Below are 72089 nucleotides of genomic sequence, written 5' to 3'. Positions count from 1 at the left end.
TAAATGCCACCACTTGCTGTGTCACGTGAGGGCCAAAATTGATTTTACTTTTTATTAATATTAATGTTATATATCTGTATATATATGTATAATGCGAGAACATTTAACATACTAGGTCACTTTAAAAAATATAGAGCGAAGTGTACGCTTCATTTAAAGAAACATTTATTGCACTCGACGTTTCGACCAGAAGCTGACCTTCATCAGGCCTCGGTCCTCCTGATGAAGGCCAGCTTCTGGTCGAAACGTCGAGTCCAATAAATGTTTCTTTAAATGTAGCGTACACTCCGCTCTATAGTTTATATATATATATATATATACATATATATAGCATAAGTAAATAGACGTACTTGGTTGCTAGAGGTTACATACAAGTGAAAAATTGCTTCATACTGTTTCCAAGTTTATTTGTAGTCAACAATCCGGCAGGAGCCCTGCCTTTCTCAAGACTGAGGGTACATGATTCTTGTTCGTCTTCTTATAGCGTTGGCAAGAGAGGATACAAACAGAATATGGGCACATACAGGCACATATGTATATATATATATATATGATCAGCCCTCCACGGATCGTCTTTCACTTGTACATACAATGATCTTCTTCCTCTTGTACATACCATCATCAGCGTCCCGCGGCGCCGGCTCTGGCACGCGCTTCGGGTTTCTCCATCGGATTAAACGCTGACACGCATACCTTGCCTTGCCGTCACGATTTTGCCGTCTCGACCTGGCCTTCTTTCACAAGTGGTGGAGGTGAAATTCGATCCCTTTGCAGCCTTGTGCCCTGCCTCTCGCTGGAGCAACATTCCGGTCGCCGTTTAACAACTACCATCGTCATGTCAACCGAGAGCAGTCCCGGCCCGGCCTGACCCTCTACCTCGGCTACACCGCCGCCTCCGATGGTGCCCACACGACAACGCCACCCGCCACTGTTCGCTGGTCGTCGCGACGAAGACGTCGATAACTGGCTCGACAAGGCGCCCGTGTGCTGTATGATGTCAGTGCACGTTAAAGAACCCCAGGTGGTCGAAATTTCCGGAGTCCTCCACTACGGCGTCTGAGTCGCTTTGGGAAGTTAAACCCCACAAACCAACAAACCAACTTATGAACGCTGCAGTGCCTACAACCGGTGGGATGATGCTTTGAAATTCCCGAACGTTTCTTTCTACCTTATTGAGGTCGCCAGGAATTGGTTTATCAACCGCGAGCCCCACACCACAAAATGGCCCACCTTCAAGCAGCAGTTCCGACAGTACTTCGCCGACCTGGCTGTTCGGACGAAGATCGCAAGGAACAAGCTCGCTTCCAGCCTTAAAGCTCCCGGTGAGTCCTATGCATCATACATAGAGGCCGTGCTTGCAGTCTGTCGGCGTATCAGTCACACCATGCCGGAATCAACGTGTACACCAGGTCTTGAAAGGAAACAATTCTATGGCTTTTAACACCCTAGTTGCCCAGAATCCATCAAGTGTTGATTCCATTATTACGACCTGCCAACGCCTCGACCAGCTATAGTCCTCCCGATTGCAGCCTGGCTTCGCTACTGCCCGACCTCTACTGACCTCGATCTACGAGCCCTGATTCGAGCGATAATCCGCGAGGAGCTCCAAACCCTCAGCCTTTTCTGCAGGCACGGGTGCGATCATTCTTCTCCTCCTTCTAACGACGCCGGCCTCCGCCACATTATTAAAGAATAGTTGTCCTCTATCAACCACCCTGTCACACCTTATCCTCCTGCACCTCGCCCAGCGCCGACTTACACTCACGTCGCTGCATCCCCTCCTCCTTGTTTTCTCCCACCCCAAGCACCGACCAACAACCACATACGCGCCATGACGACGGCTCAACCTACGCCACCCTATTACGCGCCTTGGTGTCCCTCTCGCCCCGTGTGCTATTATTGTTAAATTCGAGGAGATATATGCCGCTTTTGTCGCCGACGCATTCAGAACGAGCGACGTGGTTACGACACCTTCGAAAGTGACGTACCTGCGTATTATCAGCGACGACCAATTCCCAGTTAACCTCGTCGCTTCTCTCCACCGCCGGCATCCTCGCCTGAACCAAATGGGGCTCATGTATCCCGACGCCGGTTCCCTTCTCCATACCGCCGCTCTGTTCCGCCACTCCGACCAGCAACAACTCTCCCTGTCCATCATTCGGAAAACTAAGCGATGCAGTTTCCGGAGGTGAAACTGCACTTTTTGAACTTACAAAAAGTACTCCTCATCGCCCGTATAATATGATTTCCGTTTTAGCCGAAGGATTACCGGTGGAAGCTTTGATTGATACAGGGGCTGCACATTCTGTTATTCACGCTGATTTATGCCACCGTTTGCGGAAAGTAACGACACCAATGATGGACCTGAACTTCATGGAGCAAATGACGTCCCTCTACATCCTTCAGCAAAGTGTACAGTTCGAATTGTTATAGACGACGTCCGCCACCATGTGCAGTTTGCTGTGCTTTCACCGTGTGCGCATCAGATGATTTTTGGTTGGAATTTTTTGTCGACCGCGTAAGCGTTAATTTCTTGTGGCGACCGACAGTGATTTTTCATTTGACATTTCTGAACGGCATCATTCCCTCATTGCCACAGCTGATACTCTATTGCCTCCACAGTGCGAAATACTTCTTACCGTTGTTTCTGAACACATCACTGACGGGGATGTACTCATCGCACCATCTCATCGTCATCTTGCACGTGGAATCGCCTTCCCATCAAGCCTTGTACGCTTCCGCAGCTGCTCAGCGATAGTAGCTGCCACGAACACTTCCCGTGAATCCCTCGTGCTGACTAAAGGAACCTCCCTGCCATGCATAGTGGATGCTCACCTTATGTCCATGATGGTGCCCACTGCCCCGCTACCTCAGCGACGTGGTTCATCGCAAGTCTCTTTCCATGCTCACGCTGCACAAACGCCAAGAATTGCTGCAATTGCTTCAAGCCCACCAAGCTATTTTTGATGCCACTTCCCCAACATTGGGACGGACTAGTGTTGCACATCACTGCATCCTTACTGAAGGTAACTCAATTGTGCGCTGACGACCTTATCGGGTTTCTCCCTCGGAACGAAAAGTAATTGAAGAAAATGTCCATGACATGCTCCGTCGCGATATTATTCGTCCATCAACAATCCCATGGTCCTCCCCAGTAGTATTAGTTAAAAAAAGGACGGATCGGTACGATTTTGTGTTGATTATCGCGCACCCTCAACAAAATTACCCGCAAAGATGTCTACCCGATGCCGCGTATTGATGACGCCCTTGACTCTCTCCAAGGCGCCGAATATTTCTCGACCTTGGCCGTCCGCCCAGGTTATTGGAGAATACCTATGCATGAGGACGACAAAGAAAAAACCGCTTTCGCAACTCCCGATGGACTTTACGAGTTTGATGTTATGCCCTTCGGCTTTTGTAACGCACCGGCAACATTTGAAAGAATGATTGATACTGTACTTCGTGGCCTCAAATGGAGAACCTTTTTATGTTACTTGGACGGCATAGTTATCTTTTCGTCAACTTTTATCGACCATATCACGCACCTGAATGAAGTTCTCATGTGTCGTGCTTCAGCGGGCCTTCAGCTCAACACCAAGAAGTGCCACTTTGCAGAGAGGGAAATTAAAATATTGGGACATCTGGCTAGCCATGACGGCATTCGTCCAGACCCTGAAAAAATAATCGCGGTCTTTAACTTTCCTCTTCCGCAGCGGACTACAGATTGGCGCAGTTTCCTCGGCCTGGCGTCTTATTTCCGGCAATTTATAAGGCATTTTGCAACTATTGCAGCACCACTTCATGAACAACTTAATGCGCGCAGCCCTTTCGTGTGGACTGAACAGTGCAACACTCCTTTTAACGACCTAAAGCACTCCCTCACATCTGATCCCGTTCTTGGCCACTTCAGCGACAGCGCTCCTACCATCCTGCAAACTGATGTCAGTGGTAACGGTCTTGGCGCTGTCATTTTGCAGCGCGATGCAACTTCGCGTGAGAAAGTGATTGCCTTCGCCAGTCGGACCATGCCTCCAGCTGATAAAAACTACACCATTACCGAGCAGGAATGTCTTGCCGTCGTCTGGGCTGTTCAAAAGTTTCTCCCTTACCTATTTGGTCGGCATTTCACAGTTGTGACCGATCACCACGCTCTTTTCTGGTTATCTTCACTGAAACATTTGACAGGCCGACTTGGCCGTTAGATTGTACGCCTCGTTTATAGATTGGGTCGCCAATATCAAGACGCCGACGCACTTTCTCGCTGCCCAGTTTCGGAATCAGCCTGCTGTTTTTCTTCACAATGCATTTCCACCTCTGACCACAGCCGACCATCGCTTCCACCGGCGCATATCACAACAGTTTCTTTTGACGGCTATGAGAACAAACACGCTCTCCGCTCGCAGCAATTAGCTGAGACCAACTGCCGGCCCATCATCGACCGCCTTATCGGTGCTTCGAGCCCACCACTCAACACTAGGCTTCGCCGACAGCTTCGCACTTTCAAGCTTGAAGAAGGCATAGTACGCCGCTACGTGTATTATCCTGATGGAACTTGCTGGCTCCTAGTCGTTCCACGTGTGCTTCGCTCACGCATCCTAGCGGCTTTTCACGATGACGCTACCGCAGGTCACATTGGTTTTGACAGAACATACGACCGCGTGAAAAGACGACTGTTTTGGCCTGGACTGTCTACCACCGCAGCTAAATACGTTACTTCCTGCCATCTGCCAACGTTGCAAGCGGCCGACTTCTTCCCCCGCTGGCCTCCTACAGCCCCTTCCCTCTCTCGCCACGTCATTCGACGTATTCGGTATTGACTTATATGTTCCCCTACCTCTCTCCGATGGGGGTAACCATTGAATTATAACAGCTGTCGACCACCTTACACGCTATGCTGAGACAGCCCCTGTACCGACTGGTTCCGCTGAAGAGGTAGCTAATTTCTTTTTGCGATAAAATGTATTGCGTCAAGGCGCTCCTCGGGTGCTCCAAAGTGACCGCGGGACGGCCTTCTTATCGACAGTCGTATACGAAGTTCATCATGCGTCATACACCCTCCATAAGACAACCTCAAGCTACCATCGCCAGACTAACGGTCTGACTCAGCGATTTCATCGCACCGTATCGGATATGATATCCATGTACATCACACCGGATCAACGAAATTGGGATAATATTCTACCATTCGTCACATTCGCTTATAATACTGCAGTACAGCGGACTACCGGTTACTCTCCATTTTTCCTTGTTTTCGGCCGTCCTCCCACTACAATCCTCGACATTTCCTTCTTCTCGATGCCCGATTACTCCTCATCATTACCAGCCCAATTCTTATCTCGTGTGGCCAGATGCCGTCATCTTGCCCGCCTCAACATAGAAGCGTGCCAGCAAGACCGCAAGAGTGGCTACGATTCGACGCATCGTGTGGTCTCTTTTCGTCCTGTTGACGAAGTACTGCTCTATACAACCTTGAGCACCCCTGGCCTTAGTGATAAATTTCAGCGCCGCTATCTTGTTCCCTACAAGGTCACCAACCAAACTTCGCCAGTAAACTACAACGTCACCCCTGTTGATCCGCCAGCCGACCGACGCCGCCGTAGAACTGAAATTGTTTATGTATCTCGCTTGAAGCCGTTCTTGCGTCGCGGTGCATCGGGTGCTTAGGAGCGGCCAGGCTGGCCGCTTCGGACCCCCGGGCAGATTGTGTGAGCCATCCACGGATCTTCTTTCATTTGAAATGTACATACCATGATATTCTTCTTCCTCTTGTACATACCATCATCATCGTCCCGCGGCGCCAACTCCGGCAGGCGCTTGGGTTTTCTTTATCGGATTAAACGCTGACACGGCATACCTTTTCTTGCCGTCACGACCTTGCTGTATCGACCTGGCCTTCTTTCACAAAATATATAAAAGACCTGGCCCCTCCTGAGCGACCCACTCACCTCTACAGATGTACGTGAGCCAGGGAGCCGTTCGAGTGAGCCGGCTCACTTTAGTGAGCGGAGCCGCTCCGATCCGCTCACTAAAGTGATCCGTCTTGCCCATCTCTAATCCTGGCTGTGATAGCAGCTGTGAAGAAGGGCTACACGCAGCGAATTATTGCGCACTGACTACCGTCATTGGCACTCTTAGTTCGGGCGGATATTTGTTTTCGTAGAGCATAATAGTTTTGTTCACGCATACTTCAGAACATTACAAAGTGCATTTAATGCTTTTTCTCTCATTTAGTGACATACTCTGTCATTTAAAATTACTACAGTACTGGAAACATTGGCTTAGACAACTCGATCATGCATTGCGAAGCCAGTGAAACTCCCGTGTCAGCGCCTTCATTCAGAATACTTTCAGACCTGGCTTTCGCATGACCCTGACCAAGCCACTAATCATTATCATTATCATCATCACCTGACTATACCCAATGCAAGGCGACGGCCTCTCCCATATTTCTTCAATTAACCCGGTCCTGTGCCAGCTGTATCCACTTGACCCCTGCGAACTTGTTAATCTCATTCACTGTCTTAACTTTCTGTAGCCCCCTGCTCTGCTTTCCTTCATTTGAAATCCAGTTTGTTGCCCTAAGCAATCATCGGTTGTCCTCTCTTCGCACTACATGTCCTGCCCATGCCCATTTCTTCTTCTTGATTTCCACTAGAAAGTCAGTAACGTGAATTATTTCTCTGACTTCCTGATTTCCACTAGATTGTCAGTAATTTGAGTTATTTCTCTGTCCTCCAATGCACACTTCCTATCTCTTAAAGAGGTCATGACAGCTTACATTTGAGCATACACTAATTATTGCGTTCAACTCCACACACGTTAAATTATATATCTGAGAAATGCAAACTCATTTGGTGCAGGACATAGTTTTAAAATGAATTTTTATTATAATATCGAAATCGGCTTTCTGGTCTGGCAACCATTAGCCACTGACATCACAACGAGATCTCATCTCACGACCTACTGTATATTTCATCCCCATGTCGTCTGCTATTCGCGGTGACGGCTGCGCTCTTGCATGCGCGCAGTGGACGGTGGTCACCAAGAGCTTTTTTCTTCAACAAAAATATTGTGACATATATGCCCTGCATCGCTGGACGTTAAAGAAGACAATGATCAGAAACAGTGACACAGAAGACGACAAAGTGGTAGCAACGTTTAGTGCTAGAAGAAGGTTCTGCGGGGAACCGGAAACAATAGACCATTTCTTGATATTTTGCCGCCGTTTTACCATGATGAGAAAACGGTACTTAGAGAAGCCGTTACAACAGCTGGGTCTTAATTTGAGCAGCCAAATTTTGTTATCGTTCGGTGCCACCATGCTTGGGTACAGCCACAGGTATGTTTTTAACGCCATTCGAAACTTCCTAATAGAAACAAAACGTCTACCTGGATAATATGCTTTGAAGTTTTAATCTGTACATATAAATCTTACTATTCTCCTACTGCGTGCGTTAGTATTTACTCTTGTATATTTTGGTTTATCATATTTACATTTCCTTTTCTATTCCCTAGCATTTATTTTTTTGTTTTTATTTTTCCGATGTAGTTATACATCTCAAAATCTAATATCTCTGCACCCCAATTCTTGGCCGATCCCCCATTGTGGGTATGTGCCATCACATTAGAGGAGAACAACAACAACAACAAGGTTAAGGCTGTTGTGATTCTGTGCTTTGTGTGCTGCGTCAACCTGGACTGACCTTCGTGCACTAACCTTGCCACGGATCATCTTGGTGGAGGTGACCAAAAATCCCCGTGTGCACACATAAATCCATTTAAGCAGCCGAAAGATGGATTTGCGCAGTGGCCGCCACCTACCTGGGATCACAACGTCAACATCGGCTACTATGACCTCGGAGGCAGCTCCTACCACCGCAACTACATCGGCGCAACCACTCGTCCTCACAAAAATCCGCCACCCTCCCATCTTCAATGGCGACGACAAGACAGATGTGGACGACTGGCTGGATGAATACGAGCGATGCAGCCGGAACAATCATTGGGATGCGACCATACGCTGGCCAATCTGATATTCTATTTGGCGGGAACCGCTCGCACATGGTTTCAAAATCACGAGCATGAGCTGGTGACCTGGGAAATTTGCAAGCAAAAGCTTCACGACTTGTTCGGGAAGCCCATTGGACGGGCTCTCGCAGCCAAAACCGAACTTTCGTCTCGCGCCCAATCCACCACGGAGTCCTACATGGCCTACATCCAAGACGTGCTCGCGTTGTGTCGCAAGGCGAACAGCTCCATGCTGAAAAGTGAAAAGGAAGGGCACATCCTCAAGGGCATCGCAAATGACGCGTTCAACATCCTCTTCTGCATGGATTGCTCTACCGTCGAGTCGGTGCTTCAAGTTTGCCGAAGATTCGAGCAGGCTAAACAACAACGCCTGGTACATCGCTTTGAGCGCCTTCCGAACACGGCAGCCACATCATCCTGTGACGATCTGGATCCTCTGCAACAGCCTTCTCAGTCCGCAACAATGACTCGGATCGTCAGGCGAGAAGTCGAGGCATTAGCTCCTGCACCATTCTCATCTCCAGTGCCTGACACCGTGGCCATGATACAGGCTGTTGTCCGACAGGAACTTGCCAACGTCGGTCTTTCCTCCAACCCAGTACCGCCCTCGTCGCCATCGCATCCTGTTCCTGTAGTGGCTGCAGCAACCGATAGCCAAGCTCCCCCACGTCGCTACGTTAATCGCAATCCTGCAGAGTGGCGCACCTCAGATGACAGGCCAATTTATTTTATTTGCTGTCGAGCCGGCCACACTTCCCGTTATCGCCGCAGTCGCACCTTCCCCACACCTCGTTCCTATTACAACACTGACCAACGGTACTACTACGGACCTCGACGCTTTCCTGCCCAACCAGAACACCTCCGCCCCGCATATGATGGACCTGGACACTTCCCTGTTCACCCAGAGGAACCTCACACCGAAGCCGTCTCAAGTGTCCGTCACTCCAGCCGATCTCCATCTCCACAGTCTCGTCGATCTCGTTCAACCGCTGCCTCGTCGCAACTCCTCCCCATCATACGCCGGCGCCCACTCGGGAAACTAGCGAGTGCAGCGCCCGGGAGTGACGCTGCATTACCGACCCGGACTGTCAACTCGGAACTGACCCTCGCACCCAGACGTAACCTCATTGACATTTTTGTGGACGGAGTCTCAGTTTCTGCCCTTATTGACACTGGCGCCCACATTTCCGTCCTCAGTTCCTCGCTCCGTCAACGCCTCAACAAAGTCCTCACACCCGCTTCCTCATCTACCGTTCGTGTTGCTGATCGCAACACAGCTACTGTGATTGGATGTGTACTGCAAGAATTACCATTGCCGACCGCCATATCCCGGTCCTGTTTATAGTCCTCACCAGTTGCCCTCACGACGTTATATTAGGACTAGACTTTTTAACTGCACATTCCGCGCTCATTAACTGTTCTTCTGGACTGCTTCATCTGGACCTGCCACTCTGTCCTGACAAACAGGCCTCTGATACTTCAACGCTCCGTCTCCGCTCCTCTACATTTACTCGTCTGCCACCAGAAGCTGCAGTGTATGTGCTCATGTCACCTTTCCCCTCCGTTCCTGATGGCGACTACGTTGTTTGCCCCGTAACCGACCTGACACTGCAGCGTAGAATCGCTGTCCCTGATAACATTGTCCACGTAGAAAATAACAACGCTTATATTCCAGTCTTGAACTTCGGCCTTTTTGTGCACGTTCTTCCTGAGGGCATTACTCTCGCCGTACTGACCCCACTGTCTGACGTCACAGTTGCCGCTCTTTTGCTGACCCTACTGCTAAAGTGTCGACACGACCTGCACCGTCCCCATCTCCGGCGGCTCGCATATCAGGAATGGTTGCACCTAATTTGCGCCCTGACCGTGCTACAGCACTTACGAGTCTTCTGAATTCGTACAGCGATATTTTTTACTTTGGTGACCGCCCCTTAGGACAAACGTCCCTCGTTACACATCGAATCGACACCGGAGACGCCCGCCCAATTCACAGAAGACCTTATCGAGTCGTCATTTCTGAACGACGCGTCATACACGATGAAGTGGACAAGATGTTAGCAAAAACATTATAGAGCCTTTGAGCAGTCCCTGGGCGTCGCCTGTCGTGCTTGTTAAAAAGAAGGACAATACCTGGAGATTCTGTGTTGATTACCGACACCTTAATAAAATTACAAAGAAAGACGTTTACCCGCTCCCCAGGATAGATGATGCCCTCGACTGCTTGCATGGTGCCAGCTATTTCTCTTCCATTGATCTCCGTTCCGGTTATCGGCAGATCGCAGTGGACGAACGGGACCGGGAGAAGACCGCCTTCGCCACTCCCGATGGCCAGTATCAATTCAAGGTGATGCCTTCGGACTTATGTAATGCGCCCGCAACATTCGAGCGCATGATGGACTCTCTCCTGCGCGGCTTGAAATGGACGACGTGCTTGTGCTATCTCGATGACGTCATTGTATTTTCTTCTACATTCGAGAGCCATCTCAATCGCCTTGATGACATTCTTGGCGTCTTCCGAAGAGCTGGCCTTCAGCTGAACTCGAAGAAATGTAGCTTCGGCCGACGTGAACTCAAGGTGCTCGGTCACGTGGTCGACGCCCGTGGCGTTCAGCCCGATCCAGACAAAATACGTGCTGTAAGTGCATTTCCTACACCCCGTTGTACCAGTGGCGTGCGTAGCTTTCTTGGGCTTTGCTCGTATTTTCGGCGGTTTGTACCTAACTTTGTGGAGACGGCTCGTCCACTCACCAATCTTTTGAAGAACGACGCTCCATTTTGCTGGGACCAAGAACAATCCCAAGCCTTTTTTGCGCTCATTGCAGCCCTCACCAACCCGCCCGTCCTGGCACACTTCCATGCTTCGGCACCAACGGAGGTACGCACCGACGCCAGTGGTCGCGGTATTGGTACCATACTCGCCCAGCAGCACATGGGTCGCACTCGCGTCATTGCTTATGCCAGTCGCCTCCTTTCTGCGGCTGAACGGAATTACTCGATCACAGAACGTGAGTGCTTAGCCCTCGTGTGGGCCATTACAAAGTTTCGCCCTTACTTGTCTGGCCGCCCGTTCTCCGTCATCACCGACCACCATGCCTTATGCTGGCTTTCTACGCTGAAGGACCCTACTGGTCGCCTGGATCGTTGGGCCCTCCGCCTTCAGGAATACACTTTTTCTGCCGTCCACAAGTCTGGCCGGCTGCACGCTGACGCCGATTGCCTGTCCATCAACCCGGTAGATCCCGACCTGCGAGCGAGTGCGACGATGACAAATATGTGTTGGCCATCTCTGACCTTTCAAATATTCGCCATGAACAGCGCTTAGATCCCAAGCTTTGCAGCATAATCAATCGCCTCAGCACTGATCACCTTGATGCTACCCTTGGTCTGTTTGTGCTCAACAACGGCACCTTATACCGACGGAATATGCGACCAGATGGCGCCGAGCTTCTGCTCGTAGGCCCAGAACACCTGCGTACCACCGTTCTTCAACAGCTGCACGATGCACCCACAGCGGGCCATCTTGGCGTATCTCGTACGTACGATAGCGTCCGCCGCAGCTTCTTTTGGCCTGGCCTCTATCGCTCTGTTCCTCGTTACGTTGCTTCTTGTGACCGGTGTCAGCGACGGAAGAAGCCCTCGGCTATGCCTGCTGGATCCCTGCAGCCGATCGGCATCTCAGTAGACTCGTTTTCCCGAGTTGGCCTTGACCTCCTCGGGCCTTTCCCACTTTCTGCGTCGGGGAATAAATGGATTGCAGTGACCATAGATTATACTACGCACTACGCTGTCACCCGAGCGATACCCACCAGCTTGTGAAACTGATGTGGCTGCGTTTCTTCTCCACGAGGTCATCCTGCTCCATGGTGCTCCACGCCAGCTGCTTACTGACCGTGGCCGTTGCTTTCTTGCTCGAGTAGTCGACGAAATTTTTCGGTACTGCTCCATTAAGCACTATTTTACCACCGCTTACCATCCACAAACGAACGGCCTCACCGAACGCCTCAACCGCACGCTCACGGACATGCTGTCTATGTATGTCTCGGATGATCACCATGACTGGGATATTAATTTGCCGTTTGTAACGTTCGCGTACAATTCCTCTCGTCACGACACAATGGGCTACTCACCGTTTAATCTTCTATACGGCCGCGACCCTCCCCTTCCTTTTGACAGCGTATTGCCTCCCACCGCTAGCTCCAGTTGCTACGTTCGTGACGCCATCTCCCGAGCTAACGACGCCCGTGTTATTGCTCGCCGACGACTGGCCATCTCCCAAAATTCTCAAAAACGGCGCCATGATTCTCGCCACCGGGATGTCCACTACTCTCCGGGCTCTCTCGTCTTGCTCTGGACTCCCGCTCGTAAAGTTAAGCTGTGTGAGAAGCTCTTGCCACGCTACGCAGGACCCTACCGTGTTTTACGGCCAGTCACCCCTGTGACATACGAGGTCGCCCTTGTACATCCGCCCCGACAGTCCTCTATGCCACGCACCGAGATTGTTCATGTCGCCAGAATGAAGCCGTACTACCCCTGCAGTAGTTCGTCCTAGTGCGCACCGGGACTGTGCTTTTCGTGGGGGGGGGGGGGGGTAATGTGGCATATATGCCCTGCATCGCTGGACGTTAAAGAAGACAACAATCAGAAACAGTGACACAGAAGACGACAAAGTGGTAGCAACGTTTAGGGCTAGGAGAAGGTTAACGCTGTTGTGATAGTGTGCTTTGTGTGCTGCGTCAACCTGGACTAACCTTTGTGCACTAACCTTGCCACGTATCAATATGTTATTCGCATATTTGTTTATTTTACAAGCCTTCACTATAATCTGAAACCTTAGTGACCCTCGGACTTGTTCTGAGCTTCCTCTAAGGATTGTCTAGGAGGCCGAAATCGGTGGCCTCATGCTGTAATATTTAAGTATACGTTCAGGAGGATATCATTATTACGTTATGAGAGTTAGCTTGTTTATCAACAAAACATTCCCGCCTATAAAAAGGCGCATATTCAACGTTTCCTTCCGCCGTGTGCGCAGCGAGAGGGGGGGATGGGCTAGCGTCGTGTTGCTGACTGCTGAGCTATTGCCCGTCGCTTTTTGGGTCAAAAACTAAGAGGAAATCCCAAACAAGCATACGTTGACGCGAGAGCATACCTTACGACATTGGAGGAACAGACAAAACTTTTGAACGAAGCAGTACGCGTGTTAGTCAAACTATTATTTTCGGCTAGTAAAGATTTTTTGCAAAACTATGTTCAGTCTGGCCACGGCCAGCGCGCGAAAGCATGCGCCGTCACTACCGTTTCAGTCCCGTCATTCTAATACTCAAAGCGATTCGAATGCGCGAAAAAAACAACAATAAAGTAGCCCGCACCGAACAAGAGCCTCCGATCAGCCGATTTCGCGTCTCGCCTACCACGCCGCTGCGCGCACGACAGCGACCAACTCCCGCGCCATGACGTCTCGTGCGTGCTTCAACGTAAGCAAGTAAACATACACCATTTAGTACTTAGTTTGTGAGCCATAACTCCGGTAGGAATGCGCCGATTCGCGGATTACGCACGCGCCTCCATCGTGTTTGTTTACGCACCAGCGGCGCCGACAGCTGCTGGCTAGCGCTCGCCGACAGTTACATTGACGCTTGCCGCTCAATGTACACGCGCTTTGTGATGTAAGCAGTAGTCAATTTGAGGTCACTACTGCAAGAACTACACTCCACGACCAAATGCAACCGCTAAGGCTTGTGAATGCGCGCTCCGTAATCACTGAAACTCTAGACCTGAACCCCGCGTACTCGCCCTAGGCCTACTGGTCGCGGAAAGAGCCGGCAGTTAGGCGCCGACTAACATTTCTGGCCAAGGTCGTTGCTGATGGCAAGGGCGAACATATAAAGTGTAGCTCCTTGTTTTCCTCTTTCTAACACGGTTAAGCGACAGAAATGCGGCGCTGTTCAGGTCGTTCACTTATCGGGTGTAAAGCTTTCGCTCGGCCTCCGGTCCGACCAAAACAGACACGACGACCATCCGCTGATCAGTTCCGTCGGCGTCGCGGGACCGAAAACCTCAGACTAAGACGATAGGCGACCGTTGGCAGTGGCGGCGTCGTCGCCGGTGTAATGTGAAAGATCAGTGCGTCGATAAGCTGCGGAATCTATAACCGTGCAGCCCACTGACCGTGACCGTGCCTTATGCGGAAGAAAGCATGCCTTATTCTATATCGATTTCGTGGGTAACATCTTCATCAAGCACTTCTCTTCTGCATGAAGGACCACCCCAGTGGCAATCGTCCACAAAAGAGAGAGACATGTCATTAGATATTGCAGCCGGCATTGCAGATGACGCTCCGCTGTGTATACTCTATGACGTCACACGATCATTTCAAAATGGCGGTTGCTCTCGAGGGGAGGAGCTTCTCGATTCTGATTTATATCGCGTTTTTTTGTAACATGCGTCGCTCGCTAGGCACTAAATCTTTGCGTGTACAATCACAGACCTGAATATTATTCACAGAAGTATAAAACAGCAATACATTGACCGACCATGTCATCGCCCCTTTATTATTACCCTTACCATTTTTTGTTCCATAGCCCTCTGCGGTGACCTCAACTTAAGTGAACCCTCTTCGTTAGCCTCCACGTTTCAGCCTAATGGTTGGATACAGGTAAGATGGAATATTATTATGCTTTCCTTTTGAGCGATACCAGTAAGCTGCTAGTCATTATATGCGAGTGCTTCCCTAGTGCGCTCCACCCAATCATATTCTCCTTGTTGCTTCCTTTTCATGACCCATATTTGTGGTTACTACCTGTCCTAAGTAGACATATTTGCGTACCACTTTCAGTGCTTCGCCACTTAACGTAAACTGCGGTTCCTACCCGAGGCGGTTGAACATTGCCTTAGTCTTCTGCATGTTCATTTTCAAGCATACCTTTCTATGTTTCCTCTCTAGGTCCCCCATCATTCTTTGCAGGTCATCTCCTGAGTTACTTAGCAAGGCAATGTCATCAGCAAATCGCAGATTACTGATGTATTCTCCATCTACCCTTATCCCTAACTGCTCCCATTCCAAGTCTCTGAATACTTTCTCTAAGCAAGGTGTGAATAGCACTGGGGAGATCGTGCCTCCTTGCCTAACACCTTTTTTTTATAGGAATTTTGTTACCAATTGCTTTATGCGAACTCTGGTTGCTGTGCAGCCATTATATATATCTTCCAATAACTTGAAGTACGGCTCATCTACACCTTGATTTCACAATGCCTGCCTAGCCGCCGAGCCTTCTACTGAGTCAAATGTTTTTTCGTAATCAATGAATGCTATACATAAGGGCTGGTTATATTTCGAGCATTTTTCTATTATCTGGTTGACGGTATGGATATGATCGATAGCAGAGTACCATTTCCGAAAACCTGGTTGATCTTTTGCTTGATTGCAATGTAACGTTGTGCTGGTTCTATTAGCGATTACCTTAGTAAATACCTTATACTTAACAGACAGTAAGATTGGTCTGTAATTTTTCAGTTCCTTAGCATCCTCTTTCTTAAGAATTAAGATAATGATTGCGTTGTTCCATGCTTCCGGTACCATCGATGACACCAGGTACTGCGTATACAGTGTGGCTAGTTTATCTAGCACGATATCACCTCCGCCCTTCAACAAATCTATAGTTATTTGATCGTCTCCAGCTCCTTTTCCCCTTTCTATAGTTCCTAATACTTTCTTAACCTCATCTTTCGTCACTAGCGGAACGTCTGACTGCTTTTTCTTACCGCCAGTCTCATTATTGTCCTGACTACTTTGGCCTGTATCGATAGATTACGATGGTTTTATGAAGGAGTTAATTCAGCTGAAGATGGACGTTTTATATGCAATTGCCACTCGGTGTCGTACGGTGACATACTGCAGTGAAGACGTTGAAGTCTTCGGTTTGGGATTCAACGGACTTCGGTTTGGGATTCAACTGTGTACCTGCAGACCTCAAATTGCAGTATCAAATTTGCCCAAAATGATACATTTTAACCGCAATCGACCGTTTTCACAAGTAAACTTCAATGGTACATGAAGGTAAGCGGCAGGGAATCGCCAATTTTTATTTGTTTATAGCTTAGTCTTCTGCAGCAGGAGGAGGTTGTTGCCGAGCTCCCGCAGTGTGGTGTCCAGAGCGTCCCGAAACTTCACTGCTGAGGTCTTTTTTTTGCCGCAGTGGCGGGTGCAGATGCTGAAGCGGAACTGGTTGCACTGGTTGCTATAGCAGATGCCGTAGCCCCCAGACACCGAGTAGCCGAACGTCATGAGGATGTCGTTGTTTGCGGACACCTGGATGACCAACTTGTCAATTGCGTTTGTACGCAAGTGCTTGCACCTGCTTACGTCTTCAATGCGTAACCACCGGCGCCGCATACACACACAGTTCACGAAACAGTTAAATGAGTGGATAACGCGAGCGCTTAAACTTGTTGTGCATCCCTACTTTGATGGTACTGCATCTACGGCAATAAAGCGTGAGAGATGTCCCAGGAATGGCGAGCCGCCCATTATAAGCAAAGAGAAAAAGCTTCTTAAATGGATAGTGTGCATACTACTAAGAATTGAAGTAGCTTTGGTGGCTTTGACTACGCTCGTTAACATCATGTTTAATTCGTAATAACTACAGTAAGGAATGTGCAGTTCATTGTCCGTTGAACCAGCACGGTAAAGTTGTACTTAAAGTGAAAAGGAGAAACAGTGTGAAATAACGTTTTTGTTCCAGCTACCGCCATTTTTATGCAGTTTTTTTCTTTATTTGTATAAGGCCACAGACTCTCTCAAGCTAAATCATGACTTTTTGTCTGTAGCATATTCTCATTCTTTTAGAAATAAACTGTCTCTTTATAGGCTACCAGGAAAAGGTCACAAAAGGGTGCAGTATGAGAGAAGATAAATCTTCGTTCTTGGGACGCACTAAACAAGGCCCGCACAATTTAAAAAAAATTGAGCATCCCGCGTCGATCACAAATTGACCAGCAAAAAGTTTGGTGTGCACTGGCGGCTGGGAAAACTAGCACAGTCAAACGCGCTTTGCCCAAAGCGAATAAAAAAATACGAAGGAGATTTATCATAACAAACACTGCCACCACGGGTTTCCTATGACACTGTGCAAGTTACAAATAAATGCTTCGAGAACATTCGAATAATAAATGTTTATTTTTTAACCTGTAAATTCTAAAAGATGGCACTCAAAGGTCTATAGACGTCTACAACTACTTCCGTTGATTCCATGGTATCCCCAGGCATTGGCACGGTGAAAAAGTTTGGTGAATTTTAAGTGGGATGCCCTGCAGTATTAAGAATATTTTTAGGTCAAAAAAAAAGAACTAGGCCACCATACAATAAAAATTCTATGTCTCCGATTCTGAATTACTGTACATTTCGGCTGTACCAACTGCGACAGTGACATCGGTCGAGACCACGACAAACGAAAAAAATAATGAAATTCAAAAGGAATCGGAATGAAAGTATTATATTATCTCGATTCGAGTGCAGTGCTGTGATACTGAGGAGGAGTATGACTGCAATTTGGTGCGCACTGTACAACGGCACCCTAAAATGCCACTCGCAGGCCATACTAGCCTGACCCCTTTGTGACATGGATAGGGCGAACGTAGAGATGACTATGCGTCGATTCAAGAAGCGAAGCTCTTATACAGACGGAGACGACGACTGGTACAGAACCTAAGCAAGCCTCTCTACGTGCATTTGTTTGCCAATGAGGCCAACTGTACTACGCGCATGAAAACATTGAGGAGAGAGGGCATGACAAGAAACCAATGTATGCTCTTCATATGATGACTGAGTGATATTCTAATCGGTTACGTTGTACTGAAATGAGCAGACGGCGAGGTGTTTCGATTTCTAGTGCAACAAATATCGAGATTATAACAGTTTTTCTCTCTTTCACAATACTTTCGTTTTATACATAAAAAAAGCGTAGTGAGGAAAGCTGCTGACGCGCAGTATGGCGACCCAGGAGGCACGTGCCCTGCCTCACTAAAGAAGTCAGAAATCTGCGCTTTTTCCTTTCCTATTGGCAAGTGGCGCGAGCCACCGAATCACCTGACTGGTGGACAGTTCGAAGTTGATGCTTTTGATGTATCCGGGGTCCTTGTAGAGATTCGGCAGAGGCCGCTTCGTCTCTTCCGAGACTTTCCTCAGCCCCAGTAGGACCCGATCCACGCCTTGTCCGTACATTGCCTGTGAGGGGAGGGGGGTACGTTATACATAACATGTTATACATGTATTTCTGTTCTCGTTACACGAAAATAACGTTATACATCTCTATCATGAGGCCATTAAAGAGGAGGCTAAGCTCGCGCCTTACAACTGCCTGGGTCTCGACGTCGCACAACACCGAGTAGAGGTAAGGAAGCCAAAAGATGGTACAACATTTCTGAAGATTGCATTGCAGAGTTTCGCCATGTGCTCGACCGGATAACCCTGAAAATACAGCACAACCCGCGATCGCTTTCCTTGCGTTCCGACAAAATTACGTCTGCCAATCAAAACATATTTCAAGTAATAAGTTTATATGCATCAAAGAAGCTGATGCTGGGAGCACAATCAAAATCAACAAGAGAGCTGATTTGACAGTCATCACCATCATCATCATCATCATCATCAGCCTGACTATACCCACTGCAGGGCGAAGGCCTCTCCCATATTTCTCCTCTTAACCCGGTTCTGTGCTAGCTGCACCCACTTGACCCCTGCGAACTTCTTAATCTCATCCGCCCACCTAACTTTCTGTCACCCCCTGCTATGCTTTCCTTCCCTTGGAATCCAGTTTGTTACCCTAGGCGACCATCGGTTATCCTCTCTTCGCACTACATGTCCTGCCCATGCCCATTTCTTCTTCTTAATTTCCACTAGAATGTCGGTAACCTGAGTTATTTCTCTGACCCACTCTGCACGCTTCCTATCTCTTAATGTTACCCCTACCATTTTTCGTTCCATTGCCCTCTGGGTTGTCCTCAACTTAAGTAGAACTCTCTTGGTTAGCCTCCACGTTTCAGCCCCATAGGTGAGTACAGGTAAGATGCAACTGTTGTGTATTTTCCTCTTTAGCGATACCGGTAAGCTAATAGTCATAATCTGTGAATGCTTGCCAAATGCGCTCCATCCCAATCTTATTCTTCTTGTTATTTCCTTTTCATGGTCCGGATCTGCGGTTACTACCTGTCCTAAGTAGACATATTCGCCTACTACTTCCAGCACTTCGCTACCTAATGTAAACTGCTGTTCCTTTCCGAGGCTGTTGAAGATTATCTTAGTCTTCTGAATATTGATTTTCAAGCCTACCTTTCTACTTTTCCTGTCTAGGTCACCAATCAGTACTTGCAGTTCATCCCCCGTGTTGCTTAGCAAGGCAATGTCATCAGCAAATTGCAGATTACTGATGTATTCGCCATCTACCCTTATCCCTAACTGCTCCCATTCCAAGTCTCTGAATGCTTCCTCTAAGCAAGCTGTGAATAGTACTGGGGAGATTGCATCTCCCTGCCTAACGCCTTTCTTTATGGAAATTTTGTTACTTTCTTTATGCCGAACTATGGTTGCAATGCAGCCACTATATATATCTTTCGGCACTTTCACGTACGGCTCGTCTACCCCCTGATTTCGCAATGCCTGCATCACCGCCGAGGTTTCAACTGAGTCAAATGCTTTTTCGTAATCAATGAATGCTATGTATAAGGGCTGGGTATATTCCGAGCATTTTTCTATCACCTGATTGATGGTATGGATATGATCGATAGTAGAGTACCGTTTCCGAAAACCTGCTTGATCCTTTGTTTGATTGCAGTCTAAGGTTGTCCTGATTCTATTAGCGATTACCTTATATGTAACAGACAGTAAGCTGATAGGTCTGTAATTTTTAAGGTCCTTAGAGTCCCCTTTCTTATGAATGAGGATAATGTTTGCATTCTTCCATGGTTCCGGTACCGTCGATGACACCAGGCACTGCGTATACAGGGTGGCCAGCTTTTCTTACACTATATCCCCCCCGTCCTTCAGCATATCTGTAGTTATCTGATCCTCTTCAGCTGATTTCCCCCTTTTCATAGTTTATAATGCTTTCTTGACCTCGCCCTTCGTAACTGGTGGAACGTCCGATTCTTTTTCCCTACCGCCAATCTCCTTACGGTCCTGACTACTTTGGTTACTGTAGATATCTGTATAGAACTCCTCGGCTACTTTGACTATCTTGTCCATAATCGTGATTAAGTTGCCCTTGTCCCTTATCGCATACATCTGGTTTTTGCCTATGCCCAATTTCTTCTTTACCGCTTTAAGGCTTCCCCAGTTCTTTACAGCATGCTCAATTTTCTCCATGTTATACTTCCTTATATCGGCCACCTTGCGCTTATTGATTAACTTTGACATCTCGGCCAATACAATCTGGTCTGTTGAATTGGAAGCTTTCATACTCTGGCGTTTCTTAATAAAGCCTTTCGTCTCCTTAGACAGCTTACCGGCATCCTCTCTAGCTATCCTACCGCGTACTTCTACCACAAATTCAGTAATGATATCTCTGAAATTATTGTTCATTGCTTTGAGGGTAATGTCGCCATCCTCGTTTAGAGCTGAATATCTATTCTGTAGCGAGATCCTGAACTCTTCTGCCCTCCCCGTAACCGCTAATTCGTTGATGGGTTTCTTTCTTACTAATTTGTTGCGTTCCTTCTTCAGATTTAGGCTAATTCAGGACCTCATCATCCTGTGGTCACTGCATCGCACTTTCCCGACTACCTCTACATCTTGCATAATGCTGGGGGTTGAACACATTATGAAGTCAATTTCATTTTTAGTCTCCCCGTTAGGACTTTTCCATGTCCATTTCCGGTTCTTCCGTATGCTGAAGAAGGTATTCATGACTCTTAAGTTATTGCGCTCTGCAAACTCAACTAGTAACTCCCCCCTGCTATTCCTACAACCAATGCCATAGTCACCTACTGCCCGGTCTCCAGCCGGCTTTTTGCCCTACCTTGGCATTGAAGTCGCCCATTAGCACAGTGTACTGCGTCTTCATTTTCCGCATTGCCGATTCTACATCTTCGTAGAAGCTTTCAACTGCCTGGTCATCATAACTACATGTAGGTGCATAGGCCTGTACAACCTTCAGTTTATATCGCTTATTAAGCCTAATAACGATGCCTGCCACCGTCGGGTAATATAGATGAATTCTATAGTATTAATGGAATTCATCTATATTACCCGCCTCTCTGGTAAACCTCGATAACACAGGACATGCCCATCCTTCAGTACAGTATATGCCTCATTCGGCCTCCTAACCTCACTAAGCCCTATGATATCCCATTTCATACCCTCTAGTTCCTCTAACAGCACTGCTAAACTAGCTGCACTAGCTAGGTTTCTAGCGTTAAACGTTGCCAGGGTCAGTTTCCAATGGCGGCCTGTCCAGCTTCTATGATAAGCTCAATAAAACCCCGGCCCTCAGTCACCAGCGGCTGCGGAACAACTGACCACGGCGGCGGTCATTCCTGTGATGCAGCAGGGGGTGCTAAGAATACCTGCCTCCGCTGGACAGATTTGACAGTAACCATCTCCTAAGTGAAGTTTTTTTGGAAATTTAGTGAAGCAGTTTTGCTCAGTGTTGAGGAATTGCTTCGCGACATCGTTGTAATGCCATTGGTAAACTACTGAGGTCGCCTTAAAGTTGTCAAAAAAGTAGTCAACGCAATATTACTGAATCACCGCTATTGTTGTTTTATCACTAAAATGTTTTCGCATTATCGAGAACTGCCACTGCGGATAAAAGCAAGGAAAAAATTATAGGAATTAGTTCCTTGTATGACGGAAGCCCCACATACAGCAAGAGGTCGAACTCTACTGCTATAACCTTGTGTAGACATGGTACTCAAAACTCCCAGTCGGGTATCCCTCTTGCGACCGGGCTATAGGTATTTTCTCCAAATAGTTGGAACATTAGATTTTGAGCCGGTAATGCTTGCTAGGACGTTCATCTTCAAAAGCGTCGTTGTGCAATCTGTTAGAGACCTTAGATACATATTTGCGCCACCACACACACACACACACACACACACACACACACACACACACACACACACACACACACACACACACACACACACACACACACACACACACACACACACACACACACACACACACACACACACACACACACACACACACACACACACACACACACACACACACACACACACACACACACACACACACACACACACACACACACACACACACACACACACACACACACACACACACACACACACACACACACACACACACACACACACACACACACACACACACACACACACACACACACACACACACACACACACACACACACACACACACACACACACACACATATATATGTGTGTGTGTGTCTGTGTGTGTGTGTGTGTGTGTGTGTGTGTGTGTGTGTGTGTGTGTGTGTGTGTGTGTGTGTGTGTGTGTGTGTGTGTGTGTGTGTGTGTGTGTGTGTGTGTGTGTGTGTGTGTGTGTGTGTGTGTGTGTGTGTGTGTGTGTGTGTGTGTGTGTGTGTGTGTGTGTGTGTGTGTGTGTGTGTGTGTGTGTGTGTGTGTGTGTGTGTGTGTGTGTGTGTGTGTGTGTGTGTGTGTGTGTGTGTGTGTGTGTGTGTGTGTGTGTGTGTGTGTGTGTGTGTGTGTGTGTGTGTGTGTGTGTGTGTGTGTGTGTGTGTGTGTGTGTGTGTGTGTGTGTGTGTGTGTGTGTGTGTGTGTGTGTGTGTGTGTGTGTGTGTGTGTGTGTGTGTGTGTGTGTGTGTGTGTGTGTGTGTGTGTGTGTGTGTGTGTGTGTGTGTGTGTGTGTGTGTGTGTGTGTGTGTGTGTGTGTGTGTGTGTGTGTGTGTGTGTGTGTGTGTGTGTGTGTGTGTGTGTGTGTGTGTGTGTGTGTGTATATAGATGTACAGGGTCTGTTCTAAACGTAGTAGGACGGGTTGTTTGCTGGGTGAACGGGAGGACAAGAGGCGGTCTGCGGGCGCAGGATCGGTGAAGGGGAATAATGGGAATGCTGGGAACAATCGGCAGTCGGCCCTCGGCCGTTGAAGAGAGCAGGTCGCATGTACTGTTAACCCCTACTAATGGACAATCATGGAGCGTTTAATTGATCAGCGATACGCGATCAAATTTGGTATAAAGCTTGGTAAAACGACGAAGAGACTCACGACATAATTAAGCAGGTCTACGGTGATGCTGCCATGGGTGATCAAATGTATTTTAGTGGCACAACCTGCTCCGAGAAGGTAGAAGAATAGAAGACGACTGGATGATGACTGCTCTGGGCGTCCTTCGACCAGCAACACCAACAAAAATCTGTCGTGAGTGCAAAAGGTACTGAATAGTGATCGTAGGATGAGTATCAGAACGATTGCTGATAACTTGAGCGTTCTTAAAACCCAAGTTTTTGAGATCATGACAGAAAACGTAGCCAGAAGGAAAGTGTGCGCGAAGTTGGTGCCGCGAGTGTTGTCAGAGGAGCAAATAGACAACCGGAAGTCGATCAGGATCTTCATCGTGCGAACGAGCAGCCCGATTGTTTGGACAATGTAGTGATCTGTGATGAGATTTGGGTGTTTCAATACGACCCGCAGAGCAAGCGGCAGAGCTCGGAATGGCATGCCCCATGAAAGTGCGAGTGAGTAAATCCAAGAAAATATCTATGCTCATTTGCTTTCTTGATCGACAGGGAGCCATTACGAAGGAGTTCGTACTACCCGGACAAAGAGTTAATCAGTTTTTTTCATGGTAGTCTTCAAACGACTGCGAAAACGCATTGTTCGGGTCCGGCCAACCATCGCCAACAATTGACGGTTACAACATGACAACGCCTCCCTCGAGCCTCACAGCGTTCCGTGCAGGGGAGTATCTCGCCCAGCACAATGTGAAAACGCTGCCTATAAACGTCGCACCTATAACGTGGTCAGCAGGGCTGAGTTGGGAGTTGCGTGAGAATGCTACCACTCTGGAGACTCGAGGAGAGAGAACCGAGACTCTCGCAAGCTGTGAAGCAGAAAAATGCAGGGAGAATGAGGCGCTCGTTAGCATACATGGATCAATAAATCGAACAGTCAGCGAGGCTAAGGAAAGCAAAATGGATTATGCCAGGCAAGGAAACCTTAGGTACCCTTATCGAGAAGTGCGCCCCTTCAGCGGGACCACGAAGAAACGCCACTCAATAAACATTACTGCGAGGCGCGTCTGCAACGTTGGCTCTCTCCTGCGTTAACTGTTGCAGCGAGTAGCGGCGAGCATTCAAGCCCGGGAGGGGCACGATATACCACGGGCCAGGTAGGCTCCGATAAAGTGCACGCGGTGGACAAAATTCGTTGAGCCCTAGCGCAGACGGAACTCGAGTTTTCGAAGATAAAAAGTTATATGGCTATTACTTAGCGCTGGCTACAAATATCTGATTACGTTCGGGAATCTAAGATTAACAGTTACAAAATTTAGCTATCTGGAATTAGTTAACCAGCTTAAGCAGCTAGATAAGATGATTGAGCTATTTTTATGGTGTCAGCCAACACTGGTATTCCAACGGGGATTAACCGCCAGGCACAAACACCTACACACACATAAAGACATAACAGAGCAGGGAAGAGTTTCCAGAAGACACGGCAGAACACATGACTAAAAATCCATTGATGCTTCTTTACGCCAGCTTTCCTTTATACATCCCAAAAGGGTGTCTTATTAATTGCAGGAGATGAAATGCTACTAGGTAAAGGTAGCTAAAATTATTGCGGCTCTCTGTTTAAAATAAGGAGGACATTTAAGCTCCGTCGTTAAAGGTATGACACAATAGCGTTTCAAAAAGACGCAATATACGTGTCACAGTTCTATTTTTACTTTTGTTATTTCTAATTTTTATATTTTTATGCAAAAATACTTAGCATCAGCGAAAATTGGTTTCCCATTCTGAGCAGTTTGTCCTCTTTGGATGCATTTCCGTTTTTTCGATTACTTTAATTGTTTATTGGTCATTACCCTACTGAAAAATCCAGTATCGCGACAAACGGGTTTGAACCGGTCCTAAATTATCCCGTATAAATTTCATACCGGTGTGACCAGTCCGGTATGAAGCTTAAACGGGTTTATATCAGACAGGTCATGTCCGATATGAATCTTAATCCGGACAGTCCAGACCTGTATAGAGTTAATACAGGGCAGACCATTTCCAGTATGCAACTTATACATGAAATCCCAGTCCGGTATGGATATAAAAAGGGCGGACCAGTCCTGTATTGAGCTCATATACAGGACAGGTCATGTCCAGTTGAACAGAAACCGGACAAACCCGGTATGAATGAAACTGATACGGGACAGAGTATTTCCGCTTCTCAACACAATTCGCGCGGATTTTGAAGCTCAACCGGGATGATCGCGTCGAAACATGCCTTCGCGCTAAATAAGCATGAAACCACACGTTACAACTTTTCTGTACATGTGGAGTACGCGTTGTTTCGCAAATACTTAGAATATATGAAGCCGTGGATGTGTGCGCTGGCAAGTACATACACGCATCGGGTTTTGATTTTGCGTTTGCAACAGTCGCAGCAGCTTGTACCATCATGCGGTGCATCTTCATACCTGCGACTAAAGATCTGCCACCTTCAACGCGAAAGTGCAAGCAATAACGTAGCGTTTCGTTAGCGAGGATAAAATACGCTCGAGAATAAATGAAACACATCGCTGACCATCGAAATATGCACAGGTCAGCCGGACATCGGGAGTCGCTTCCTCGAGTGTTTACGCACGCAAAACACTTGGTCAGAAGCAAATTCATTGACGTCGCGGCTCCCCTAGCAGCAGGTGAAGCTAAAACAAGCAGTAATACAAGGGTTAATGCACCGCATACATCTATATGTAACAGAAATTGCATGCGTTCTAAGACGATAACAAAACACATCAGCACTAGTAAATTGTGACATTCTGAGGTTTGTCTGCAAGAAAGCGATGCATTGTAAAGATGCGGGACACGGATAACCCTTCGTGATAGCCAGGAAAAAGATTCAGCGTGTTTAAAGGGCGATCGTTCAATTACGACCACAAATTCTAACACCCTACAAAAACACACAAACTGCAAAAGAGCAATGTCGACTACATAAGCAGAAATATAACCACTACCACCATATCCTGCTGAAGTGTAGTGGTTAAAGTGCGTGCTTGCTGGCTGAAAAGACCGATGTTCGAATAACATGTAAACATGTTTTTCTTTTCTTTTTTCTTTTATTTTTCTTTCTTTTTCTTTTTCAAATGTAGTGGTGTTATTTTATAGCTCTGCATGCTTCTTCCAGCCTGGCGTCAAGTTTTTTTTTCGAAACTAGGGCCACGGGCCATACAGAATTTCCGGAATGAGAGCTCCGGGCGGTTTCATTTCGGTTCAGCCTGTATCAATTAACCAAACCGGACGAACGCGTCACTTCTGGAACTGATATCGGGCAGAGTATTTCCGCTTCTGAACAGAAGCTTGCAGGGCCGATCTACGAAGCTCAACATAATTGACCATGCCGGACACGCCAGCGCACTAAATAAGCATGATACCAAACGTATACAACTATTGTGCATATAAAGAGCACGCTTCGTTTCCCAAATACCTCGAAAATACGAAGCCGTCGAAGTGTGCGCTAGCAAGCATATACGCGCGTCGCGTCGCTTTTGTGCGCACAACAGTCGCTGCAGCTCGTACGATCTTGCGGTGCGTCTTCATATCTGCGACTGAAGATCTGCCGCCTTCAACGCAAATGTTGACGCACGAACGTATCGTTTAGTTAGCGATGACAAAAAACTGTTCGAGAAAAAATAAACAAACATTGCTGACCATCGAAACATGCGCAGATAGGCGCCCACCGGGCGACGCGTTCTCGAATGTTTATGTATTGAAACCGCTCAGTCGGAAGTGTATTCATTGACATCGATGCTCCGCTGCTAGCACGTGAAGCTAAAACGCCCAATATTAGAAGTATTAGTGCACCGGATATCTCTGTATGTAGGAAAACGTACAGGCGTTCGTAGACGATGAAAAACACATCAGCACTAGTAAATTATGATATCTTGAGGTTTGCCTTCAATAAAGCGACGCATAATAAAGATACGGCACATTTGTGAACCCTCGTGATAGCCTGGAAAAATATTCAGCGTGTTTAAAGGGCGATCAGAGAATTACGGCAACAAAGTCTACAGCCAAGGAAAATATACCAAGTACGAAAGAGCAAAAGTAGCTACATGTACTAAATAATAACCACTGGAACCAGCTTTCTCCCCCCCCCCCCCCCAATGGATCCCTCCCAGCTGTCGCTTAAAGTGGCCGCCATTAACGTGATGTGGTGAGCCTTATAAAAACCAAAAGAAAAAAATGGCTCCTCGATTTAATTAGTCAAAACAGCGCCGACGTTGCTCTTTTACAAGAGACCGAAATTTCAAGTGCGGATGATGCTAAATTCTTCGTTCGTTACTTTGGAGCTCAATTCTGGTGTTTCCATACAATCAATACTTCAAGAGCAGGAGGCACGGCCATTCTCATTAGGAAAAAAGATAACGTCATCATTGTTGACTGCGAGCTGGGAGCGGACGGGCGCTTTTGTCTCGTTGATGCCCTTGTGGGGAGGGAGCTGACTCGCTTTGTGTGTGTCTACGCTCCGAATGAGACAACGGCACGGTCCGAGCTCTTTCGATCTCTCCGTCCTTTTCTTCTTGTCTCCGGAATCATATACTTCGGAGGTGATTTTAACTGCGTACTCAGCACAAGTGATAGAGCGGGCGGGGTAGGCGTTGTGGATGCGTCGGCGCGGGTGTTAAGAGAGGTCCTGCGCGGGTCTGACCTGGTGGACGCGGCGCTCGGACGAAGAGTGTCGACTGCGCGCTACACCCCCTGGCGCGGCACAGCGCAGGCTCGCCTCGATCGCATCTATGTCTGCGGTGAGGCGCTCTATCGCGTCCGCAGCTACACCGTCACTCCTGTGTGTTTCTCTGATCATGGCCTGGTCTCGTGCGTGCTGGGTGCCGGAACATGTCGAACAGGAAAAACAGTGGAAAGACGTTGGATAATGAACTCGACTATCCTTTGCAACGACGAGTTCTTAGATAAAGTAAATAAGGATATTGCTATGCTTAAGTCTGGTCGGTTAATGCAGTAGAATGGGAGTTATTTAAAACAAAAGTCAAAACCATTGCCACAGAGATCGGAACAAAAATTGGCGCGTCCGCTAAAGCTAAAATCCGGCACCTCACAGGCACCCTTCAGGGCCTTGTGCAGGGCAACGAAGAAATGCCAGGAGAATTTTGTGATGACATTCGAAAAGTTAGAGGAACTTCGATCGGGACTGGAACAGCGTTATTGGGGCGCACTCGTCCGCAGTCGGGAGCAAAGAGTGCAGTACGAGGCGCAGCCATCAAACTTCTTTTGTGCCTTCGAACGGGCGCAGGCTGCACGGGTTAGTATACGGGAGGTTATTAACAGCGGCACCGCTGCGCCAGGGCATGACGAAGTGGCGCAGGCCCTCGATGAATACTATCGCAAGCTTTTCCAGGCCGGAAAACCGCTGGATCCCGTGCCATCCGAAGTCCTGAGCGAACTACCCAAAGTTCCTCAGGAGATTAGGAAGGCAACAAACTCCTCATTGACTGCTGACCAGATAGAGCGCGTAATTGCAAAACTCCCTAAGAATAAATCACCCGGACCGGACGGTATAATAGCCGAATTTTATCAATGCTTTAGAAATGAACTCAGCCCAATACTAGCTGAGGTGTTCGAGGATATAAGGAAACGAAAACTTTTCCCTCCTTCTATGCGGCGCAGCAATTTAGTCCTAATTCTAAGAAACCTTCGCCCGAATCGAATCCCGACGTAGCTGATTTCAGGCCAATCAGTCCTCTTTCCATGGACTATAAGATTCTGGCTAGAGCTCTCGCTCGTCGACTCGAGACCGCCCTCAGCACCGTGGTGGGAGAGCATCAAACATGCGGCTTCAAAGGGCGCTCCATAAATACCAACTTGCACCGCATGAGGACGGTCCGCGAGGCAGCGGATGTAGGGCTCCTTCCTTTGGCCATTCTCCAGATCGATTTGAGGAAGGCGTTTGATCAGGTTGACCGGGCTTTCCTCTTTTCTCTCCTCCAGCAGTGCGAATTAGGTGACGACATAATAGATTGGCTCAAAATTTGTTACACTGAAATTAGTACTGCAATCGTCCTTAACGGTATACCAGGCGCGCCAATACAGGTGAATAGATCAGTACAAGGGTGTCAGATATCGCCTGTTCTCTTCACCTTGTATCTAGAACCTCTATGTCGCATGGTACTTGCATCTAAAATCATCAAGGGTCTAGATCTCGGAGGCCAAGAACTGCGCGTCCTTGCATACGCCGACGATGCAGCCTTCATTTGCAAATCCCAGCAACAGGTGGGGGAGGTGATTCGATTGGCAAACTCCTTTTGTCAATTTTCTGGAGCCGAACTAAATTTAGAAAAATAGCAAGGCACCTGGTTGGGAGACTGGAGAGGGAAGCTCCGCCAACTGTTTAGAGTTGAATGGACCAAACAAATTGACAAAATACCTAGGCGTTAATCGAGATATTAGCAAAGCGATCATGAACAGGTGGCAACCCAAACTAGCTGCCGCTGAAAGGAAGCTAAACCCATGGCGGCCGAGACACATAGCCATCTTCACGAGAGCTTATGTATGCAACGCGGCGGTTTACCCGGTGGTACTATACTCAGCCAGAGTAACCACAATCGACAGGGGCTCCGTGGGCAGGCTACACAGATCATGGGCAGTCTTCGTTTGGCGCTCTACAGCAGAGCCCATGCGCCGAAGCAATCTCTTCTGGAGCATGGAGCGAGGCGGACTGGGCTTAGTGAACATAGAACTTAAACTTGTAGTCCAAAGGCTCAATTTCTTTCGAGGCCAAAAGGATAATTTTCTTCGCGCGGCCACTCAGTATCTAGGCTCGGCGCACTTAGCCCCTTGGTTGGCCACAACTAAGCCAATAGGTCATGGCATCAGAGCCACAGCCTTTTTTTTACAAGGGGTAGCGCAGTCCCTAGCGCTGCTGCAAGGGCTTTTTTCGTGGGAGTACCTGCTCGCTGTAAAACCGAGAAAGCTTTACTGGCACTTGCTGGCACAATTTCTGCAACCTCCAGTATATCGGCAACCACCCATAGGAGCGGGCAAGACTGATGTCCTCAAGCGAGTCAGGAAGCTGCCCGTTCAACAGGCTCCAAGGATTTCGTCTTCCGCTTCCACATAGGAGTTTTACCCGTGAAAGCTCGTCAGGAAGAAAGGGGTTTCTTCCTACCATGGGGCGCAAACTGTCTCCTGTGTGGCCGGCGGGAGACCGCTCAACATGTCTTTTTGGAATGCAACACGGCATACATCTTTTGGGACGAAGTACGGGGATTTTTCGCCACGGATTTGGAAGTCACATGGCCAGGGCTCTTGTGCCTCGACGCGCCTTGTGATTGTCCAGAGCTTCGAGACATTGTGATAGTGCTTGCATTGCATGCCCTCTGGCGTGCGCGCGTAGATTTGGTGGAGTGTGTGCGTTGGTCGAAACCAGCGTGGCGGCACCTAGTGGACAAAACAGAGCGGACAGCGAGCGCACTAGAGTCCTCTGGCTCTGACAAAAGCCTGCAGGAGGAACTACAGCGAGGCTGCCGCGCTGTGATGGTCTTCAAGACACGCCAGTACGAACGGTTTGGGTGCCGCTGATGCTTCCCGCAGCGTTGCCGTAATGTTTTTTTTTTTCTCTCCTCTGGTTTTTTTTCCCCTTTGTCTTTTAGTGGCGCATTTCAGGCTTATATGTTCAACTTTTTCTTACCCTTTCTTACCAGACCCCTCGATATAATTCTCTATTGTGTATTAATCTCCCCTCACGTTTCCTATGGCCGACGTTAAAAGGAGAAGCAATCAGTGCACTCGAATATTGGTTGAGCTTCAGCCTTGTACATATATATGTAAATAAAGGTTTTATGTTACTAAAAATAAAAACTCCATAGCTTTCTCACTAAATATATAGAAAAAAGATCACTACCATTATTTGTTTTGGAACACGGTTTGAAATTCAGTTTGAGTATTGGGCAGTCAAATAAAGGAGAACTGATTTTTTATAGAACGACCTTTGAGTCAGCAAATGCTGAACAAACATTCAGGGCTCATTTTTGTCTATATATGAGATAATGGCTGCGGCTTAGGTCGGCTGAGCCCCGTTATGCAAGCGAAAGCTTTGTTATGCTTAATTGTGTTGCGCTCCTAAGCAAGGTTGGACTCATAAAGGCCTGAACCTAGTTTACAGAGCGGAAGCTGGATTTAGCATGGTCAAACACTGTTTGCTGTAGTTTTACTCCTCCATGGATGTCTGCGAGCGTCAAGGAAACGACGCCGCAGTACTTGTTCCAGCGTGCGACTTCTCTACGGCTGTCTGTGAACCTCAAGGACGTGACAGCCAGATCTAGAGGACAAGAAGGCGTCGAGGGTAATTTGAAGAGAGAGGTAACAGAGGCAAGCCAGATGGGCAGCGGTGGTGGTGTAGGCAGGGACCAGGACTGTTTTGTGACATTCTATGCGGCAATTCGGTATATTGGTAGATATATATACCGGTACGAATGAAGTTCGCCAAGCCTGCGAAAAATAGAAGAGGCTGTAGGTGTGCGAAGTAGAATAAGAGCGAAGCAGCATCAGAAACGAGCGCCGCTGGCTCCGAGCGCCGCACGTGCGAAAAAGCATCAACTATTTGGGACTTATGATCCCTTTCCTAAGCATTTGAGCCCAGAAGAGCCGGGCACCTGGCCGGGGGAAAGCTTGTACCCAATAAAACCGGTCGGTACCCGGCGGCACCACGGATCCAACCTGGTACCTCCCGAATGCGAGGCAGATGCTCTGCCACAAGGTTATCGCCTCGGCTCCTTGCACCGCAGCTGAGGTCAAATTTCCGCGCCGATGACCTTAGCTAGACGAAGCCAGCAAAGCTTTCTCTTTAAAATATTTTTCACGGTTGTCGCCGCGGCAGATGCAAAGCGCTGGCAGCAGGAAGAAACAATATCACCAATGACGGCGCAAGTATCTAACTGAATTTAGTAAAGACAAAAGCCTTCACCTATATTCAATCCAATTATCCTCGGCCTGCATAGGGCCGGTTGCATCCGCCTTGCACAGCGAACATCCTAATCACATTCGCCCCTCTCCTGCGTCGCAATATCGGCCATGTTGATTGTGGGGCCTACAGAGGTGCGTGGAAGCCGTCTTGAGGGATTTCGTTCGATGTACATTGGTCGCGTTCTAGTCAGCGAGCACTAGATTGGTCGCTAAAGAAAAAACCAGGAAGCTCCGCAATGTCCGTTAGCTGACCAACGTTCTCTTTCTATTTTGACTATATAAAATGGCTCACTACTGTCGCCAGCAGGTGCTGGTGTCCTGGACGGCTAACTTCGTATCATTCCCTGCCGCTGGTGGGGTTACAGTCTCCAAGTGAGCCTTGCTGCCACAATAGGGGTACGGCCGGGTCGACGTCAAAAATAAAATTTCAGTTTAAAGACACTGCGTAATGCATCAAACCCAGCGAGGGCTATTGCCGTTCTTATAGGAGAGCTGGAGGCAAATTACTTGTTATACCAACTTAATCCCGCCGGCATACTAGCCAGCCAAGGCAAAATATGCTTGAGTTCGTCTTTAAAACGATATCAGTGATTACGAAGTGTGTTGTGCGTCTCAAATTACTTCGCCAGCCACAAGACAGCGTTGACGACGTTCAAAGAACGAAATGAATATGGCAGGCAACTAAGAAAACGGCAACGGCTCGATGGTGTTTTCAGTTAAGACATCGTGAATATGCCATATTATAAACATTGCCTTTAACCAGCGCTCACTGTGCGTGAGTGCATTTAGCATAGGCAACAAGTAGAAATAACCACCAGGAATGAAATATATACCATGTTTAATGTGATCAATAAAGCGAGAACTAAGCATAGTTAACCATGCCAAACAAGAAATCATAGCCAAAGATAAACCAGGTATACAAGCTATACAAAGATTACCAAGCTGAATAAAGATAAAAACAGATAAACAAGAATGAAGAATGAAATTGTTAAGAAAGCTAACAATGTGCAAACGTGTTAGTATACATAAATCGTATTTGGTCCAACAAAAGTAATCAGAAGCCCTTTTTTCCCGTCTTCCGCTCGGAAATTGCTTCTATTGTTTGAATAAAATCATCAATAATAACTCGGTGACCACATGCAAAACATACTTATGTACGGTTTTCTTCCTTTAAAATAAAAGTGCCCTGCATCTACAGATGAACAACAAGTTAATATAGGCTGGCTTTTGCGCGAAACTTTATTGCCGAATTGGTTGTTTTCCTAAAGTCAGACATTCATTTAACGCGTGCCAAAGGGTATTGAATGCGAGTTGCCCGAGACGTGTTCTAGTGCGACCTAGCTGTGCTTAGTGCCACTGTAGGCTGTGAGGCCAAAGTGTATAGTGTTGTGTTTCATGGTACCTAATATTAACGTCACCGAATCTTTAAGTGTTCGTTCAAGGGGCGCAGTAAATCCTAAATTAGCTAAACTATGTTGTGCTGTAAACGAGGTAGTCGCTGAGGATTCAATGATGCGCTCACCAGAGAGGAGTACTCCTTGTGAACGGAGATGGCGTTTCTGAGCAGGGCGTCCAGCTCAGTCACATTACGGTTGCCGGCCAAGTACTCGCGGCAGAAGGTGTCGCTCTCCTTCGACTGCGACCGGATTGCTTCGGTGCGGCCCAGCAGGAACATGCGCGTCGAAGCGCTTTCGTACGTCGCCGGGCTGTAACCGTGCAGGCTGTGGGCGAGAAAATGTTCCGCATGTTGCAACGCCATATTGCCAACTACCTGACGGATATTCATACCATATCCTGATAAACAATCAGCATTCGCAATTTATTAATGCCCTACTGGACGTCCATTTTCCTGCGTAAGTAGGACAGGCAGTGATCTGTTCAGCGAACGAAAGTAAAGCCAGTAGCATACAGGAGCAGACAAGAGACAAGGAGAGGGCAGCAGCGACAAAATTAGTGCAGTCTCTCGTTGTATGTGCGACTTCCAGCTCCTATAAATGCTACTCATTTAGGACTCCTTTCAAATGTCCTAATGAAGTGGTTGAGATAAGTTTTTATAGAAGCTGTTTTTACAGCAGGCTTGATAATAACGTCTGTTGTTAATGCTAATCACGAAAAGTTTGTGAAGTGATGCCTGCTGAGATGTGAATTAGTACTTTGCAGCCGCCTGTATTTTTGCACCGATTTTTCGGCTAATACATTTTATAGCAGCTTGGAGCAGTCTCAGAAAGGCTTATTTTTGCACCAATTTTTCGGCTAATACATTTTATAGCAGCTTGTAGTAGTCTCAGAAAGGCTTATATACAGTTCCAGAAGAAGCCGAATACGGTCTGGTTGGCACATGTTGACAGAATCATTATGTGACAGTGCTCAGAAATTGGAAGAAGTGATAGCGAGAAAAGGTCAATCCTCGAAGATATTCTACCTTTTTTTTGTCAAACCTTTTATCCGGACAGTATTCAGACGCTGCCTTGTTAAATCGCATGAAGCTCATGACAGAACCCTTCAACGAATGGCGTAATTCTTTGCTCCTGGCAAGCATTGCCGAGCACGCTAAATCGATCTTGTATCCCTCATGGGGCTTTCTGCAACATCGCCACAGAAAATGGAAGCTGGTTATGACTTAATTTCCACTGAGCAAATAAACAATTAGCTATAAAAATAATTGGGTATAATAACTGTAAGTATATAAGGGCACTAAGGAGACGGGAAATAAGAGCGAAGGAGACGCTTGAACTTTTAAATTAGTAGCTTAGTTTTCCACTAAACACTCGGGGCGTAAGGACAAGATTTTTGAGTAGGTGACGGATACGGATAGTCTCTGTGAATGTCATGAAGCACATATGCACTTAAAACTGAACTTTTACTTTTACATACAGGAAGAATAAATTTGGGTTAGGAATGGACATTTAAAGCATGGTTCCGATCATTGAGATCGTAGGTTGAAGGAATGTTGAAATAGTTCCGTACCCCCAGATCGCTAAGCTTGCAGTGAGAAGGCGGTAAATGAAGGTGACATATTATATTGCGATATACATGCTGTTAAGTAGGGCGAGTTTGTGTTGTCGGTCTCGTAAATCTTGCTTATCTCCCTGTCTCCCCTTTGATTTACTTTCACCTGATGTCACGAATTATCGGTGCAAGCCCCACTTCAAGTGTGGAATTTTAATGAGGTGTTACAACCGTTTTTAGCCATAGGTTTTGTAAAATCACTGCATTTGTCATAGTTTTAAAGCTAGAAACTGAAAGCGAACATAGCGTCCATACTACTACCAACTAGTGACGCTCTTTTCCTGAAAGTAACACGTGCCGTACGCTGTCAGTGTATGAGCCTCTGAAAAGCCTTCCGAACCGTTTCATTTCGTTTTCGAATTGCATGTCCCTGCCTTATTTATCTACTGTGCTAACGATTAACCGCCATCGTTACTACTCTCCTCTGGTCGAGTAGTAGTACTGCAACAGGGGAGACTGTCAATGCACTTTCAAAATGGTTGTTGCTGAATGGGATCCAGTGATGGCACTTCGTTGGGCCTCCATGTTGTGTCGCTGTAGATTAAGCCCTCCGGAAGCCTCGCCCGCGAACAATATATACTAAACCTCGTGAACGTACCAACGAGTTGATTCGATTGGTCACTAATATTCCTGTTTATTTCCCCAAGAGAGCATGTAGAAGGCCGAACAGTTGAAGCTAACTCCAAATATAAAATGTATATTCACAATTTTATTCGAAATTTTCTAATACTTGCTCAGCCCTTTTCGTAGGCAGCGGCAGTTGCAGTAGACAGCAGCGTCTTTTCTACCGTTAAATAAACCAACACTGGCACCCAGCTGATTGTAAACTATTGCTTTTTGCATTTGTACAGGTTTAAAGCTCATAGCGAAATGATAATGCCGTTTATGCATGCACTAAGTAAGGTAAGTCTTTTCTTTATGCGAAATACCGGGTTTTATTTGTTTCTTTAATTGTCCAGTAACTGTGTTGCTACATCAGAATGTTTGCTAACCGGTAAAGGTTTCCTTTACGCCGATGGCAGGGAAGCAGTTTTTGTTATGATCTACAATTTTATTCTTCATATTAACGCTTTAAGCGTGCTATTGTGACAAAGAAAAAAGAAGAAAGAAGACAGATTTGTAGTGGTAGCGGCAGCAAGTAGCCAAGACTTATGTCCAAAGGATTCTGAAACGTTTGTGGATTATATAATGTTATGAAAAGGTGTAGTAGTTACGAAATGCTTTTTCGTTTCACTGTCTAAGAGGCGGAGCGTGTGCAGATGAGGGATCAGTGACGAGTGAGTGTGATCTATGCGTGCAGTGGCAAAAGAAGGATTATTTAGATATTCCGGTTTGATCTAGGTTTGGTTCGAATACTTAGCGATATGTGCAATTCTGTGAAAATGATGAGAGGTTTTCTTGCCCGTTAGCAGCCGCTTCTTAATGATTACACAGAGCTATTAGATTTGCATACCCTCGGTTTTCATAATTTATTGCCATTGAAGCTTTCTCTCAATGTTTTCCTAGTGTGCAGTACCTTTGTTATTCCGGTCACTTCAGGCATGACGCTCCGGTGTGTAAATAAATTTGATGCTGCTTACCAATGCACCCTACGTTTTATACTGAATATTTAGTCAGCATTCGTACCCATTTGTTCAAAAATTGTAATATTCATGTACGCCTACTTCCCTCACGTTACATTTGTTGTGACCATGTTTATTCGGCCAGAGATCTGCCAAAATCGTTTCATTTTCTTTTGCATAATAGGCACGAGAGAGTGAATTAGTTTCTGACTGTATCCATGCTTTAAAGCGTTCATCTAATCACTTCAACCTCGGATGGCGCCTCGAGCCGTGGGAGCAGCACCTCACTGGGTTTAAAACTGACGCGGCTGCCTGCCCTGGCTGAGCGCCGCTGTCTTCTCTAGCACAGCGAGCGCATCAAGGAGACTGACCGATAGAAAGAAAGCTGTAAAGCCATCTGGATGAAGCTGTCCGGGCTCATCTGGCACGACTTTATGAAGTCCTTGCCGAACCCCTCGAACCGGTGGTCGATGACGTCCACGTCTCGTGCCAGCCTTGGGTAAAAAGTAAAAGAGAAAAGGATGAGTTATGTGAGAAAAGCCTCGCAGATGATTGAACTAGTTGTTTCCGTCAGCTTCGCATAGGAGCCCACCATTACTTCGTTTTCTATTTTTCGCATTCCGTCGGGTACAGGTGCTTGGCAGTTCGTCCCAGTTGAAGCATGTGTTATGTTCGTGACGTGCTCACAGTGGGTCTATCAACCCCCTCTTCGAGATATGCGCGGTAATAACAGGTGACCCAATATCGTTAAGATGTGCAGTTGAAACAGTAATTTTCCAAATGTGCGCATCATGTTTGGCTAAAATGCTCGAAGGAAAATGCCGCTTCGGTCATACTCTCATGCAGTCATCGAAAAGAGAAAATTCTGCCTATGCTGGATGACAGCATAAATTTAATTTGCACAAAGCCCGTTGGCCAAGTTCTCTGGACTCTGTTCTTCCGTAGTAATTGCATTAGAAGCTGTAGCATGTTACTCAGGCATTGCCGTTACTCAGGAACGAATGCATTACATTAATGTACATTTATTTTAGATACATCTACTAACCCGCTCCTAGTTTGGGCGAGCGCTTACATTGAGCAGCGTACGGGTGACATCGCAAGGCACCCGTCGGTTGTGCAATGTGAGCGAACCTCAGGCAGTTTGAATTAACCTGGAGTCCTCTGCTGAGTTAATAAAATAAAAAAAGGGTGTCCTTTCGGTACTTCATTGAGCTGCACCAAGTCTCATTTTCTTAAGTGAACTGGTTAACCACCGTGATTCCAAAACAAGAAAAGCCGCAATATCTAGCACATGGATCAATAAGTGTATGAGCATGGTACAGAAAAACGAGTGTAACAATATTTTGTAATTACCGCAATTTTATGTCACATTCATCTTCTGTATGTCGTATAATAGTATAACACAGGTCTACAACTACGCGGAATATCACGTCTTCTATGTGAATAGAAAGTTCAGAGTGGTTTTGCAAATGAACTGTTAACGCTTATAACCAGGTTTAGGCAGCCGCGGCTTCGAGAAGAAAGAAAGCGTGGAAGCACTAGAACTAAACGCATTTCAGGGGTGGTATTTTCCCCATGTCGCCTTTTGAAATATTTCTATGGCCACATTGGATGGTAACCAAGCTTTCACTACTCCAGCTTTTAGAGGCTTGCCCATCATGCCTCAAAAACGCATTTCCTCTAGCCTGAAAAAGCTGCGATAGCAGGAACCATCCCACCACGAACTGCGCAAACTGACTTGTTCTTAAAAGGCGGCATCGGCAGAATGCTACCCAAGGTCTTGAATTTGTCGAAAGGCACGTCCCGGTGTTTCACAGCAAACCGATGCCTTAAACCTGACTTATCAGGAATTGGCCGTAGCGGAGAAAATAGAGCCAGACATTCAATATATCTTGAATGCTCATGGTTCCAGACGCCGAGCTTTCACCTCGTTATCCCACCGACACGCTTGGCTTGTTTAAAGCTTTAAGCAGAGTCCAACGGAATGCTTTACGCATCTCCTATCGATGCTGGTACTCGTGTGATACTATTGACTTTGGTAAGAAATGTAGTTATCGCTTTTGTTAAGAGTGTAGTTACCGTGTACTCATTAAACTACTTCATTCAGTGATTACACCACAGGATTCTTCTTATTTGGCGTGCAAGCATCTTATTGAATCCACTAAATTACGAAAGAGAAGAATCACACACAAAATATTTTGTCGAGCACAATAATGCCTTATAGCCGCTCTCCTAGAATGGTATCGACTACAGAGCAGGCATGGCATTAAAGAATCGATCGCAACACGCAAGCAGACTGGCTTTAGACGATGTCGTAGTATACTGGCTGTTCAAACATGACTAACGCTTCCATTTTGGCCTTGGCAGAAGTGATGTCGTCCATGTTCTCTTTGGTAAGTTCGAATTCCAGCTTCTTGGGCTGGTCGTCGGGGCAAGTGGGTGGATCGAGCTTGTGCCAGGCCGTCTTCTTCCTGCATTTAGGGGTTAACATTTGCCTTCAAGCTGAAGGGGTTTCAACAAAGCTAGCTTGGGCCCTGAAGTGTTCGCTCCTAGCCGAAGTTTGATTCCAAACGCAATTGATTTTTATTATTTCTGTCGGGAATCGGCTTAACATGTGCAGGTACATCGAGGCTGCAGGATAGCCATTGTACCTGAGAGTATGGAGTAGGTCGACCCAGGCTGATCAATTTTAAAAATAAAAATCGTGTGCAATGCGAGGTAATTCTCTGTGAATTATGTAGGTGCACAAAATTTGAAAAATCTTCATTGCCCGCAGGCCACTGTTCAACAAATGCGTACTAAATGTATTTGAGGAAGATCAAAAGAGGGCCTCAGTGTTCTGCACTGGTCATCAAGAGACGCTGCCGGACGGCGGCACATCATCGTCGCATTCACGCGGCTATTGTACGCGTCTCACAGATTCATGCATTCAAAATCATCGTCCGGTACCAGAAACAAAAGGACCGCCCCTTACCCCGTGATTAGAGCGAGCAGAGAACTCATCAAAGTTCTATTATTATTCACATAGTTGGCCCTGTTTGATCTCCATGTGCACTTTGAAAGCGATCATTATCATTCAGCTATGATTTTAAAAGTCTCACAGTACGTTCTTCGTCCAGGGCGCTAATGAAATTTAATCCGTTCTCGTTCTCTTCTACTGATGCGGACGGATGTTAATAACTACTATTGTCGTGGAGCTTGGCAAGAAACTGTGGTTCATTGTTTTTCAATGCAGACATTTTTTAGTAGGCTTTGCACTGCTCTAACGAATGTGGAAGAATACGTGCCCCAGCTTACTAGTGTAGCGACATAGAGCAGCTATGTCCTCATGTCCTTAAATATGCCCTTACTCTGCTATGTCCACGCGTTGAGTGCGCCAGCGTACATGGCATGCGCAGGCAAATGGATAGGTTACGGATGTTACCGCGGTGAGCTTGGAAGATGAGCCAGTAGAAATATATAAATTTGGCTGACATAGCGACGATAGATTATAGAGCCTTTCGAGAGCCCGCGCTGAACGACTGCATTTCTTGTAGTTGCATCTATAAATTTCACGTGTGCATTAGCAATTTTCTTCACATTACAGGTACGAAGCTTGATGCTTACATGTAGGTGTAGCAGTAGTCTATGATGGGAACCATGACCGAGCCGTCGACAGGCGCGTGCTCCATGATGAGGCCGACCTCGCCCTCGGCGCCCACAATTATCTGCGACACATCGACAAGGCCCACGGCATGGAAACATGCGCGCACATTGCATTTGTTCGCACTGTTGCTGTCAGGGACTATAAAAAGCGCTCAAAAGGGAGCGCAATACAACATCGAAGGAAACGTTAACACGTGTGAGGTGAGCGCCGCCAGAGGGTCACCTGAAGATAACGAGGTCGCTTTAAGTGGCCCTTGCACCTTGACCTGAAGAACAACAGTGCTTGCGGACATTTCAACGAGACCAAAAAAAAATGCTGAGCTGATAACCAGTTCTGATTATGAGTGACAGAGTGAATAATGGAATTAACGCGAAATTAAGGCAAACAAAGAAGAATGCTGATAAGCTGGGCCAATAAAACTGTAGAAATCATGTAGAAAATACTGCTCGGCGGATTAAAGTGATCGTGCTTGCGGTGAAAAAAAATAGAGCGCGATTAATTACTCAAATAACCCCGTGGGCGAGAAGCGGGCTTAGGCGGCTATCTAATCTTCGCTCCTTCCTCACGTTTGTGACTTCAGTAACAGCAGGCAGGCCTCGCAGTTGAGAAAGGTGAGTCCCTCTTTCCGCAATGTTTGTTGCAGGGTAAAATGGTTGAGCGTCATGAAAAAAAAAAAAAACAGCGCTGGCAGAAGAAGGACGAGGAGAAAGAGGAGGAGGAATAAAAAGTTGTTAGCACAGTTGTGTGTCGTCCTCCATCTCATTCATCTTCTGCCAGCGCTGTTTTATTCAATGATTTTGTTTCCGCTTTTAGGATCATTTCTTGCTTAGGAGGTACGTGCCTGCAAGAGGCAAAACCTGCTGCCCCTATCGGGGGCAAGCAGAGTTCAAGACCACTCAGCCTGAAAATGTAGTTCGTGATCAGGAATGCGAACGGGATTTATGTTTGGACGCTCTATTCAGCGTGTCCTAGCAGAGGTATGTAAAGGCTAACTTTCATACATTTAAGTGATTTTTCGAAACATCATCAACCCAGTAATCACTGCTGTCCTGTTCAAGTCAAGAATCATTTCCGGTTGTCTGCATTTAGAAGCAAAAACAGAGCATGCGTGCTAAAAATTCTTAGCTGTCATGGCCAGCTAACACTGTAAAATTCGTTTAACACAAACGCTACCATAGTTTGCGTTTTTTGATGACGCAGTTGCAGTGTTCTTTTGCACTGAGATTATCCACAAAGCAATTCGCTAAAACGCAAACGCCCAAAAAACTAATTGCGCCGCCTGAAAAAAAAAACCTGCGAGTGTACGATTCTTCTCCAGTGATATGTTGCGGCTATTATAGAAATCTTATTCTTCTTGTTATTCCCTTTTCATGGTCCGGATCTGCGGTTACTACCTGTCCTAAGTAGACATATTGGCCTACTACTTCCAGTGCTTCGCTACCTAACGTAAACTGCTGCTCCTGCCCGAGGCTGTTGAACATTACTTTAGTCTTCTGCATATTAACTTTTAAGCCCACCTCTCTACTTTTACTGTCTAGGTCATCAATCATTATTTGCAGTTCATCCCCCGAGTTGCTTAGCAAGGCAATGTCATCAGCAAATCGCAGATTACTGAGGTATTCTCCATCTAGCCTTATCCCTAACTGCTCCCATTCCAAGTCTCTGAATACTTCCTCTAAAAAAGCTATGAATAGTACTGGAGAGAATGTGTCTCCTTGCCTAACACCTTTATTTATGGGAATTTTGTTACTTCCTTTATGCAGAACTATGGTTGCTGTGCAGCCACTATATATATCTTCCAGCACTTTCACATACGGCTCGTCTACCCCCTGATTTCGCAATGCCTGCATCACCGCCGAGGTTTCAACTCAGTCAAATGCTTTTTCGTAATGAATGAATGCTATGTATAAGGGCTGGTTATATTCGGAGCATTTTTCATCACCTGATTTATGGTATGTATATGATCGATAGTAGAGTACCGTTTCCGAAACCCTGCTTGATCCTTTGCTTGATTGAAGTCTAAAGTTGTCCTGATTCTATTAGCGATTACTTTACTAAATACCTTATACGTAACAAACAGTAAGCTGATTGGTCTGTAATCTTTAAGGTCCTTAGAGTCCCCTTTCTTATGAATGAGGATAATGTTTGCATTCTTCCATGGTTTCGGTACCGTCGATGACACCAGGCACTGTGTATACAGGGTGGCCAGTTTTTCTAGCACGATATCCCCCCCGTCCTTCAGCAAATCTGTAGTTATCTGATCCTCTCCAGCTGATTTCCCCCTTTTCATAGTTTCTAGTGCTTTCTTGACCTCGTCCTTCGTCACTGGTGGAACGTCTTACTGTTTTTCTCTACCGCCAATCTCATTACGGTCCTGACTACTTTGGCTACTGTAGAGCTCTGTATAGAACTCCTCGGCTACTTTGACTATCTTGTCCATATTAGTGATGACGTTGCCCGCCTTGTCCCTTATCGCATACATCTGGTTTTTGCCTATGCCCAATTTCTTCTTTACCGCTTTAAGGCTTCCCCCGTTCTTTACAGCATGCTCAATTTTCTGCATGTTATACTTCCTTATATCGGCCACCTTGCGCTTATTGATTAGCTCTGATATCTCGGCCAATTCGATCTGGTCTGTTGGATTGGAAGTTTTCATACTCGGGCGTTTCTTAATCAAATCTTTCGTCTCCTTAGACAGCTTACCGGTATCCTCTCTAACTTTCCTACCGCCTACTTCTACAGCGCACTCAGTAATGATATCTCTGAGATTATTGTTCATTGCTTCTAGGGTATTGTCGCCATCCTCGGTTAAAACTGAATATCTATTCTTTAGCGAGATCCTGAACTCTTCTGCCCTCCCCCTCACCTATAATTCGTTGATGGGTTTCTTTCTTACTAATCTGTTGCGCTCCTTCTTCAGATTTAGGCTAATTTGGCCAAGTGGGTGCAGCTGGCACAGAACCGGGTTAATTGGAGAAATATTGGAGAGGCTTTCGCCCTGCAGTGGGTATAGTCAGGCTGATGATGATGACGACGACGATGATGATTATAGAAATCACGACAGAACAAACTTTTAATCACTATATATACAGCAAATTCTGGTGGCATTTTTTTCTTGTTAATGATGCATGAGTCATAATCCACACAATTTTCGCCTCCGACCGCCAAATGATTATTAACTGAATTTTATTTCCTCACCAGTTTCGGTTTCGATATCTGAGAGAAATCTGTGACGTCACAATCATGTCGTGATGTGCGGTATGAAAAAAAAGCAATATAATAGCTCACTGTTCTCCTTTAATGATTCCTGTTCTTGAGGGAGGCTTGCTTTACCATTATAGTGAATTCAAATGATAGAGCAATGATTATTCGCTGTATTGTCATCCCTTGCGTAACCTAGACACGACTATGACTTCACAGCTATCGCTGAGCTGTTGAAACCGAAACCGAAACAGGAGAGGGAAAAGAAATTTGATCATATATTATTCAGCAGTCGTAGGCGAAGGCGACATGGCGATCTGTGTAAAGTAATGTCCCAGGTATCATTAAAAATGATAAAAAACAAACCCAAAAATTAGATGTCTATAGTCCTTTAGGTTGGCGCTCACATCCTCGCTTAGCCGCAGCGGTGGCTTGGGTGGCATTCGACTTCTTAGTCATCTCAAAATCTTTAGCTCTAATTTCGGTCGTGGCGGCCCCGTTTTGCTGAAGTCAAAATTATAATAGTAATTGGTTCACAGGAGGGGAAAGGCGCAGTATCTGTCACACTTGTTTCTGTGGACACCTGAACCGCGCCGTAAGGGAAGAGAGGGAGATGGGAGTGAAAGTGGATAGAGAGAAAGATATGAGCCGCAGTGGAGGACTAAGATTGGGATGGAGTGCATTTGGCAAGCACTCGCAGATTTTGACTGGTAGCTTACCGGTATCGCTCAATAGGAAAGTATACAACAGTTGCATCTTGCCTGTACTCACCTATGGGGCTGAAGCGTAAACGCTAACCAAGAGAGTTCTATTAAGTTGAGGACAACACAGAGGGCTATGGAACAAAAAATGGTAGGGGTAACATTAAGAGATAGGAAGCGTGAACAGTGGGTCAGAGAAATAATTCAAGTTACCGACATTCTAGTGGAAAGTAAGAAGAAGAAATTGACATGGGCAGGACATGTAGTGCGAAGAGAGGATAACCGATAGTCGCTTAGGGTAACAAACTGGATTCCAAGGGAAGAAAAGCGTAGCAGGGGGCGGCAGAAAGTTAGGTGGGCGGATGAGGTTAAGAAGTTCGCAGGGGACAAATGGATGCAGCTAGCACAGAACCGGGTTAAGTGGAGAAATATGGGAGAGGCCTTCGCCCTGCAGTGGGTATAATCAGGCTGATGATGATTAGTGGAGGACTACAGAGTAATTTCGACCATCTGGGGATCTTTAACGTGCGCTGACATCGCACAGCACACGGACGCCTCTTCGTTTCGCCTCCATCAGAACGCAGCCGCCGCGGTTGGGATCTAACCCAGGTACTCCGGCACAGTAGTCGGGCGTCTTACCACTGCGCCACCCCGGCGGGGCGGAGTCGAAATGAATTCTAATTTTTTTGAAGCCTTGTAATTCGACATTTTTTTCCTGCACAAATCCGAAACTCAGCGCATTAAGCACGCAGCAAGCTCGATGGAAACGCATCGTCTGCTGATGATCTGTTGCAGTGCTGGTAGCGCCCTGTTGCAAACTGCATGTGTTATTGTGTCAGGTCATAACTTTGGTCATAACACACATAACTTTGCTTCGCCGTAGAGCCACGTAGTAAAAGAATGTGCGTCGAATTTTTGTTGATGTCGAATTACGACAATATTTGCTTAAAAATTACTCCAAAACGTAAAGCAGCATTGTTCGCATTTATCGAACTGCCTTTCAGTTAACATTTCATATATCGAACTTCCCGCCGTGTTCGTGCAAGGGGCGCTTCTCCTAACAGCACTCAGACAATCATTAGGCGGCTCTCGCTCGTCCACTCCGCTGCTGAAAGAGAAGCGAATATGAGCTGTACTCATTATGAACTAAGTTATTATTGTGCTTACCAGTGCCAAAATTAGACCTTTTAAGATTAGCGACGCCTTTTTCCAAAGCACAGCCAACTGCAGCTGTGAGATGAGCCCCGAATATAACGTCATTCGTGCCGCGCGCTGCGAGACACGAACAGCGTGAATTCGGAAGCTTGCTTCTGTCTCTGCCACAGATTTGATGCGGCCACGGAACGGCACATGAACACTGAAGGTACGCCTAGTGGGCTCTCCTTTCTGACGCCTGACGAGAGGACGGGAGGTGACGCTCGGCGCACTGGCGCGGTAGGGAGTCTACATGTCGCACCGCCGACCCATGGCGGCGACAGAAGCGCCACATATAGGCTCCAAGGCTGCGCGTGAGGGGGCGAGGTGTGGGCTACAGTAGTATGCCGGGAGACAGCATTCGCAGCATGCAGCTTGCCGCTAGTTGGGGCGCACTGTATTCACAACTCCTGTTTACAAATGTATGTTTTAGTTATCGATATGACAAACTGTCTCGCGATCTCCTTCGAGTTCGTTACATCCGGGATCGACTTATGCGTGATTAGCAGACATTGCTTTTCCACAGAGCTTCGTGCGCATCTAATGCGCCCAGGTTTAGCTTGGTGTGGAAAAAAAAAATCTTCATTCGCGCGGGAAAGCCTCTAAAAATATATTTTTTTTCTCGATTCAACTAACCTAAGTGGCATTGTCTTGCCGACAGCTTCGAACTATACCTACAGCATTACCCATACACAATGCGTTAATTAAAAAGTTATGTAACGAGGTTTAGTTAAGTGGACACAGAAATAAAAAAAATTTTGTAGACATTCATGTCCACGGCGGTTGAGTGTTTACGCCTGAAAATATTTTTTTACTTCAAGCTCTCTAGTTTTAAGAACTTTTGCAGAGATTCGATGAAACACCCAGTACACCCTGATGTCTTTTCCTTGAATAATAATAAATAAAACATCGCAACATTATCTGTGCTAGGAAATGTGAACCAAAGTGCGCGATTTGAAAAGTAACCTTTATATTTGCCTTCTTTGTTGGCATTGTAAAAGAAGAGCCTTCACACCTCCTGTTTTGAAAAGAGGAACTACCTAACTACCTCTTTTTCGAGATGTGCGCAATAAATGTTGACACATTTTCTACTGAATATTAGTTAACAGCATGGCGCCAAACATTTTGTTCATATTGAAGGCTGAGAAGTTCAAGATTTTATATGAACATGCCATGAAAACAGAAAACAAGAAAATAAAACGCATTAAAAGCTTTATATCGTTTCGACATGGTAACTTGAGAAACATTCAGAAATTTAGAAACTACGCACAATTTACAATATCATGGGATGGACCTATTGCGTATACTGCGGCGCTTTCTTGCGATCAATATGAATCGCATTGTTGCTTTCGAACTTGTATTTTGTCGACTGCCTCGTACTTGTATTGCCCCGTTTTGAGTGTTATTTATTTTATGTGCCGAGTATGCATAGTCCGTTTTAGAAAACTTAAGCATTAACAATAGAGCCTAATTTGCTAAATGTTTTCTAGCGGAAATCATGTTTACCTTAAAAATCTTGTTTTTTCAAACTTTTTTTCATGCCTGCACAACAAGCAACTGGAAGTTCAGAACTTCGAATGTTTGGCTACTTGGCAGTCTTAGGGTTAACTCAGTTGTAATAAAGACTAGACAGCAACTAGAAATCACCCACAAATCATTTTCCGCCTCAGCACCAGTGTCACCCTTCGCCACTATCTCTCCTTTCCCTCCCTGCTATCATCGTTCCTGTGTTTTTTCTCACGTAAATGCCTTTGAAGTTTCACATCATGGACCCTCGACCTGCGTATTGATTCCGCTCTGCTTATCGGACGCGCACGAACTGGCGCTGTCGCTACCAGCCTCGAAGCTGAAATCTGAATCGACGCTCCGACGAACCCACCCGTTATTGCTCGACAGCCCTCGCTCTTCCTGGGCCCATTTTGGTTTTTAACCCGGCTTCAATGGGAGTTCGCATCTCTCATTTTCTTACAAGAAAACATAATGAGCCGCTACGAAGCAATGGATAACAGGGAATGTCTGGAGAAGAAAGGTGCCATTGATGGCAAGCGCACCTGTACTATCTTGTCGTACCAGCGGTTTCCCGCGGACTGAGCGCTGCTTCCGCCAACGAGCATGTGCAGAGGACTGCGCACCTCCCATGGCTCCGTTTCGCCTGCCGACTCGTCCAAGCACAACACCAGGATGCTTCGCTGCACGGCCTCCAGGCTCCGCGCGTTCTTGCCTGCAAAGGAGGTAGAGTGCGCGGTATGCACCAACAATAAGCATACTGAACGCTACACACCCAGAGCGCAGCGGGCCATGCAGCACGCTGTTCCACAATTCGCGCTTACTCTCGAGGTTATTGCCCGGCCAGCGTCACGCAGCAGGAGGTAAGTTACGCGTCGCGACAGCGTTTAATTTATGCCTTACCGCGAATCGAGCTCGCCTGCAGGAGTCTCCAAAAGGCATTTGGTTCGAATATTGGTCAACTCTTCGCGAAATATTTTAGACATGCGATAGGTGGTCTATCTAACCCTAGCACCACAATCGCGATGCTGCGCTTATTTTAAACCGCTCAGAGGTCTGAGAGCACGTGGAACTGTGAGACTTGAGTGTAGCTGATAACCAGAGTAAGCAAAATTGGCTCGATCCTCACCAGTGGAGGCCAGCCTCCGGTTGGCGGCACTCCATGAGTCGCGGTCTTCGCTTGTTAGAATGCCGATGGGCGGTCCCATGGACCGCGACTGGTTCATCAGCGCCACAAGCTGGGGATATAAGTCACGCTCCTTGTAGGGCTTGCGGCTGTGCGGACTGTACACGTTCATCTGGAACAGCTGCAGTAGAGACACCGCACAGACGGTCAGCAGGTCGCTTATCGGTCGGCTAAATTCTGAGCTAGCATTTGAGACCGCTCAAGTAGTTCTAGACACTCAGTGTAAACGGGTGCAGTCAAATCAAGGCATAAAAAGTGTGAAGGACAGCGATTGACAGAAAATAAAAGGCTCGAAAAGAATTAATGGTCGTAAAAAAATCACTAAGGATTGTTTCATGTATTGGATTCAGACTGCTTGGACTTGGATTTCCTACGTTTAAACACATCGGCGAGAAGGTAATGCATGGTAGCGGTGCATGAAGTTAAAGATTCTAAATATGCGTTTGGGTACCTAACAGTAATTAAAGAGTCTATCCATGGCAGTAAATCCAAAAGAGCAGAGCACCAGGCCGGGGGAAATCTCGTACCCAAAGAAACCCAGTGGCAACAGGCGGCACCAGGCGTCGAACCTCGTACCTCTACCAGAAGGTCACCGCTTCGATGGTTATGTTAGACGATAGTATGCTTCCTAATAAAAATTTGCACCATTATCTATGTTAAGCCGAATATGGGGCGAAAGACGGGACTTTTTAAGGCGAAGTGGCGATATTTCAGGGGCATGTCACCCGAAATTTGACGTGACGTTTATGTCGCAGTGGAACGAGTTCGAGAAAACGAATAGGTGTATGCACTAGAAAAGAAAAAAAGCTTCCTGGATTTCAAATTGGGTGCATGTGGGATGAATAAGTAATTTTTTTACAGCCAATTCATTGAACTCGACGTCGAAATAGCCAGCCGGAGTATTGGCGACGCCCAAAGTTGCCACGGGGTACGCCACTTCCGGTCATGCACTACATCTCCTTCAGCCACATGACCTACGAGGACTATCCAATCGTGACATTATGGGAAAGGGCGGCGGCACGGCTGGAAAGTGGGGCGGTGCGTTAAGAGTGGGTGACCTGTTGGAAAAAAAAATTCCGAGAGCACTGCCGCGAATGAGAGATACTGTGGCTTTGCTTACTGTAAATCAATTATAGAAAGCCGGCGAACTTTGATGTATTCAACGGAACGCTAGTTGTGTTTGATAAGGGGCGCGATGTATCGTGTGCAGCAGCAATGGTCAGGCTTTCGCATTTTTCCACTGCATGTTCGGCAGCGGGCTTGGAATATATTCGCCTTGTGTTAAATCAGTGTAATGGCTGTTTTTTACATAATACTTGCCTGATACAAACTTTCTGCGGCTATGGTGCTTAAGCGCTGCATTTTCATCTGTACATGTAACGCCGTCTGGGAGCCATCGAGTCAAAAAGCGAAGGTTTGACAGTAGCCTCCACGGGTAGCTCCGTTGTAAAGGCGCGCTTAATCCAGGAGGTCATGGGGTTAGTCCTACTTCGATTTGGGAAACGGCCCGTCATATGAAGGACGTTCACTCCTACTTAAATCTGGATATATCGAGGGAAAGCATCCACCTGGATGGCTCAGTGGTTAAGACGCTCGGCTTCTCATTCCGAGTTCCGAGTACCATGGTTCGAACCCTTTCTGTTGCAGTCTGCTGCAGTAGTTTCGCTTCTCCAGAGTGAAACGGTCGTGGTCGGTCATTAGTAAGTAAAAGGCGCTATCCCTCTCCCTGCTGACGTGGACTGGCGAACTTGAAATACTTGTGTGGGAGACTCAAGGGGAGCCGTTACAACGGACTCTGCTTAAATTACCCGCGCGAGGCAACGTGGTTGTGACTTCACAAAACAGTTTAGGCAATCAGATTGACCGTAGAAAGAAGGCCGGGTGAGATGCTTAGTCGGTGGTGGTGTACGTATGAGTGCTTTAACACTAAACGGATAAAGTCATATACCGGTCAGTAGAACTGCAAACCTTTTTAAATTCGTGCCTGATATGACACACGTTTGAATATTTTTCAACTGTGCTTGCACTGAAGTGGTTCTGCTCTTAAAAGAAGAAAGCAGAAAATAAATGAATCAATCTTCACGACAACTTCCTTATCGTCTGTTTCTAATTTTAACAGCTGCAGCTAAGGTATGCACAGCTCAGCAGTGCAGAAGCTAAGTGGTTTGGACCGATTCTATTTGATTTATCAATGCATCCTTTCTCTGCGGCATCTACGCCGAAAATGTCCCGAGTTTCACAGACACCTAGTTGAATACTTCACAACGGCTTTGTATTACTTCCAAAGGCCAATTTCTGAGTGTTGCTGTGGAAGCGTTCTGTTATCGCAGAGTGGCGCTCTATTTCCATTTTTTTTTTGACGCAGGGCATGCAGAGCCCTGCGCATTACCTGCCTGTGGCCTCTATTTGTCTCAGTTACATCACCAAACCCAGTTACATGGTGGCTTTTGTTTCGTTAGCCTTGGTGTTTAAACACGTCGCGTGCTACTTTGCACGCATCCCAAAAATCTAGTGAATCACTGACATTTATTAAATAGAATCACGCGAAATAGAACTCGCCCGCTGCAGACGGAAAAACGATGCAGTTGACGGTGTACTCTTTGTGGAAGTCACTTTCCTCTCGCGAGCCCTGCATCCACATACCCTGTTGAAACGTTCCTCACACAGGCACCATGTAAGCGAGTGGTTTCACTGATCCCCCTTCTCGTACAGCGAGTGCACTCCTTACGTGATGGTTGTGCATGACGATGATGTGGCGCGGTGGGTCGGCGTCGTCAGCGTACGACACGATCTCGTCACGCTCGGGCATCGGCACGCGGTGCAGCGAGAAGATTTTGAAGTACATTGTCATGTCCAATGGTATGTGCCGCGCCATGTCGGGAGGCAGGGCCTGCCTGCGTTAGAGAACACAGGTACAGCTGTGGCGAGCCTCTGGCCAGGAAAAACGTCTCCGAGAAGCCCGGCGTCTTCAACACGCTCTGAAAAAGTATCGTATGCTGGACAAAGAAAACCGTCGTGAAGTTGGCGTTTACAGCAGCGAAAGACGCGCATTACGATCAACAATAAAGCAGAACTGTTGCGAGAGTATCCGCCTTTGTTATAGCACACGCACATGACATACTACGTGTGCGTAATTTCAAGTCGATTGATTTCCATGTTCAGTGATGCTTTTCTCACAATAATATCTCAAATCTTGAATTCAAACTCGTGACATATATGCGGAACAGCCATTTTGGCAAGAATAGTGGTGTAACGTGGCCTCCGAGATCCGAGAGGAAAAAACCTGATGGTTTCGATCTACGTAGCTTACTTGCGCCGTTGCCCGGTGGCAGTGACATCTGAATGCGCTTTTCTGTCTTTTAAAGCTAATTAAAGGCATCATTATCTGTACAAACTGGTCTCTGTGTCACTTGAATGCCGTACAGAGAGCGAGCACGTACGTCATAGTGGCGGTCACTTTGTGATGCATGTAGCACGCTGAAAGGCTGTAAGCATATCTAATCGCTCATCATCGCCTGCTCCGACTTATGCCGCTGAAGCTGCTCTACACCACCAAATGGCCCCTGCGACGTCCCTTGAACACCTCCTGCAGCCTATCCGCGCAGGTAAATTTAAGTTGGCCATAATAATCCCTTTAAGGAGATGTAGGTCAAGCCTACTTTGCTAATAATCCCAACAACGACCTGCAAGCAGGTAGTGAAGCGACCTCTTTTGCGTACCTGTCTATCAGGTCCTTGAACTCCAGCACGGCAGCTGTTAACTTGGCAGCGAATCTGGTAAGGTCATGGACAAAGCAGAGGTGGAAAAGAGCTTATTCCTTTTGAGCTTCCCATCTGGCAGAAACAATTATTTGCGCGCACGATGCGCCACATTTATGTAATAACCAATGAAACGCAATTGAACATAAGTAACTACGCTTTCACTTGCACTAATAATCATTTTAAGGCCTTGTAATGCCGGATGAGAACTGAAGTGCAGGCTAGTTATTTGGTTCTTCACACCGCTCAGCAGTGGACGTCACCAAGAATTCGGGACAGTGTTCTCTTATGCCACCATGCGCCCCATATAACGATGCTAAGAGGTATTACAGCAGAGGTTTGAACGAAGACCTTTTGTGCACTTGGTGCAGCTTAGGACCACACGGACATGCTGTGACGCATACGTGCGTTGAACGAATCGACTTCTAGTACAACAGGCATAATGGGGTATGCTGTGCTCTAGAAATGCAGATTTCCATTGACTGGAGAAACGTCATTATAACCGTTGTTTTTAATATTATTCTCACCTATAGAAGGGCTAGATTTTATTTGCAGCCAGTTTGTAAACCTTAGGTAATACTAACAGAAATGTGAGATGAAGCATCGGGACGCGGCTGTCTTTAGACATGTGCGAGAAATGGCTCAGAACGTATACACGGCGGCAAAACCCCATTCACTCCCGTACAGTTAGTTGCACCGAAAAATACGAGTAAGACCTTTGAAGTGCCATAGCGCGCAAATCATATTTATTGGCAGTTGTAGTAGCTGTCCAAATTTCTTGTAATTAATTGCTTTCAGAAGAGCAGGTGCGTCAATAGCGAGCGTTTTTGCTTTGCGGCATCTCAATAGCGGCGCTATAGAATCTTTGGGCTAAGCGAGGTAATCATTTGATAAAGGAAAATAAGTAATGGTGGCTTTTAATTAAGCCTTGCGTCAAAGCTTTCATGCAGTGCCGGCACAAAAAGTTCAGATTTAGCTGAAAGACAAACGGGCAACAGGAAAATAAACTCTGTTTCGTGTTTCGTGTGTCTGGCAATCAATTCCACTGCAAATTACAACACGAGAGAGTTTCGTCGCTATGGTATACTTTATTGCAAGATTCAGCTCAATTAGTGATTAAACTCGGATATGTATACTGTATTACAAGATTCAGCTCAGTTAGGGATTAAATTCAGATATACCTGCGTAGTTGTTCACAGACACGTGCCACCATAGAATTCGCTCCTGACCGGAAGTCTGCCTCGTTTACAAAAATAGAAACATTCTATGGAGTGTACACGAAAAATTAAGTTAATAAGAGATCGACATTTTGAGGAGCATTTAACTCCGAGCGCCGCAGGAGGGCGTTTTTTGTGCAGAGAAAATGCGTAGACGGGCGTCGTCGCGTGTTTTCTTGCGTTGCGAACACGATGCGAAAATTCGACCAGGTGACTGTAATGCGGCGGGATGTTTGTGAAATTCGCAGATTCGTGTTGTTAAAGACAAATCTTAAATAGGCTTGTGCGGTCTGTTAAAGTGGCTGGTATAGGAAGATGGTTAATTTGTACAATGTATAGCTTGTCATAGGTGGAACTCGGGTGGGGCTCGACAGATCCTCGTCCGCATCGACGCCTGTTCCACCCAGGAAAAAGTGCCGCTGAGCGAAGGAGTACAGAGTTGAAGGACAGAGAAGACTTTGTTTATTGTTTATTTACATTTTTAAGGGTGAGCGAAAAATAATGGTGCCAAAGCGCCAGCTCCAGTACCCGACTCGTTGTCACCATGCTTAACAAGTTTAGCGATTAGACGATTATTTATAAAAATTAGGTAATAAAATCATTTCATTTTTCTTTTAGGGAGAACAAATAGACCGAAATCATGAGCCATAAATGCTGAAGGTGTGTGCGCTTTTTCAAGTTTCCTAATTGGCAAGATGGTTCGAAAATGTAACGTAAAAAAGCGAATAATTTGAAAGATCCTTGAGCTGGCCTCTCAACATTGAATATTCATAAAATTGCGCCATTCGCATTTGTGTGCATCTATTACAGAATGTTGCTTTTGTACTTGATGAAGTAAAACAAGTTTACATGGTTTTGGTGGCAATACTAGACGAAGTGAGTGAATTTAACAATGATGCCGTGCTGGGAAGCCCACAGAACGAGATGGGTGCGAAAGTACAATTTCCTAATCTAATCGAATACGTGTAGTGTAGCTCTGCTAGTATAGAGATATTTTAAAATCGAACTGCATTCTAAACGAATACTAAGAGTAGAATCAAATACGAGCAAAACAATTTTACAAATATTCGCCATTCGTGCAAGTATTAAGCCAGTAATCGTGCGAAGCAGCGAAGCGCTTGCGGCAGCTGGGCGATAGGGCTCGATTACCTTTTGCATGCATGCATGAAAAAAAAAAAACAGTTTGGAGGGAACGTTACATGACATTTTTCAAGCTTCGTCATAAACAAATTATAAAAAAAATATCGGAGGCCGTCATGAGGCGCACCAGCGGTATAACCCTTATCTAGGCTCCACTCTTGCTCGCTACGAATCGCCACGCCTGCACTCGAATTTTGAAACGCGCCTCATGTTCATACCTGTGTGTCTAGCACCTGGATTCACATTACATCGGAGCTGCTCCGTGATATTCATTTAATAAAACGAAAGCTCTTTGCCGTCTTGAAACTTTGTAGGCCAGTTCCCCGAGTTTCAATGCGCGGAGAGCCAATCGGCATGAGAAAGTGACGACTTTAGAGGGTGAGTACCAGCGACGTAGGGTGTGCGTGTGCGACGTCGCGCTCTCTCCTGGTTTTCTTTTTTTTGTTATTTATTATGAATATATAGCTATAGTTGTTAATCTTGAGCTCCATAAGAGTGTTGATCTCCATTAGAGCGCCGCAACACGAAGTCAGTGTAAGCAAGAAAGAGTAAAACTGCGCGAGAAAGACAGGACTGCAAAACACACTCTCACAAAGCAAAAGACGGGACTGAAATACACGCGCAAGCAAAAACAAGGTGTAGTGTTTTGCTTGTGTGTGTCTTTCAGTCCCCTCTTTTGCTTTGTGTGTGTGTGTCTTCTTGTCACGTCTTTTTCGCACCGTTTTGCTATTTCGCTTCATATGTACCAATTAGCCGATCACAACGTCTTACTTTAGAGTAAGCGCGCTCATGAATAAAGCACCTTTTTCTGTTGACGGCATATAATAAACTAGCATTATACGCCACTACATAAGACGGGAGAGAGGTAAGTATGAGCTATGGTGCTGACGATCAGCTAACAAAGTGCTCCTTTACTCAAGCTGCCTGCGTCCTGCTCGTCGTCCAGTTTAGGGAATGTATTAGTATACCCCGAAAATGGCTACTGCAGACAAGAGAGAATGTGGGGCCACACTGAAGGTTGACCCGTTGCGGTAGCTAACGCTGCTTTGGCTTTGGCCTGACCAATAGCCTGCCCTTGAGCTAGCCCGCCCACACAACATGCAGCACATTGCGCATCAGGAATCGGCTCACTGACAGGAGGCAGTCCTCTTCCGAATTGAACGTCTGCCGGGGAAACAGAGCCGCCGGGCTGGAGTAAACAGGCAACGGAGTCCGCACTTCCAGGTACGCCGTCTGCAGCCACCACTCGTCCAACTGCGCAGGCCACAGCAGGATAGCCACCACACTAAGAGGCATATGCGCGATTCCCGCGGGCTCTAATCCTCCTTGCAGGTGTATGGCAGCCTCGTCTGCCTGAACGACTGGCATCTTTGCATCCAGTTTTGTGTCAGCGCAGGGTTCGGCAATACGGACAGCGTTAAATCCCCATAGCATGTTAAGAAACGGCAAACCCGTAAATATATAAACTGTTGAACGTTTAGGTGGTCGTTACTTAGTGCGCCATAAATCAACTTCCACTGGCAGTAGGAGCAGCGCCATATGTAAAAACACGCACGTCAGACGTTGTGTTTCGTTTCATGCGCTTTTTTGAGTTGTCTCATGTGGTCGCTTTTCACAAATGACGTGTCACGTCCTCAGCCTTCAAACCGCATGATGTCGCTGTGTTTTGCTGCGGTGCATGAATCTTCTAGGTATGGGTGTGAGCGTCACAAGTGCGAACGTCCTCTCAAAGAAATAAGTGCTGACTGTGTTGGTGATGATGCTAATGTGCGTGCCAGGATATAGCTGCATCATTGAGAAGAGGTAACATTTAAGAGGGCTCAGTGAAAAGAAGTTTCCTTCTGCATTTCTTCCTCTTGATGGTATAGAAAGCTATTACTCATGAAGCATTACCAAAATGTGGGTCACATAAACTAATTTTGACGCTTGCACATACGTTGAATCACACACGCACACGGGACGTACAAACTGCGCACTAGGTCAAAGGGCGCACGAAAAAGAATAATTCGAACATGGGTAAGAATTGAACGATTTAAAGCATCAACAAGGGCATCGCCTTTTTTGCCAGCGTTTCAGGATTTCCTAAATATGACCCTGAAGACTGCATGTGCCCTCTGTTGACCGGTGTGAAAGCAAACACTATTGAGGCATAGCTCTTCGAGCAACAGCTGGTCGCAAGCACTTCTCGTTTACGAGCATCTCCCTTTGCCTACGGAATTAAAGTGGCACAAAAGGGCTTTCGTTGTTACCTCATACTCTGCCCGTTGCCAGTGCTTGACGTGCGGAGATGTACAAAATTCCAGTTTTAGCACGGCGTCGCCGTAGTGGCGCAGTGGTTAGGGCGCTCGGCTACTGTGCCCAAGGATGCGGGATCGAATAACGGCCGCGGTGGCCGCTTTTCGATGGAGACCAAAGCAAGGCACACGTGTGCTGTGCGATTTCAGTGCAGATTAAAGAAAGACAGGTGTTCGAAATTTCCTGAGCCCTCCACTACGGCGTCTCTCATAGCCTGAGTCGCTTTGGGACGTTAAACCCCACAAACCAAACCAAGCCAGTTTTAGCACGAGGTGGGTTTCAAAGATTCAAGTGCCCACGTACCCAGTTGTCCATACGCTTGTACCGGTATGTCAGCATCCTGTGCAGGTACTCGCCCTCGCCCCCTGCTTCTCCAAATTTGTCGATAACCTGTCGAAGGAAGGCAGTCGCGTTAGCTTGTAAAATTCGTTCAGGAAATGCTGAAGAAAAATTAAAAGAGTTCTTTTTCGGTTTTTATTTTTTCTCCGTGCAACTGGTAATTAGAAATTTTTGCCAAATCGACGCCACGCTATGGTGGCGCCGCGAACTAGTCTAAGAAGGATTAACAGCGGGCAGATTTGTTGGCCGGCTTCTTTTCGAGGATTTTGTCGTCGTATTCCGGCGTTGTTATTACAATCTGCCTATCTAAAAAATGACTATTTCCAAGCCCACGCCACCACACTGCGGCCACGGTACGATACCATGCAAATAATTCTTGGCTGCGCGCTGGTGGTGTTGAGCAGCAAGAACTTTCGGATGTTCTACCGGGAGCATAGTGCAAAAAGAAAGCTCGGCAGAGTCCTTTTTGTAAATCAAGGGGATGGAAAACGCAGGAGATATCATCCTATTAACTTTACACCGCCGGCAAGCCGAAGAGGAGAGCGTTGCGGGTGCAAAAACTGTGAAGTGACAAGCTGATCACAGCGGTAATGGCCTAAGTTCGAGGAATTTTCAGGAAGATGACCTCCCAGAGAAAGATTCGGCGCCATTGTAGCTTTTTTTTTTTTTTTTTTAAATAACCGCGGTTGCAGGGTAGATTTTTGCGGTCTCGATGCGATCGCGACTCTTGCAAAAATAAATTTTGTCGTATCCGAAGTCGCGATTAAATGTCGAGATTTTGTTTTTCTCCCCGTGTTTTATACTTGCGTACTGGTACTTATTTATTTTAAATACTTGTTCTTAATAAAAATTCGGGCGAATAGAACGGAGCAACGACATACGAGTGCTTTTGAGGAAGTTGGAACCAGGATGCAGAGAGCAAAATAAAGCTGCGAAGCAGGTCGAATTAGCAATTAAAAGCAGGGAAAAAAGCACGCGTCACCTACTCGCGCCGTCGCGCCTTCGGGGCCGCTCGCCCCGAGTTCACGTTGCAACATGGGTAAGCTTATGTGGAAGCGCTCAAGGGTCTTCTGCAGAGTCAACGAAGGAAAATTTTGCAACAGATGCTGAATTTGGGGTGCTGTTTCAGGAATAAAAACCCAGGCATTGCCCTAAAAGTATCAGTAGTTGCGCGCTGGGTTTTTTTTTTAGCACCACACCGGCTCCAGCGCCCTATAGAATTCCGCTCGCTAATGATTGTCAGAAGTTAAGACCCAGCGGGTTTTCTCCTAAATCGTATAGCGTTGCTCTTGTAGTGCATGTACAAATCGTGTGTATATATTTGCAGGGGGAGGATCAAACATACACTTACTTGAAGCAGATGAGCAACACTCGGAATGCACTATGGGCGGCGTGGTGCTAGGAAGCAAACATTTTGGGCCTCAAACTTATGACAAAAGCTTTACATACAAGGACATTGCTTGTTTGACTCAAGTGATGACCACGCGAAAATGATACTGAAGTTTGCCTTTCTGGCTGGAAGTCCAAGAACACTGGAGCCGAAAGCGAAATGAGCGCGAACCATTTTGCTTTCACAATCATGGAGTTATTTCTCAAAGCCTTCAACCAGCGAAACTGCAACAATGCAGCATTAAGACGACACCTGCTCGCATTTTAACGCAGCCGAGGTAAAGGCGCCGTTCTTCAGAAAAGCCGGTGTTGCCATAAATGCGAATCTTGAGGTTTCCCAGAATTTTCTATTCTCTTCCCCGACGTTCTGTAGCACTCAGCGCTGGCGATCTTGACATTGTTAGAAGCGCCCTAGAGGCGGGATACTACCGTGTGCGATTTCGCTCGCTCGGCGGACGTTTTCACGCACAGAACGACAATACCAGTTTGCCGTCGGTTCTTTATTTCACGTCGACTAATGCAAAGTCTAACATAAAAATAGCCGCTCACTTTGAATGCAAACACCGCAATTCAGTCAAGACTGATTGCGCTCAGTCTGGTAACAGACGGTGTCCTTCCTACGGATCTTCATCTTGACTCGCCTAATCCGTAAAAATCGTCAACAGTCATCATGTCTGCAGGCGGTTTCTCCTTTGTAATGCCGTCAGCAACATTTCCAATGCTTCTCTAAGCAAAATGGTCGATATTATTTGAAACACGCAAAAATACACGCATACCTAAGTCCACCTTTCTTATACGCCATTTTTAAAAGTGAGACAACTGTGGGATATTGTAACGTATATTGTTATGAACGCATTGATGGAAAGGGTCTATATAGTCTTCCTGTGCGTTACAAAATCGTTATTTTAAAGTAGCTAGTTAACGGTTTAAGTAATAATATTCCCAGTAGTTAATACTGCCATAGGAAACCAACGGGCTGAAGTTTTGACAACGAATAGCAGGAAGAATTCCGAAAAAGGACGTTTTGATTGTTATCGTAGATGCTTACAATGCGCAGAGAACTGCTTTCATAAACAACTTCCCATTGAAAAATGCTCGTGTCCAGAATTTCTGGGCACGGTACCGCAAGCCTTTTGTCCCGGTGCGCACGACTGCCTACCAACTGCGCTGCACTTCGTTCCGGTGTTCAAGCGTCCCCGCGGCGCCAAGTGCCCGCCAAAGTGCGCCATTCGAAGGAAGGACCGCACAAGAGACGCACCTTTCGGCTCGCCTGCAGTTCCTGATCGCTGAGCAGGGGCAGCAGCGTGCGCCAGAGCCGCTCCATGGTCTCCTTGAGGGCCGGCACGGGAAGCTTGGGCAGTTCCTTCTGACGCGACAGCATGACGCCCTTCACTGGCACGTGCGCCATGGCGGCCCAGCGCCGGTTTACCGGCGCTGGCTCCCTGCTACAAGTCGCTGCCGTGGTGGATCAGCAAGCCGCGCCCAGCGCTTTCAACACGACGGCCGAGCCATTAGCAAGCTGCGGATGCAGCCGCTTCTTTCTCTTCCACGCGGAAGACGAAGACGAAGAAGGGACAGTGCCTGGTGCTCAGGAAGACATAGGAGTACTCAGCGCCCAAGGAAAAAAGTAAAATTATTGTGAAGTGCTAATATTATTATGTTGCTGTGAGCAAAAGAACAAGACACGTGATGTTTAGCCAATCTCCAATTGTCCCCGCCTTCCTCCTCGTTTCCTTTCCCGTTCACATCCACGCGTGTGCTATGTTTTATGCACGTGACAAAATAGAAACTAAAGCAAAGCGAAAATTAAACGTCATTACGTGCTGTCTCGTGAGAGCTTCACCATTATATTTTCGAGGGAATGAAAAGGGTCATTTCGATCTGCGTTGCGGAACCCCGTGCTACTGTTGTCAAAGCTGTCAGCTGATATCTGCCCCCTGAAAACCGCAGGTGCAAAACTCAAGAATTTATTCATAATATGCTCTTCCTTGAAATTCCTCAGAAAAATGTATATATATCCTTGACTGCTCTAAATTTAATTTCGTTTGCCGCTACTCAGCTGGGCTTCAGCAGCGGGACGGTTCGCTCGGCGATGCAGAAATTTGTTAACGCCTCTGGTAGGATTCCCTGCTATGGGTACCGATTTCGCTGTATACCCCTATCAGTTTCTTTTTGAGTCGAAAGTATTCATTTTTTCTGATTAGTAGTCTTTTTCTATCGTACTGCAAATATATATATATATATATATATATTGTAGCTGTCCTGAAAAAGAGGGAAAACATAGAAGACAGGCAAAAAGACGTTGAGAAAGACGTTGGGACTCTCGTGCTCGTTCCGGACTCGCAGCCGTTGACCAGCTGAGTTCCCTGCCTCCTCGTTCTGTGGAGCGCTCAGACGTCATTCTCCCGTCAAAGCAACCTAGTGGAGGAGCTGGGTATCGATTCCAGTACCTCTCACAGTATGGTAGTTGGATACTATACTGCCATTTATAATGTTTGGCTTTAACACTGCAACATTTGAGACGATCGGCGACGTAGTCCGTTTTTTTTTCTCTATGCTCGTGATTCTCAGTATTCTCGCGACACTATTCTTCCCTATTCCGTGCATGAAAAACCTTGCATCGACAAAGCTCTTTGTCGGGCCAACGAATCTCGCCGTCTCGCCCGTTTGCGGATTGTGGCTTCGCAAGAGCATTCCGAAGCTCGATACGACAGACAGTATCGCCATGTGTCTTACGCACCTGGAGACTTAGTGTGGCTTTGACGACCTCTGCGGATGAGTGGTTTAGCCCAGAAAATGTTGGCGCATTACGCTGGCCCTTACATTGTCCTCAACACCGCGTCAGTGACCCGAACTACAAAATCGCGTGCATGACCGCAAGTGGTCGTCGCTCAGCCACAACGGAAGTCGCTCATGTTGCTAGAATGAAACCGTGCCACTTCCGTGGGAACGACTAACGCTCTCGCCCAGGGGGGCTTCGTCTGTCCCGGGGAGAAACGTCGCAATCCTGAATAGGCAAAACATAGAAGAAGACAGGGTAAAAATGTTGAGAAAGACTTTGGGACTCAGTGCCGGACTCGCAGCCGCTGACCAGCTGAATTCCCTGCCTGCTCGACCTGATTAGCGCTCCGATGTCAAACCCCCCTCGTAGCTATATGTATATAACAGCATGATATTCATTTCTGCTGCATGTGTGGCCAATCTCCTCGTGGGTATATGCCATTACCTAAGGGCTAACGCATGCTAAGAGAGGGATGATGAGTTAACAGGCGACAGTCTCAGAGTCAAACGGCTCTCACTGGGCACTCAGTTGATTTATACCAGACTAAATAAGAAACAAGCAGCATTGTACAAAACTACTTAAGTTGTAAAAATCAATGGTTATACCGATGCCGAAGCATTGCATGAAATGGTAAATGAAGTAAGTTATCAGGACAAATTCAATGGTCATTTCCACATTTCTCTTGCTGCACTAAGCTCAGGACTTAATTTTTCTTTGTGAAAGGTGTTTATGTCTAGGCGTCGGCGTGTTAAGTATTCGTAACGAGTAGCCACGATTGGCTCTGCAAACTAACATATCAACTGTGCGGTCGTCGCGACAAACCACCTAAAATACAGGAAGGGGACGTGAAAGCCAAAAAAGTGGTCATAACATGCTATTTTAAGTGGACCTTGTTCTTCTTTTAACTGGATAAAAGTGCATTCTCAAAACATACTGTAACACAGAAAGAAGGTAGCCAAAACTCGTTCGGGGGCACTTTGGACACCAAAGTTCCATGAGGCGAAAGCTTTATAGCACCGTGGTCCGTAGCCTTCCACTAGGGCTCCTCTCTATCTCTTTTTTCTTTCACCCCCACCTTCTGTCGTTTTCTTGCGGTTCGGTTCTTGCGGTCCTCTACGTCAGAGCTCTTTTTGTTTTTCTCCTGCAAGAAAAATAAATATGGAGATGGCGTCTGCATTGGTGGGGTTTAACGTCCCAAAGCAACTTAGGCTATGAGAGACGCCGTAGTGGAGGACTCCGGAAATTTCGACCACGTAGGGTTCTTTAAAGTGCACTGACATCGCATAGCAAACGGGCGCCTTACTTTTCGCCTCCATCGAAAAGCGGACGGGGAAGCCGGGATTCGGAGGTGACGTCTGTCATCCCTGCAGCAGTGAGAGTCGTGTGCTTCGCGTCTGTATGAAAAAAAAAGCCTGCTGTCTTACGTGCTCTAGCAGCAGTTTGGAGCTAGAATGCTTTTTCATTTCAGCTTCGGTAACGGTACAAACACCGCGCCTACTGCGTCAAAACAAATGAGTATAATTATAGCAACCATGTATTAAACCGCACCAGAAATTACGCTCACTCCAGTAACATTATTCTTCGCAATCAACAAAATTCACAATCAGCGAAATTATTATCGCAATCAGCGCAATCAGCGTAAACATAATTACTATTCTATCAATAAAAGAATTCGCGACAAAATGGCAAGATGTTTTGATACAAGCATTAAAAAATCAAGTTAAAAAGGCACCAATTGAAACAATATTCCACGCAAATCTGTCGGAAGTCGAGGCTAGCTGTGACGCCCTGCATCTTGAAAAATGAAATAAAATCGGCATTCGTTGTCAGTCGCTTGTGCTTTGGGGCTGGAACGCGTTGCCATCTTAGCTTCAGTAGCTGTACGCAACTCCACAGTTTACTGCAAAGCACCGCACGTACAGCCAACACCTTTTCAGTTGGTACAGTGCGAAAGCAAATGGGTACGAATATAAGAAGCGAGTATTAAAGCGTAGTGTAACTGCACACTCTAGTTATATTAATCTTGGTAAGTAGCTAAATCGAAAAAAACACAGAAACATGAGCTCTCACCAGAAATTTTGAGACTGCTCTTAAATCACCATTTATGAATCGAATAGTATGATTTTAAATAATGTCACACTGATTTCGGCTATGGAGAACAATGCGGCTTTGAAAGCCGTAGCAACCCTGGAAACGCGGCTGCTTCGCAGCTTTGATTAGAGGTACCGTTTACGTAGCTCCGAAATGAAAAGGAGTGAAATTTCAAATCTGCTACTTGAGAATAGTGTTACTTCAGCGCCCCAGACAAAAAAAAATCCCCGTCTTTTATATTCCGCATTTAGTGTCGCGACCTCTTGCAGCAGTTTGGAGTTGGAACGCCTTCTTATCTCAGCCCCAGTACAAACACCACGCGTACTACGGAGCCACCGATGGGTACGAATATATACCACCCAGTGTTCAAGCTCGGACTAATGCGCATTTTTTTAATATTATTCCTGGCAGTCAGTGAAATTGAGGAAATCATAGGAACATATATAATTAACTTTGTCATCAATAAAGGAATGGGTCGCCAGAACTGGCAAGATTTGTTTTGATACATCCATTCAAACATACATGTAACACATCAACTGAAACATCGTAAAGTTTTGGAGGAGGTCGTGTTTAGCTACGACACCCGGTGCATTGAAAAATGAAAAAAAAAATAAGGCATCAGTTGTCGCTTCTCAGCGGGGCATCAGACATGAGTACCGTTGTCAGATGGGAGGAGATTTGGCTCCAGAAGGAGCCGCACCTCAAGATCTCACATCATCTATCTGCCCGTCATCATTCATACATCATCTCCGGCACGTCCCCCTCCTCCCGGACGTCCGGGGGGCGGAGGTTTTTGTTTCGGGATGACGGCCGTACCCTGGCAAGGGGGCAGTCGTGTGGTGACACGCATACAACAGTTACACCGAACACTATACCAACTGCGTTTAAGGTCCCGCTGTGACAGCAGGCCGAACACAGGGAGACCGGACCTTCTTTGGACTTCGGATGTCCCGAAGGACAACTGTAACCCTAAAGTGCTTCATATCAACAGTGTTATGGCTCGCCCAGAGACCGTGCAAATAATCAGTGGCCTGATCCATATGTCTATGATCCCTTGCTCGCTCAGATGAGGCTGCTCACGTCTTAGTTGAACCCAGACCTCCCTGCGGACTCGTGCGAGTACCTCATGAAGGCCCCGAACACTGCGTCTATACGCAGTGGCGCACCTGGCAGACCAGACTTGGTACATGCACTCAATGAGCAAGAGCACAAACTGCTTCACAGCATGCCTGTGTAACGGGTTGAGGTACCTGACAGTTCGATACGACACTCCTGGAATATTGAACAAGTCAGCCACTCGTCGAAGGAGGGCTGCTGGGAGAAGACATTGTAAAAATATGTGCACCATGTCTTGACGACCACCACATAACGGGAAATATACCCACTGCAGGGCGAAGGCCTCTCCTAAATTTCTCCACTTAACCCGGTTCTGTGCTAGCTGCATTCACTTGACCCCTGCGAACTTCTAATCTCATCCGCCCACCTAACTTTCTGCCGCTCTCTGCTACGCTTTCCTTCCCTTGGAATCCATTTTGTTACCCTAAGCGACCATCGGTTATCCTCTCTTTGCACTAAATGTCCTGCCCATGTCCATTTCTTCTTAATTTCCATTAGAATGTCGGTAACTTGAGTTGTTTCTCGGACCCATTCTGCACGCTTCCTATCTCCTAATGTTACCCCAACCATTTTTCGTTCCATAGCCCTCTGGGTTGTCCTCAACTTAAGTAGAACTCTCTCGGTTAGCCTCCACGTTTCAGCGCCTTAGGTGAGTACAGGTAAGATGCAACTGTTATATACTTTCTTCTTTAGCGATACCGGTAAGCTGCTAGTCATAATCTGCGAGTGCTTGCGAAATGCGCTCCATCCCAATCTTATTCTTCTTCTTATTTCCTTTTCATGGTGCGGATCTGCGGTTACTACCTGTCCTAAGTAGACATATTCGCCAAATACTTCCAGTACTTCGCTACCTAATGTAAACTGCTGTTCCTTCCCGAGGCTGTTTAACACTACCTTAGTATTCTGCATATTGATTTTCAAGCCTACCTTTCTACTTTTCCTGCCTAGGTCATCAATCATTATTTGCAGTTCATTCCCCGAGTTGCTTAGCAAGGCAATGTCATCAGCAAATCGCAGATTACTGAGGTATTCTCCATCTACCCTTCTTTCTAACTGCTCCCATTCCAAGTCTCTGAATACTTCCTCTAAGCAAGCTGTGAATAGTACTGGGGAGATTGTGTCTCCTTGTCTAATACCTTTGTCTATGGGAATTTTGCTACTTTCTTTATGCAGAACTATGGTTGCAATACAGCCACTATATATATCTTTCAGCACTTTCACGTACGGCTCGTCTACCCCCTGATTTCGCAATGCCTGCATCACCGCCGAGGTTTCAACTGAGTCAAATGCTTTTTCGTAATCAATGAATGCTATGTATAAGGGCAGGTTATATCCCGAGCATTTATCTATGACCTGATTGATGGTATGGATATGATCGAGAGTAGAGTACCCTTTCCGAAACCCTGCTTGATCCTTTGCTTGACTGAAGTCTAAGGTTGTCCTGATTCTATTAGCGATTACCTTAGTAAATACCTTATACGTAGCAGACAGTAAGCTGATTGGTCTGTAATTTTTAAGGTCCTTAGAATCCCTTTCTTAAGAATGAGGATAATGTTTGCATTCTTCCATGGTTCCAGTACCGTCGATGACACCAGGCACTGCGTATACAGGGTGGCCAGTTTTTCTAGCACGATAACCCCCCGTCCTTCAGCAAATCTGTATTTATCTGATCTTCTCAAGCTGATTTCTCCCTTTTCATAGTTTCTAATTCTTTCTTGACCACGTCCTTCGTAACTGGTGGAACGTCTGACTGTTTATCCCTACCGCTAATCTCATTACGGCCCTGACTACATTGGCTACTGTAGAGATCTGTATAGAACTCTTCGGCTACTTTGTTTATCTTATCCATATTCGTGATGACGTTGCCCGCCGTGTCCCTTATCACATACATTTGTTTTTGCCTATGCCCAATTTCTTTACCGCTTTAAGGCTTCCCTCGTTTTTTACAGCATGCTCAATTTTCTCCATGCTATACTTCCTTATATCGGCCACCTTGCGCTTATTCATTAACTTTGATATCTCGGCAAGTTCGATCCGGTCTGTTGGATTAGAAGCTTTCATACTCTGGCGTTTTTTAATCAAATCTTTCGTCTCCTTAGAGACCTTACCGGTATCCTCTCTAACTATCCTACCGCCTGCTTCTACCGCGCACTCAATAATGATATCTCTGAAATTATTGTTCCTTGCTTCTAGGGCAATGTCGCCATCCTCGGTTAGAGCTGAATACCTATTCTGTAGCGAGATCCCGAACTCTTCTGCCCTCCCCCTCACCGCTAATTCTTTGATGGGTTTCTTTCTTATTAATCTGTTCCGTTCCTTCTTCAGATTTAGGCTAATTCGGGACCTCACCATCCTGTGGTCACTGCATCGCACTTTCCCGATTACCTCTGCATCTTGCATAATGGCGGGAGTTGAGCCCATTATGAAGTCGATTTCAATTTTAGTCTTCCGGTTCGGACCTTTCCATGTCCATATCCGGTTCTTCCGTTTGCTGAAGAAGGTATTCATGATTCGTAAGTTATTGCGCTCTACAAACTCAACTAATAACTGCCCCCTGCTATTCCTAGAACCAATGCCATAGTCGCCTACTGCCTTGTCTCCTGCCTGCTTTTTCCCTACCGTGGCATTGAAGTCGCCCATTAGTACAGTATACTGCATCTTTACTTTTCGCATTGCCGATTCTACATCCTCGTAGAAGCATTCAACTGCCTGGTCATCATAACTACATGCAGGTGCATAGGCCTGTACAACCTTCAGTTTATACCGCTTATTAGGACTAATTACGATGCCTGCCACCCTCTCATTAAAGGGCCCATGAAAGCTTGAAGCCGTGCTTAAGAAAGGCGCACGAGCGGTCGGCGTGTCTTCACTAGTCAGCAAAGCGCAAAAAAATTTTAGGCTAACATCTTTAATAGCGCAGATATTCCATATTAAAAATGACGCTCCTCCTCTCCCGTCACTGTAGCCCTCAACTCATACACGCTGATGCGCCGGCCAAAAAAAAAAGAAAATGTCCGGGCCGACGCCCCGCCCATAATGCGTCACGAAGTGACGCCACCGACTCTCGATTTGTTTACTTCCGGTAGTGCTCCGATTTCTTCCCCTTCGTGTTTGCGGCGGTTCACGTGTCGGTCGCCATGGATCGCATGGATCCCGAGCTCGAAGCGAGGCTGCGTGAAGCCGCTGCCGAGCTGGACTTTGATCCATATGATTATACTCCGTTTCGTGATCCGCTAGACAGCGACGACAGCAGCACGCCATCGACTGGCCCTTCTGAACCACCCGCTGGCAACGGAGACGACGGCCTACCATGGTGCGTTCCGTGGCGCACGCGCCACTGCACATAAGTTATTACAACTTTCTTATTTCACGAAATGCCGTTTCGTGTTTGCTTCGCGGCCTTTTCACATTTTACTTATGCGCAGGTGCCGCTGCGGCCGCTGCGAAAGCATGTCCACACCTGAAGAAGATGTGTGCTGCCGCAGCATGCCGCAGCATGCCGGAGGTGCTGGTGGTGTGCCAGCAGGACGGCGGCTGCATTACAATCCACCCAGCGTTCCAAAGCGTGTGCCTAACGCCCGAAGTCTGATTTATTTATAGGCCTTCGGGCTGTGCACATTGCACTAGAGGAGGAGGGAGCGAACATCGATGGAGACGGAGATGTAAACAAGTAGGTAGTGCGGAAGTGTCAGGTGACAGATTCGCATTATTATTTCTTTTTTGTGTGTGTATGATCCGTTTACTGTAAAGCGTGGTATTTTCAGGCAGTACCGCTTCATAGCCTACCGCTTGTTTACCATGTGGATTTGGGGCAGGCTGGGCGAAGGCAACAGGGTGGTCCTGCCAGCCTGCGTCGTTTGCCGGGTTCGGCGTGAATTTCCGTCGGCGAGCTACGTGGGATTCAGGCACCCTCCCCTTTAATCTCAGGTGATTGTCGCTTCACTGCATGCTGTATTTTAAACTTTATCACGTGTGCCAGGCGCATTGCTTCGAGTGGTGCATGGAAGTGCGTTTATTTTTAAGGTGGAAAAATAGAGAATGCTATTTTATGAACGCCAAGTTATGCACTGCGTCAAGTGTCTGTTTTGTGGCACTGTTTAAGAACAGACATCTCATTCCTCTAAAGTGCCAGAACATGTAGATATCTAAGCAAGAAAGGTGTAGAGCTGTTAGTGAAAAGTAAAGCCTGGGAAGAAAATTCAAATCCTAGTAAAAAAAAAGATACACATCCAAAAACAATCCAGAATGGAGGACAATGCTGAGCATCGCCAAGTCTGCTTGAGCACATGCTTCCAAGCATCTACCATAAACATTCATTTATTTGGAATGGAATTTTATAGAAAAAAAAATTAAAATCGAAACACAGAATGCTTGTGCCGAGGCAGCACAAGCATTCTGTGTTTTGATTGATACCGAGTGTGTGAGTGCTCAATACTGACACAGTGAAATGAGTGCTTGAAGGTTTGTTTATTGATACTCCTAGCCGTGAATACATGACAACAGATCACAGAATACATCCATTCCAGCAGTGGAGTAATACAGGTGAAGCACAGATCAAACCACAACTCTTGTTCCTGCATTTGCTGATCTGAATTATTAATTTGAATTTATTTACAGTCTAACGTGCTTGCAGAGTGTTACATTTCTTATCTCCAAGCTGCAGCAATAGCTGGTCCCTTTCAGGTGTGTTTGCCAAAGTGTAGCGGCAGCACTGCATATTTTCAAAACGTTGTGCAGGTTCAACCGTCCTTGAACCAAATTTCATGAGCGTTAGCCATTGGCCGCAGTCACAGTTGCTGCTGCCACTTCGATCTTGGCTCGCTTGCACTCTTGCTCAGCTTTTTGGCAATGGGCTAGTCTGGCTTCTCTTTGTTCAATGGTCTCGGCAGGCTGTCTGGCACGGTTGCAACCTCCGTCTATAGTGAGGTGGCGTATGTGCATGGTGTATTTCCGTAAGTTTAATGAAGGAGAAGGAGTAGATGAAACATTAAGACGATGATCATTGTAGCGCACGAAAATGTCTTGCAATTAGAAATTGATGGAGGCGATGTTTACTGTACAGTGCGAGAGTGTGTTGTAGTTTTACTATGAGGTGTGATAGGTTGTGGCAATAGCATAGTGCTGTCATGTCTAAGCTATAAAGATGACATTGTTTGCTGCACAGCGTGAGAGTTCAAAGTCAACATTGCATTCACTTTGAGGTTTGTGCACGGGAGAAGTAGAGCGAATGCTCTAAAAGCCTTATTTTAGCTGTCTCGGCTATCACCAGCTGTCATGCCTGGACATAATCCCCTATTTCTTGATTATCAGCTGTATCTAACTGTGCATTACATCGCTCTCCTTTCACAGTGAATATATGTACACAAATTCTGCCAGCTAAGGTAGCCACTGCTTCTCATTTTGTGGCCTGTACCGCAGGAATCACTTAGTTGGGCTGGGAGACCTTGTCATTGCCTGTTCTAATATTTATCCCTCTGGCATTTTATAGAGCGAGGAGCTTCTTTCATAATTCATTCATTTGGCATTGTTGATAAGGATGTTTTTAACTTGTTCTCTTGCAATTTTTGGGGCCTGAACTTTGTCGACAGCTTGGCTTGTTATCTTGCTTCCTTGAGATCTGTGAATATGTTTCTAGTTTTTACTGTCTCTTTTCTATCCGCATATCTCCTCTTCTGTGGGTTCTTTTCATGGTCGCTTTTTCCAGTGTTAGTGTTTACATTTTATTCATCTGTGCAGGATAGTTAAAGGAAAACGAAAGGCAGTATAGAACAGAGCACCAGATAGAAGGAACAGAACTGAAGAATTTACAGCTTTGCAGAAAAAGACCACGATGAAATTTGCAAGGAGAGAAGAAGGGAGCACTTATCCAAGGGCAAGAGGTCACCTGCCTTGGGGCAGAGCATTCCGACCAGTTACGTGGGTGTGTGATGGTGGGCTGTCGGCTTTGACGGTTCCAAGCGGCCTCCACTGGCTTCTGCTTTGGTTATGTGGGCTGAGGCATTCCCCGTCTACGGTACGAGCAATGCACTTTGCAACACACTCTAATGCTGTGCAGTAAGCATCATTCTCTTCATCAAGTTCAAACTACAACATACTGTTCAGCTGTGCGGCAAACATTGTGATCTTCATGAAGTACCATCTGCACCACTCCTTCATTTAACCTGGGTAAATATGGCATACACGTACGCCATCTGGACGAGTGCGGCCGAGGTTTGCTAGCGTAATGTCGGACCAATTTAAGCAGTGTGACATAATTCGCAGTGCTTTCACATTACTGCACCTAAGCAGAATTGAGTGCACTCGTGCAATTTCTTTTGGAGGGGGGGGGGAGGGAGCAGTTCTTTTCACTGCACTAGAGTATGCAGGTTGTGCCACAAATTTTTCTCAAAGTTGGCAAATCCCATGAATCCTTGCAGCTCATTGACCTTTTTGTAATTTTTGTAATTTTTTAGCATATGTAATACCTTTCCTGCAGTTTTGGTCCGTTCTGTATTGTCACAAACCCCGCCTTAACGATTAACAGAGGCGCGGGATCCCCTTTACGGTTACCCGTCGTCCCTCTATGAGGTTTGAGAACACAGTTAAAAGTTAGGCCGGTCAACCAGTGAAGTGCGTGTGTTGGTGTGTGATCAAGGAATAATTTTATGCGTCACTTTTTTAACACACAATGGGAACATATATAGGTAGTAGTCCAAATTACACTGCATAAAAAAATTAATAAAACACCAGAACATGATAGTAATAAAAAACGACTCAATAAATGACAAGAGAAAAAACCGACAATGAACAAACGCTGCGATAAAGAAGACTATAAAATAACAAAGCAAGTATTCCAGAGATAGTAAGTAAGGGCGAGAGTTACACAAAAACACAGCGTAAAATACCAAGCCAGGTCAAGGTTTAAACAAAGGCAAAAAGAATATTCAATTAACAAAATACTAAGCCAGGTCAAGGTTTAAACAAAGGCAAAAAGAATATTGAATTAACCGACAGTCTGTAGCAAAACAGATTCTCACAGCCTTTTTATCTAATGAGGTATCGTAATCGCAGAGTTGGTCGGTAGCGGCGACCGCACAGGGAGTGGGGACGACAAGTTGGTCGTGGGCTCGGTGAAAAAAACAAGACCCTTTCCTGGAGCAAGCAGCCACGAGAGTAAACTTTTTTGTATAGCAGGCCATCACATAGGCATAGGCAAAACTGGCTGTTCGAGGTTGGGTCTTGAGCAGCAGCTAATAACGACTCCAGATGCTGATCGGTGTGTTCCTCGGTTCAAAAGGTATGAGTATTTGGAAATCTCTGAGATAAAGCAGTGACGTAATGATCAAAGTTGTCCGTGTCGCATTCCGTCGTGGCAGGTGGCAACCAGGAGAGGCAGTCTCCATCTGCGTGCCGTCGGCCACTTTTGTATGAAATGCTGTAGTCGTATTCTTGCAAGCGAAGTGCCCAGCGGGCTAGGCGACTAGACGGATCACAGAGATTGAGTAGCCAGCATAGGGAATGGTGATCGGTTACTACTACGAAAGGCTCTCCGTACAGGTAGCAGCGAAACCGCTGCACGGCGAAAACAACCGCGAGACATTCCTGCTCAGTGATGGTGTAGTTGTGCTCAGTCTTGCTTAAAGTCCGACTGGCGGAAGCAATCACATGTTCACAGACGTCATAGCTCTAAACGAGGACAGCACTGAGGCCTATGCCACTTGCGTCCGTGTGCACTGCAGTTGGAGCAGAAGGGTTGAAATGCCGTAAGATAGGATGTGATGTTAGGAGGAACCTCAGTTGTCGGA

General features: G+C 46.5%; 1 protein-coding gene across 1 annotated transcript; it reads right to left on the bottom strand.

Moving 5' to 3' along the window:
* Nucleotides 1–16114: 16114 nt before the first annotated feature.
* Nucleotides 16115–64440, bottom strand: LOC146172585 (carnitine O-acetyltransferase-like). Its single transcript, XM_084586003.1, has 14 exons — nt 64428–64440; nt 59575–59750; nt 56892–56978; nt 55429–55547; nt 51898–51951; nt 50907–51072; nt 48122–48299; nt 47538–47707; nt 40351–40451; nt 39090–39215; nt 37116–37238; nt 33696–33894; nt 18110–18247; nt 16115–16333 (listed from the first exon to the last, which is right to left on the bottom strand). Exons 2-14 carry the CDS (start codon nt 59722–59724, stop codon nt 16115–16117), a joined length of 1830 nt encoding a protein of 609 aa, XP_084442129.1. The 5' UTR covers nt 59725–59750; nt 64428–64440.
* Between the last annotated feature and the right edge of the window lie 7649 nt (nt 64441–72089).

Source organism: Amblyomma maculatum, unplaced genomic scaffold (genome assembly GCF_055883805.1).
Source record: "Amblyomma maculatum isolate TAMU_Amacu unplaced genomic scaffold, ASM5588380v1 scaffold_13, whole genome shotgun sequence".
Classification (NCBI taxonomy): Eukaryota; Metazoa; Arthropoda; class Arachnida; order Ixodida; family Ixodidae; genus Amblyomma; species Amblyomma maculatum.
Note: the sequence above shows the minus strand (reverse complement) of the source record. Positions and strands in the feature narration are given on the sequence as shown.

Excerpts from the sequence above, each read along its gene's own strand:
- LOC146172585 (XM_084586003.1), bottom strand. The coding sequence starts at position 59,724 with ATGGCGCACGTGCCAGTGAAGGGCGTCATGCTGTCGCGTCAGAAGGAA. Across the intron at positions 47,708-48,121 it reads CCGGAGGCTGGCCTCCACTG|GCAAGAACGCGCGGAGCCTG; the intron begins GTGAGGATCGAG and ends CCTCCTTTGCAG. Across the intron at positions 33,895-37,115 it reads TTACAGCTTTCTTTCTATCG|CCTGCACGGTTACAGCCCGG; the intron begins GTCAGTCTCCTT and ends TCTCGCCCACAG.